General features: G+C 38.9%; 2 protein-coding genes across 3 annotated transcripts; one reads left to right on the top strand and one right to left on the bottom strand.

The window, feature by feature from the left end:
* The first annotated feature begins 10736 nt into the window (after nucleotides 1-10736).
* On the top strand, nucleotides 10737-18534 carry LOC107770773 (uncharacterized). Of its 2 annotated transcripts, none has more exons than XM_075217515.1 (8): nucleotides 10737-10905; nucleotides 11843-12579; nucleotides 12994-13071; nucleotides 13582-13816; nucleotides 14373-14472; nucleotides 16606-16741; nucleotides 17634-17987; nucleotides 18094-18534. In XM_075217515.1, exons 2-8 carry the CDS (start codon nucleotides 11962-11964, stop codon nucleotides 18292-18294), a joined length of 1722 nt encoding a protein of 573 aa, XP_075073616.1. In that variant the 5' UTR covers nucleotides 10737-10905; nucleotides 11843-11961; the 3' UTR covers nucleotides 18295-18534. The 2 variants fall into 2 exon arrangements, with proteins under 2 accessions (XP_075073616.1, XP_075073615.1); XM_075217514.1 differs by having other exon boundaries at nucleotides 10739-10945.
* Nucleotides 18535-19705: 1171 nt separating this feature from the next.
* Nucleotides 19706-29901, bottom strand: LOC107770772 (uncharacterized). The gene is made up of 10 exons (XM_016590104.2): nucleotides 29565-29901; nucleotides 29414-29470; nucleotides 28521-28598; nucleotides 28209-28262; nucleotides 25504-25586; nucleotides 25006-25105; nucleotides 24866-24928; nucleotides 21077-21355; nucleotides 20358-20418; nucleotides 19706-20271 (listed from the first exon to the last, which is right to left on the bottom strand). Exons 1-10 carry the CDS (start codon nucleotides 29844-29846, stop codon nucleotides 20165-20167), a joined length of 1164 nt encoding a protein of 387 aa, XP_016445590.2. The 5' UTR covers nucleotides 29847-29901; the 3' UTR covers nucleotides 19706-20164.
* Nucleotides 29902-72089: the final 42188 nt, after the last annotated feature.

Below are 72089 nucleotides of genomic sequence, written 5' to 3' on the forward strand. Positions count from 1 at the left end.
CAATATCCTCAAAAAAGTCTCCAACTTCTAAATGAGTAATATTTGTTAGGCCTTCAAAATCATCATCTTTATATGCAAGATGTGCCTTAGAATCATATTTATTTGAGGGGCCTGCTTCATCATCATTATTTTGAAAGGTCAAGTGTGCCTCCACATTATTTTCTTTTTTCCTGAGGGAGGCTTGATAAAGTTTGACAAAATGTTCTGGCGTACGACAAATGCGTGCCCAATGACCTCTCATACCACATCGGTGACACATACTAGTTTTACCTTTTGAATGATTAATTTGAGAACCCTTATTGTTCTCCAATTTATTTCCACCATAATGACGATAATTGTTTCGGCCCCTGCCACGTCCACATTTACGACCATGTCCTCGACCACGGTAATTATTTTGTTTTCTTTCAAACTTATCATATGTTGCTACAACATTCACTTCCAGAAATGGAGCTGACCCGGTGGGACAAGCTTCATGATTTTTCATTAATAGAGTATTATTCTGCTCAGCCACAAGCAGGCATGTGATTAACTCAGAATATTTCTTAAAACTTTTTTCACGGTATTGTTGTTGTAGCACCACATTTGAAGCGTGAAAAGTAGAAAATGTTTTTTCCAATAAGTCCTCATCTGTGATAGTGTCTCCACATAATTTTAATAGAGAACTTACTTTAAAGATAACAGAATTATATTCACTTACGGTTTTAAAGTCTTGCAACCTTAAATGTATCCATTCATACCAAGCTTTCGGTAATACCGTAAGTTTTAGGTGGTCATATCGATCCTTCAAAATAATCCATAATTCAAGTGGATCTTTTACGGTTAAATATTCAGTTTTTAACCCTTCATGTAGATGATGACGAAGGAAAATCATGGCCTTCGCTTTATCCTGATTTGATGCTTCATTTCCTTGTATAATAGTATTTCCAAGACCTTTAGCGTCAAGGTGAATTTCAGCATCAAGAACCCATGATAAATAGTTCCTTCCGGTGATGTCAAGTGCCACAAATCAAGTTTTGATAAATTTGACATAGTGAAAACTATCATAAAAGATGAATAAGTTAGAGAAATAATTATAATAATAAACAATTAATGAAAACAAAACGATTAAGGTAAAAAAAATGAAAATAGAGCTATATCATGTTAACAATCTACTATTTCATTTTATTCTTGCCATAAAGTAGAAATTACATACTTGTTTCATTTTACTTTATATTATTGATATATATGTGTTAATAGAATTGAACGTGACTAACATTATTTATATGTTTCAAAAAATATAAAGTAATTAAAAAATTATTGCTTGTCAATTCATTTCTCACATTTCTTCAAAATGCCTTAAAGATATGTTTTGATCCAGGGAGTCCATGACATTAGTGCATAGCTAGTTTGATGACTTTGAGGTCCTCTAAGAGTTGAGCACGGAAGGAAATAGTTATTTAATCACTGCAATGTACTTAAACTATTTAAGATGCCCAAGCGCACAAGTAATCTGCAAACAGTAAGCATATGATATGTACTGCCATAAATAAGATGATTATAATGATACATACCTTAATAAAATATGGCTCAACTTAGCGGGAGTTAAGAATAAAATTAGAGCTTCGTGTTGATAACGTATAATAAAATAAAAGTAATGCAGTAAAATGTAAATAAGAAGAGATAGAAAGAAGGGAGAAGTGTTTTCTTCTTTCACTTTGGTGTATTTTTCCATTGCAATTACATGGCCTTTTATAGGCATAAAAAGTAAAGATGATGGACATAAAGTAGGAAATTTAATCTTTAAGTTATTCACAACATGGGCATCCAATGTAGAATTCAATATAGTATTAAAAGTAGTATCCAATGTACAAACTATTCATAACATCTATCACGTAATACAGGTTTTTACAACATGTTCTATTTGTTCTTTTGAATACTGAAACAAGTCAAGAGATGAGACAATTGAAGGCATGATGACCTTGCGGAGTGCCAAACTTTGTGGATGGTGATAAAATATATACATTCCACCTCTGAACATGACGGTATGATTTTAAGGTAGCAGGACTATCTTCACTAACAAAATAATCTCTTACCTATGGCTTTGCATTTGAAAACTTTCCAGTACATGGATTAAGATTTCAAGTTAAATAAGAGAAGATAATTAAATGACAAAAGAACCCTAAACGTGAATAAAAATGCATAGAAACAAATACAAAATTTATACAATAGTATGTCTTTTGTATATTTTGTATATGATTTATACTAAAAATAAATTTCATACAACTAATTATATATTATACAATCTATCTACAACTTTCACACATTATTTCTAACTGGTTAATACAACTACAATAACATACAAATTAAATACAAAATTTATATAAAATTTATACAATATGTCTTTTGTATATTTTGTATCTGATTTATACATAGTAAAAATAAATTTCATACAACTAATTATATATTATACAACTTATCTACAATTTTCATACATTATTTATATCCAGTTAAATACAACTATAATAACATATAACTTAAATATAATTTTTGTACAATGTTGTTCAACTTTCATACAATAGTTAAATAAATAAATAAATAAATAAAAAATATATAAACAACAGAATACAATTTTTCTACAATTTTACTACAATTTCGTAAATATAATGTATATCATGTCTTCTTCTTCTTCTTCTTCTTCGAGTTTCAATCTGAAATTCAGCCAAAATCAAGTCTAATCTTCACCAAAACCTCTCAAAATTGAGATATAAACTCCAAACCATATTCCCAATTATTTGCAACAACACTCAATCCAAATAAATAATGATTTTTGAAAACCTAAATTCGAATTCAAAGCTTCAAAGCTTTTTAATGGATGTCAATAGTGGAATTGCTGCTCTTTTTTCCTTTGCTTTACATTACTGAAATTAGGGATTGAGAGATAAAGAGAGACGTAGAGAGAATTCTCAATTCTTTGCAACAACATCCAATTCAAACAAATAATATTTTTTTGAAAACCCAAATTCGAATTCAAAGCTTCAAAGCTTTTTAATGGTTGTCAATGGTGGAATCGTGAGTGGGTGCAAGATACGTAGGGGAGGGGGATGGGATGTGGAGAGAGAAACTGTCACGACCCAATCCCCAAACCCGGTCGTGATGGCGCTTCTCGTGAAGACAAGGCCAACCAGACCAAAACGGAACACCTCTTTTAAACAGTTAATCTTCATAAACAGTAATAACATATAATATAATACTCATAAATTGCGGAATTTTAACATTAACAATAGCAAGAACCATCCCGACACAACCCAAATCGGGGTGTCACAAGTCATGAGCAACTAAGGATCCGGATACAAGTCTACTGAACACTGAATTCGATACAATAGTTCTAAAACATGGAAATGATAAGATGAGGGAGGCACAGAGCTGCGAACGCCAACAGCTACCTCGTAGTCTCCGAATCACTGCCTGGACTGGGAGAATCAGCACTCAGGAGCGGACTCTGCGATGCCTGAATCTGCACACATGGTGCAGAGAGTAATGTGAGTACTCCGACTCAGTGAGTAACAATTATAAATAATGGCTAAAAGTATGAAAACACGTAAAGACACAGAGCAGTTCCATATTAAGCAGTAAAATCACTTAAAGTAGTAAATCAGTGAAGAATCAAATGATATTCCTTTTTAAAACAAGTAAAACAGGTAATTTAACAGGTAAATAACAAGTAGAAATCCGCCCCTCGGGCTCAGTATCAATCGCTAAGCATAGTATCAGCCCCTCGGGCTCACTCTCAGTATAGTATCAGCCTCCCGGGCTCACTCTCGGAATAGTATCAGCCCCTCGAGCTACCTCACAATCACTCATATCAGCCCCTCGGGCATAGCATCAATCACTCAAAATAATGAGTACCCGCCTCACTGTGGGTGTGCAGACTCCGGAGGGGCCCCTTACGGCCCAAGCGCTATATCAAGCCACCTCATGGCATCATCACTCAGCATATCCTCACATCACTCAAGCCACCACGTGGCATATAAAGTATCTCAGGCCCTCGGCCTCACATCACTCAAGCCACCGCGTGGCATAAATAGTAACTCAGGCCCTCTGCCTCATATCACTCAGCATATCCTCACTTATGGCCCTCGGCCTCACTCAGTCCAGAAATCATCATAAGCCCCTTGGGCATTAGTAAAACAGTAGTCCTCAACCCAAAACATGATGTAGAAATATCATTTTAGTTTCAAAACTGAGTAAAAGTGGCTGAGTTTGTAAAACAGTAGATATCAACAGGACTAAGTTCAAATAATAAGTCAAGTAGTGAGGAAACAGTGATAAAAATCCCCGAAGGGTTCAAATAGTTGGCACGAAGCCCAAATATGGCAATCAGCCTAAATCATGATGATAACAAATGAATTTCAGTCAAATATTCGGTAAAATCATCAATCGGGATGAACCAAGTCACAATCCCCAGTAGGGAAAGACCCCACGCTCATTATCCAGCGCGTATCTTGCCTCAATATAGCACTACGATGTGCAATCCGGGGTTTCAAACCCCCAGGACATCATTTACAACCATCACTCACCTCTAACTAGCTAATTCTCTAGCTCGCGACGCCTTTGACCCTCGAATTGACCTCCACGCGCGCCGAATCTATCCAAAATCAGAACGAATACGTCACAATATGCTAAGGGAACAAAGCCCAAGCGAAAACATTCGAAAAATATCAAAAATCTCGAAATTAGCAAAACCCGAGCCCCGTGCCCACATCTCGGAATCGGGTGAAATTTACATTTTCAGAATCCTCATACCCTCAGGAGTCTAACCATACCAAAATTATCCAATTCCGATACCATTTGGTCATTCAAATCATCATTTTACATTTTTGAAAGGTTTCACAATTTTCTTCCCAAATTCCATCTCAAATCACGAATTAAATGATGAATTCAGTGATAGATTCATGTATTCTAGCCAAATCTGAGTTAAAATCACTTACCCCGATGAATTTCTTGAAAAATCTTCGAAAAATCGCCAAAATCTGAGCTCTCTAGGTTAAAATATTAAATAAAACCCAAGACCACGTATTTATAGGTACCCCTCAGGTTTCAGCTACCGCAGGCCGCACCAAAACGACCGCAGTCTGCGCAAGCCAGTGCGGTCCGCGCAAACGCCTACCGCGCCCACTTTTGTGTGGTCTGCGCGACACCTACCGCGGCCGCGGCCGCTTTTGTGCGGTCCGCACAGCACTCAACGCGGGCACACTTATTTTTGTGCGGACCGCGTGAGTGAGTTCCGGGGCCTGCAACCCCTGTAGACCTGCTACAACTATGATTTTTGCACTAAAATATCCCGGAACTCCCAGAACTTCAAACCAATTGCACTAACATATCCCATGACATCGTTCAAACTTGCTCAAAACTTCGGAACGCTCACAACAACATCAAATTATCAATTTAACATAGGAGTCAAGCCTAAGAACTCTTAAATTATGCTTTCGATCAAAAGGTCTATCAAATTCGTCCGAATGGCCTGAAATTTTTGCACACACATCCCAAATGACACAATGAAGCTACTGCAACTCTCGAAATTCTATTCCGACCCTATATCAAAATCTCGCCTATCAACCGGAATTTGCCGAAATATCAATTTCGCCAATTCAAGTCTAAATCTTCTCTACAACTCCAAAACCCATTCCGATCGCGCTCCTAGGTCACAAATCACCTCCCGAAGCTAAATGAACCATCGGAACTCACTTCCGAGCCTTCTAACACATAAGTCAACACCCGGTTGACTTTTCCAACTTAAGTCTTCTTAAAAGAGACTAAGTGTCTCATTTCTTACCAAATCCTCTCCGAACTCGAACTAATCAACTCGATCACATAAAACATGGATAACGAAGTGTAAAAAAGCTAAAATAGGGGAAACGAAGCGGTAACTCATGAGACGACTGGCCGGGTCGTCACAGAAATATGGAGGAATGAAATATATGTTAGAGTAATTTTAGGATACTAATTATTATCATTAATTCCCTTAAAATGTACATAAATGGTAATTGAGTATATAAAATGTAATTATAGTAAAACTTGAGTAGGGAGGGTAATATAGTTTCATATAATATATAGGAATAAAAAAATTCCATTTACGAATTAAGGGAGCATTTGCATCTATACCCGCTTTTTGGGTCACGTTTTCACTTGTGCCCGCTTTACAAAAAAAATTACAAGCGTACCCACTTTTTCGCATAACTTCAACATACGGGGCTGAAGTAGCAAAGGCAATCACGCAAAACTTCAGCAGACGAGCCTAAAGTAGCAAAGGCAATACGCTGAAGTTTTTTTGCCCTGAATAAGCTTTTTCAAAAACTTCAGCAGAAGATGCTGAAGTTATTTAGTTCATTTGTAAAAAATTTAGCACTAAATAAGCTGAAGTTTTTTTGTCCTGGATTCATTAGTTTTATCATAAAGCTTTTTCAAAAACTTCAGCAGAAGATGCTGAAGTTATTTAGTTCATTTGTAAAAACTTCAGCACTAAATAGGCTAAAGTTTTTTTTGTCCTGGATAAGCTTTTTCAAAAACTTCAGTAGAAGATGTTGAAATTATTTAGTTCATTTGTAAAAACTTCAACACTATATAAGTTGAAGTTTTTTTTGTCCTGGATTCATTAGTTTTGTCATAAAGCTTTTTCAAAAACTTCACCAGAAGATGTTTGAGTTATTTAATTCATTTGTAAAAACTTCAGCACTATATAAGCTGAAGTTTTTGAAAAAACTTTCTAACATACTAGATAAATAATCACCTTATTCTTTCATAGTGTATTACTATTATAAAATAATCTGATTGCCAACAGTATCTAAATCATACATTTTGGAAACAATAAACGTGAAAAAAATAGAATTACGTGGAAATATTCACAAATTATTGTCTACTAACTTACGTAATTATTTATAATTTATTTTTAAATAATCTGATAAACATACTTATGACAATCATCCCATGAACTGAAGTTTCATAGCAGCACCAATAGCAGCAGCAGCAGAAGAAGAAGAAGAAGAAGAAGAAGAAGAAGAAGAAGAAGAAGAAGAAGAAGAAGAAGAAGAAGAAGAAGAAGAAGAAAGAGGGGAAGGAGGAGGAGAAATGGGTTGAAATTGTTTTAAAAATGAGTATAAGCTAAAACGTTTTTAAAAAATGGGTATAGATTAAATGGGGGCGACCAAATAAGGCGCCCTGTACAATTTTTACCGAATTAAGCGTATATGCAGTAACAACCTAAAGATCAAGGTCAATGGCATTTGACTTTGGATATATAATTTGTTAGAGATTTGGAAAAGAAAAATTATTTGAAATAGAAATCGAACAATCATATTAGGAAGTAGGGGTGAGCATTTGGTACTTTGGTCCGGTATTTAACAATTATGGTTTGGTACTTCAATATATCAATTGTGCGTACTAAATACCGTACCAAAGTAGTTCGGTACGATTCAGTTTTTTCTTATTTGGTTCGGTACGGTTTCGGTATCATACCAAAGTCTTTCAATGTAACTAAAATCAATTAACTACATCAATGTATTCACTGCTCCTCAAATGTATAGCTAGAAAATAAATTGTGTATTATCCTATATACAGAATTTTGAACTATAGAAAATAAAAATATAGTTGGGCTGGAAAATAAAAATATAGTTGGACTTAGATTTGATTAAAAACTCAATACCATATACCGTATCGAAATACTGTAATTTTTGTATCGAAAAAATCAAAATCGAAATACCAAATTAATTTGGTTCAATTTGGAATTTGGTTTTCAGATTTTATGCCCACCCCTATTTGGAAGTTGACGTGATTGCCTTAATATAGCAGCTGTAGCACTGGGCCTTAGCCTTATACTATCAAAAAATTGCATGGCATGCCTCTCAATGGGACTAGTCTTGACAAAATGTCTGCATTTTTACTATTTTAACAAAATGCCCATGTTTTTTTTTACTTGAACACCATAATTTTTTAATATTTAAATCTTGAAATTCTTGTTTGGTGGTGGATTTTAGAAAGTATTGAAAAAGACAAAGTGGTTCTTTTTGTTTTAGTGTTATTTGGCTACATTAGTAATTTAGGTATATTTGTGTAGGTATTTGAAAGCCTTAGTTTCAAATTGGAGATCATTTGAAACAGATTTGTGGTGATTTGATCGAAATTGAAGTTGCAAATTCAAATAACACTTTGTTAAAATAATACAAAAAACTTATATGAATCGGGTAAACTTCGATGAACACTTAACAGATAGGTAGAGTAACTATGACATAAATCCACCAATCCGGTAGAGAAATACTTGACAAGTAAAATTATGCCAACCTGATAAACTTTGATGAATAACTTAATAAATAAGTAAAGTAAATGCAACATAAACTCTACTAATCCGATAGAAACAATAACTATGTGCGGGTCAAGGATATTTTTAAACGGAAAAAGTCCATATATGCCAATGAACTATACGAAATTGTACACATTAGCCTGTCGTAAAATATAGGCTCACATGTGCCCTTGCCGTGTATAAGGTGGCCCACATATGCCCTTTTTTAGATGGACCTCACTAATAAAATGTTAGCACCAGATTTTGACACGTGTCACAATCTGGTGCATTCCATCTATACCTGATAGAATATAAGGGTCCATCAAACTCTATAGAGAACCAGGTTCTCTATCAGGTTCAACAGTACACATACACAGTAGTAAATAAATGGCAAAAGGAATTTTACGTGGAAAATTCCCAGCTCAACGGGATTAAGAACCACGACCTACCCTTGTAGGATTTCAACTTCACTACTTAGCAACTTTTAGATTACAACCTATGCAACCTAGGAATTAACCTCTTAATCCGTTCCTAACTTGTAATACTCTATTACAAGCCTTTGTAATAGAGTTATTACAAACTCTAGCCAAGACTCAAACGCACTGGTTTAAGGTTTACAAAGGGGTTCCTATAGAATGCTTCTAAATAAGCTAGATAGGATTTACAATTAAAGAACCGTGACAAAATTACAACTCATCTAAGGACATACAATAACTCAATGTGAGAACTGGTCCGTAGTTGCTTTGTTCTTTATTCTTGAAGCACTTGAAACTTTCTTGCTGAATAGTAACGTGAATGAGCTTCTGAAAAGTTCAAGTGAATGTGTTTTACCTCCCTTGATTGTATATATACATGTGTGACATCACTTATAATGAAGTAAACAAGGTAGGTAAAAAGTCTTCCCTGAAAAGTTGATTGCAGCACTGTTCCTGCACTGTAGCATGTGCATGCAGCAACTTTCCAACTGGAGAGTTGACTTCGCACAGTCTCCTCGGGAACTGGTAGGGACCTGTTCCCTCAGTTGTTCCTTCCACTCTGAAGAGTTAAATCATAATGCAAGATAGATCCCCAACCTTGAACCTTGTGATCTTAAGGTCTTGTAAATGTGTAACAAGTTCCTTATATCATCAAAACATAAAGCAAAGTACGCATGACCAAAGTACTTGTAACCTATCAATACCCTAATTTAAATAATAAATCAACCCGACCCATCACCCTTATTTAATTAAACCGACCCGACCCAGTACCCTACAATAAACCCTAATCCTATTACATTACCCCATAACTTGCTACCCTTCAACTACGGTGACCGAACATCCGAACCCCATTTTCGGCCATCGGCGTCTTCAAGACCGTCATGACCTCCACAGTTCAACAGAATATCATCATCGAGCACACAATTTTAAGCCAACGTCACTTTAACGACAACAACCAACAACATGAAAGTGGAATCCAAGAGAAAACAGAATTTACTGCCTCCTGTCATTGATGCTATATGTGCCAATGGTAAAAATCACTGAAAAACAAAAAAGAATTGCAAAGAAAAGATCAATATTCTGTTATTGACCTCCAATATGAAAGCTGAATTTTTTAAGTCCCGATAAACAAAATCAGGGGTTTAAACTATTCTGCAGCTAAAAACCAGTTGAAATGAGCACACTTTTCTAATAATGAGCTCACTTTTTATTGACCATCAATTATCGTGAGAGGAGCATTTAGAGAAGAAAGCATAGGTGAGAGAGTGGGGTAATATAACATGATCGGGGTTTATTGTAAGGTACTGGGTCGGGTCGGTTTAATAAAATAAGGGTGATGAGTCGGATTGATTTATTATTTAAATTAGAGTATAGATGGAATGCACTACATTGTGATACGTGTTAAAATTTGGTGCTAAACATTTTATTAGTAAGGTCCGTCTAAAAGAGGGTATATGTGAGCCACCTTATACACAACAAGGACATATGTGAGCCCACCTTTTATTGACGGACAAATATATATAATTTCATATAATTCACTGGAATATATGGTCCTTTTCCGTTTTTTAAATACCGTAAATTATTTGCTTTTTAACATTGGAAATGATATAACTGATCCCCCCCCCCCCCCCCGCTTCTCATTTTTCTTTCCTTTTCCTTTTTGCTTGTTTGGGTACATGATAATATGTCAAGAAAAGAACACATAGTTTGTTTTCCTAAGTTTGGCAATTGCTAATTCTTTAACTCCAAATAGCTTTCCAACTTCAAAAAATGTCTAATCAAAGAAACTTGTCCGCCTCCAACATTCAGACATTTAATTTGCACACAACTCTATAAATTAGGTCCTAAAAGCGTAATTTAGTCAAAGTAAAAGATGAGGGGAGCTGGGTGAAATTTTTTAAAAATTTGGAGGGTTAATGTTTACATAAGAAAATTCTATATTAATTGCAGTATGTCGACAGGGAAAGGGAAAAGTGAAAACTAAAGAAAAAGGGTTTTTTTGTGGATTTCCTCTGTAATTTCGAAATCGCTTTTGTGTTTTCGGGGTCCTTTCATATTTTTCGACTTCAACCGCAACGTATATCAACGCATAAGCGAGGGAGATTCAAAAAGAAAAGAGTAAGCTCTCCAACTGAAGGCTAAAACTACAAAGGAAATGGTGGGGCTCTTAGCCTCAAGCCCTTCACTACCTAAAATCTTTAGTTCTTTTACAGATTCCTACTCTTAGCTGTGTATTTTTATTGTAGAATTTTAGTTTTCTACTCATATGTTCTCTTGTTTTGTATAATGGGATTTGTCGGGTCGTCCAAAATTGTATCTTTGAAGTTCTTGATCGTTCATTCTGATATTTCGAGCTCTTATTTCCTTTTTTCTTTTGCTAATTCTCATTGTAGTTTTTGGGTTATGTTGGTTTGTCAGAAGTTCTTGTTTTTGCTATTTAATTCATGGTTTAAGTTAGATTGGATTTTCTCCTCTCTTTTCTCTTATATCTTGATTGTTGGTGGATTCTAGGGTTTGATTTTGTTGTGCTCTCATTGTTGGTAATTTTAAATTTCAATCCCTTTTTCTTTGTTCTGAAAAGAGATTTAATGTATACATTAACTGTGTGTGTTCAGCAGGTTGTTTTTGAAGAGTACATGTATGTTTAATTAACTTTTCTTTATGGAAGAGACTAGTACAGCAAAATTCTTGCTAAAACGGTTGAATTGTCGGACATCAGGTGGGACGTGGATATTTGGTCTTCTTATATGGACTGGGGTCCTCACCTCATGAGCTAGCTTTAGAGATCGAGTTAGGCCCAAGATACATTTCTCATCAAAAAGTGGAAGTGTATTGTAATGTCTTCTTAATTTAAAATCAATGAGTATGTTGTTTCGAGGTGCAGCAGATCCATGTCAAGTTTACAAGTAGAAAAATTGGTGTTTTTTGTCCAAGTAGGGCTTTTGAATTACTGATGTTGCACCTGATTGCAATAATATGTTTTGGGATTAGTTTTGTATAGTTTGTAAATTGGATTATTTTTCTAACTGTTCCCTGTTTATCGCGGTTTTTGTAGGCTGACAATACTTTCCTGCTTGAAGCAGCCTAGTGCTAGATATACAACCTAGTTTTGTCCTTTTGAGAGTTTCAACTGACTAAAGACTATTACTCACTTTAAGTATTTGTTCACAAAAGATGAAGCGTCGACGCGGAAGCAAAAAAGGTAACGCAAAGAAGCCTCGGACAACTGGAACGAGTGAGGATGCTCCTAATAATGGTAGTATGAATACAGAAACAAATTCTGGCACAGAAGACTCTGACAATGATGGAGTTGACTCTGGAGTTGAGGCTGAGACACCATCTTCTACCGTAACTGGTCTACCGGAAAAAACTGTAATCGCTACTTCTGGTGCACCAAGGGATAAACCTGCAGGTTTAGCAGTTTATGGGCGTATGAAAGTAAAGATCAAAACTTCAAAACCGTTAGAATCCCAGCGTACCTCTTCCGAAGCAGCTACTCCTAGTGATACTGATAAAAGTAGCCAGCAAGCTGGTCCAGAAAAACAGGTTGTTTCTAATGAGAAAATGGAAGACAGTGCAAACTCATTGCCCGAGGATAATGTAACTACCACTGGAAATGTGCCAAAAAAATCTGGAGGCATAAAGATTAAGTCTTCAAAGGGCTTTTCTTCAAGCATGAGCCCTTGTAGTAATGCTGAAATGATGAAGGAAGAGAAGACAAAACAGCAAGAGCCTGAGTTACCTCGCCGTGATTTGAGATTCAACAAGCAGGAGCTAGACACTGCTTTGGAGGTAAGCGGGACAAAGAAACCTAATCTATTTGTAATGGTGTGTTCAGAAAATGCACAGTTTTAACCTATTCCATATGTGTTGGCTTGTTGGGTTGGAAGGTTATGAGTTATAGCTGTTAGTTGGTAAGGAAGTAAAAGCGGAGAGGAGGTAGAATTGGAGGGTTACCCCTCCATATTAACTTTTCTAGTCCTCCAAAATTGGACGGATATGAGAAATTCTATGTCTTTTACTTCTCTTTCACCCTTACCTCCGCTTATGGATAGTATATCAATGAACTTCTTTTTCCTTTCCCCTCCCCATCCCTTTCATGGAACCAAACATAGTGTTTTACCATGCTTCGAAGATGCAAGTTTTTAAAGGTATCTTAAGGATATAACTTCTATGCTAAATTAATTTTATTTCCTGTCTACTTAGGTTATAAGAAAAATTATGAAAATGGATGCAGCAGAGCCCTTCAATGTTCCAGTTGATCCTATCGCTCTTGGAATTCCTGTAAGTAAATAATTTACTTTTCTAGTATCTTTCTTCCATAGTAGGAGTAATGTATTCTAGAGTTGGCTTTGTAGGTTCTAATTCAACACCAAGAATTTCATGTCCCTGTGAGAGGGTTTTGACAAGTAAATACAGAATCTGTAAAATTTGTTACACTGATTAAAGCTATTGTAAATGGTTCCCGTGTAGGCTGAAAAGTCTTATGTATATTTTGGTATTGGCAGGACCAACTTCCACTGTTCACGTATAACAAGTTCTTGTAGCATTAAGAAAGTTTCCAATTTACATCTCGATTCCAATATCATGACTGGGTTTACCTAGAAATCCTACCCCCTCCCCCCCCCCCCCAAACCAAAAGCAAAAGTGATGGCTGAAAGTATGTAGAGGTTGCAGTCTCTGTTTTCTGAATAGTATTTTTAAAGCTTCAGCTATTGGTTATTCTACCTGTCCCTTTTTCCTTCCTCTAATACATTAATGATGAAATTATTCTTCAACTGGTGTGTGGGGCAGGATTATTTTGATGTTATAGATACGCCTATGGATTTCGGGACAATATGTAGTAATCTGGAAAGTGGTGTCAAGTACATGAACTCCGAGGATGTCTATAAGGATGTGCAGTATATATGGAATAACTGCTACAAATACAATAATAAGGGTGATTACGTTATGGAGCTCATGAAGCGGGTGAAAAAGAACTTTGCAAAGTACTGGACAGCAGCTGGCTTATACAGTGATCATCTGCAAAGTAAATCTCTCTAGCGCCTTAATCTATTCTCATACCAGTATCAATCTGCTGAATTTGCTTATATGTTTGTCTTCCTTTTCTGCACGCCTAGCTATTAAGCATTGTTCATCAATTTTGAATGCTCTACTCTATGCCAACTATCTACTGGCACGTGTTTGTCTTGGTTTGTGGTTTTGTCTGTTTGTTTCCATACTTGAAGCAGGTAGATTTGTTTATATGACTACAAAAAGTATCAAAGTTTGGTTTAGGGCTGGAAGAGATATATGCCTCTGGAGTCCCTTTGTTCCTTTCTCTTCTTTCTTCTGCATTTACCAAGTAAAATTTCACTTCTTTTCCAAAATTCTCTTTTCCCTTATGTGTCTGCATACAATTTGATATATCGTCATACAATACTTCATCGTTATGGAAAAGCATTAATTTAAATGTTCACTAAATAATTTCTTCTATCTTGTGTTCTCCTTGTTTGAGCCTTTAAACTGTCGCTAATCAGCATTTAACTCATTTCTTCTTTTAACCAAAATATAAAAAAAAAACTCACGTCTTCTTATCCGACTAGGTGCCGAAAGCAGTCAAACTAAGGACACTACACCTTCAAGTCATGGAAAGGAACCTACAAAAGGTGGTTCCTTTAGTCAGAAGAACAAAAGGCTTCAAGGGTATGTTGTTGTATGCTCGAATTACATACTTTTCTCATTGGCCATCACTTCTATGCAGGGTCTAGACATGTTTGTACAATGTACATGTAGAGAAATTGAACACTTATTATCATAAAACTAGCCAGAAAAAGGTTTATAAAGATGAATTTTTTTTATCTGTTAATGTAGCAATTGCGCATCATTTATTGATAAAGGTTCGAGGAGATGGAAGATAAGACGTCATTGAAAAGCACATCTTTTTTCTCAAACAGAGAATGTATAGCTATACTCCTGTCCAAACTAGATATCTCAATTGCAATATTATTAAGCCTTATCGCCTTTATGGAGCAACTGTGTGCCACAACTAATCCTATCCTTCTGGGTTTGCCTTAGACCCATGTTGCCCGGACTCTCCAAAAATGTGGCCGGATACGTGTCGGATCCTCCAAAAGTAGTGCATTTTTGAAGGATCCGACACGGGTGCGGCTACATTTTGGAGAGTCCGCGCAACATAGCCTTAGACCAAAGAAATTCTTTTCTTATGATAATTGGCTGTACCTTTTGCTTTCTCATAATTATAGGCAAATTTTGTGTAGTTTCTTGGATGGTAAGCATCTTTTCCGTCAGTTTGGAAAATGCATTCTTGCTGGCGACCCTAAGTAAGCCATTTAGTGATAGAGAGTCACTACTTGTGGCATTAGCAGGGTGATTTTTTTTATTTTTTTTGGGGGGGGTGGGGGGGGGGGGTGTTTTCCATAGAAGGACGAGATCACTGGGGTTATCAGAGAGAAGTGAAGCTCAACGACTGGTTATGGGCAGCAGAGAAAGGGATGTCAGGGAATGGATTGCTCCATTGGCAGGAGGGGAGATGGTGAACTAGATGCAATGCATGAGACCTTATCTTGAAGGAGGTCGACAGTAGGAGAGAAGTCACTCGACAGGACGAAGTCATTGGAGGGAGGTCACTACTAGGGCATGCAGGATAGGAGACCAAATAATGGTAAGGGAGAAGGATGGGAAACTGCAAGTAAGCTAATTATTTGTAGTTAAAATCATGTCAATCGAGTTCAGACGCCATTTTAAAATACTGATATAGAACAAAAATATGTAGTTTTAGGTTTTCAGTGGCTCGTTTTTTCTTATACCAAAAATATCCAATTTCTTATTCATAATCACTAAAAGTTCAATCATGACGATTGCGTAACAACTAATGTACCATTTTGTCACTATATTTCTTGTCTAGTGATGTGCTCTTAAAGACAGAGCCAATTGGTGAAGATATATATGCGTTCATACCTTGACACCTATATTAAATGCCAACTAAGCAACACGAAGTGCACAACCTGTGCTTCACCGAGTTTCATAGCATAAGCGCGCTTTAAGACCTTTAACAACAATGTCCCCAATTTTTTCACAATCGTGAAACTGGCTTAATCCAGAGAAACCAAAAACACGTACTAAATGCTGGATAAATCTGATCTGGCATATTCGTGATGCTAGTCAGAATTACCAAACAGCCCCTAAAGTAAATAGGAAAACTGCATATATAATCTCCAACCATGTTTCTATTTACTTTTAATAATTTACAGTTAGCCTAGCTTCAATATCGCTATGGACTCTTCAACAAAGGTTCTGTAAAAGAAGATCCTCTTTTACATTGATTAGGAGGACTTGGAGTATTTAATTTGAGGAAATAATATAGAATAGGAAAATTCTTAAGCAAAATACAAAGGCAATTTTAATTTCTTAGAAGTTGGAAAATGCCAAAGATATATTAGTGCGATAATTTTCAATGCCAAACAAAATTAACACTGGCAGAAATAGCGTTTGATTTGGTCAAGTAAATGCCACAATTAAGAGCTACTAATATTTGGTAATTTGAATGTTGCAGAATCTTATTTAGTAGTTTACTGGTTCTTGAATCATAAGGTCACGCAATCGGAAGCCCTATCACACTTCTTTCTTAAATTCTTTCTCTGTTTTCTTTTAGAAAGTATAATCCCCTTCCCCAGACTTTTGCATGAGTTTCCGGTTTCTGCTATATACTGGTGACGTTACAAATTGGCTAAAGGTGGTAGTATGGTATCAATTTACTGTTAATACCATCACTGAAGGTGTAATCTATTTTCCTTGATTTTATTGGCTTTCCTTCAGGCTCAAGAAGCACAAGGAAGGATGCCTTTGTGCTATATGTGTGATGATACGACGCAGGCAAGAGCGGGAGGAGAGCACTCGGCTGTTGGATGACCAAGAGGCTAGTGATGATTATCCAGAGGAGAATAAACCAGAGGTATTAAAGTTTCTGTTTTGTTGCCCCTGTTTTATATATTTCTATCTGTTAAGAATACTTTGTAATTAAGAGTTTACATAAGGGAATCAATAAGAATCTGTTGAGAAAGAAGAGAAGGCCTATTTGGATTCAAGTAGCAATATACAAATATTCTAAAACAAGATGGAATATAAGAATACATAATTATAGACAAAGAATCTTCTTAATCGATCCTATTTGATCTTAGATAAGATGTCTCCTTAATTGGTATTTAAGTTGAGCAATAATTACAATATTCTTAACACTCCCCCTCAATGTTGGAACGTCTGTATCATATGCTTTAGCTTGTTGCAATTGTATCCCGTCTTGGAATTTAGAAGTGAATTTGTAAGGATATCTAATAAGTAATAGCTGGTCATTTGATTGATGAAGCTCGTTGTGATGCATCCCAATTCAGTCTTTTGCCAGGCAATGTATCTTCATGTGCTTCGTTTTTTCGTTAAATATGTAATTTGAAACAGTATGTAGTGCAACTTCTCAAAAATTAGTTTATTTGTTTTTCTCCTTCAAAAATCCGGCCTGGCAGGTGTGTTGCAGACATGAAAATAAATAATTTGTCATCTCTTTAACAAATTTTGCTTCCAGATGTGGTGGACACACATTTTGATACTTGTAATTATGTTTTATTTCTTATCTTAGACATGCTAGTTCAACCTTAATAACTTGAGGGGAATAAATAATCAAGCTGTGAATTTCTAAAGCTAAATTTCTTCATCAATTTTTGTATCCTTTTTACTTATTTCAAAGAAGGTTATTTTGAATTATCACATATGAGCTTGCGTGGTTCCTATACTTCTTTGCAGTTCTTTTAGCATCCTTACTAACTGTTCTTTATCCATTTTCATTCTAAAAGGGAACTTCACCTGTTGAAAGTCGAGAGTACACCTCATCAAATATGGAGAATTCACCTGAGCAAGGTGGTGATGCTAATCTACAAAAAAAAGGAGCAGAGAGAAAGTTAACTGAAAATCAGGGAGCTTTACATGAGAAGCTAGAGGAAGAGATGGAGAGTGAAATGGGAATCCAAAGTAAAAGTGCGGGCGTCACCTCTGAGCATTTGCAGTCAGGTCATGTGTCTGTATATGAGCGCAAAGCACATCATCATAAGCAAAATGTGGAGCCAGGTGGAGATTTGCTGAATGACACTCGAAAAGAAAATGTGCAGCATGGAGATGAAAATGCAGCAACTGGGCAACAGAGGCCAAAGGTAATTCATGGAAAGCAAATACTATGGGATAAGTATTGTTTGTACTTTTGTTTCCAGTATGCAAAAGGCACATTCTGACTATTATGGCCTAAAAAATTTTGTACAGGAGTTGCAAGACAAGTATCAGAAAGCCAAGATGTTGGAGAACCTGCGCTATCTTGAAAATCCAACAGTTATGGAGTTATCGCGAATCCTATTTGCCGATAATCAAAGATCTGTCTGGAATGGACCACATTCACTGGTTAAGCGTGAGGGTTCTGCCCGCAAGAGCTCTATTCATGCAGCTATTTCCATGTTTATGCAGTAGGTTAATTCTTTTTCCAGATGTTAATGCACGTCGAACGTGTGATTCTGAAGTTTTGGAGAAGGTCAATACAATTGATTTTCCTTTGTTCTTTTTTGGTAGTGGTCAAATGATAAGTCAAGTGTACTTTGAGGGTGATAAATTCACTCCCAGTAACTTCTTTCTTTTATAAAAATATTTGGGCGTTTCTTTGTAAACGTGGGACTACAACTGACGAAATGGATGATGTTTACTATTCAGGAATAATGATTTTAACGCATTTCAGTTCATCCTCGAGCGTTCCCAACTTTACTGCAACTATCTTGTACACAAGGGGGGAAACTGAAATTGCAGAGCCATTTGCTGAAACATAAGTCATTGAGATTCAGAACATACTGAAGAGTATAACATAGTATTGGTCTACTGGAAGTAAAGGTGAAATGAATAGAAAGTAAGTGCATAAATAAAAATAAGGTTTATTCTGCAAAAAATACATATAGTTTATGGAAAAGGGTCAAATATATCCATGTACTATTGAAAATAGTTCACATGTATCCTTCGTTATACTTTACGTTTAAATCTACCCCTGCCGTTAGCAAAGTAAACAAAAATATCCCTCTCACTAACAATTGTCCATAGTGGCACGGGACCCATCAATTGTCAAGTCTAGGTGTACTCCATGTCATAATTTTTTACAATATTTTTTAAAACAAATGACTTAACCTACCCCTTCATTAATTAAAGTCTTCTTCTCCTCTAAAGACTACCACTGCAGCATTATTCTTTAGATTTCAGCCTACTCTTAAAGGAGTTTTGAAACTAAACCAAACTCCATTTTGCAAATGCGTCGGTTTCCAAAAACCAGGATTGTGCAATCAACGTCCCACAAATATGTCCATCTCTGATGGGGATCTATCGCCAAGCTTGCCCCAAAGAAAAAAACCCAAAATGAACTTCAAATCTTTTCTTTGGCGGATTTAAATTCTATTCTTCATCAATTTTCACAGAATCTTGGCAGGCTGAAACGGTGAGAACCAACAATTTATTTGGCCATTCACTTTTTGGGTTTTTTCCTTTGGGGGCAAGCTTGGCGATGAGATCCCCATCAGAGATGGACACATTTGTGAGACGTAGATTGCACTACGTCCCACAATTCGAGTTTTTGAAAACAGACGCGTTTGCAAAATGGCGTTTGGTTTAGTTTCAAAACTCCTCTAAAAGTAAGCTGAAATCTAAAGAATAATGCTAGCAGTGGTAGAGTTTAGAGGAAGAAGATTTTAATTAAGGAAGAGGTAGGTTTAGTTATTTGTTTTAAACTAAAAAAAAATAATGATATGCACTCCACCTAGGCTTAAAAGTTGATGAATGTTGTGCCACTATGGACAACTATTAGTAACAGGGGCATTTTTGTTTACTTTACTAACGGCAGGGTAGATTTGAACGGAAAGTGAGGGTAAATATTAACTATTTCTAATAGTACAAGGGTATTTTGCCCCTTTTTCCATATAGTTTATTACACTAGAAGCAAGGTGAAATGAATAGGAAATAAGTGCATAAATGAACACTGGCTAATTCCTGCAACTCCTCAAGAAGTGCCTTCCTGGCTACCACAGAACTACATCCTGGAGTATCACTTTATGTTTTCTGTAGTGAACCTCTACTAGAGCAAAATCATTTCTCTAGTAAAAGAATGATGCCTGCTGGATTGCAAGAGGGATGAATCTCATCCGGGCCCCTAGGATTGAAGTGAGTAGTGAAGTTTCATCAGGTGCCACTATATGCACGAAATGCTAGCTGTTAACAAGAAGTTGTGCAGGCCCCTAGATCTAGAAATACATGCATAATTCATCACCGAACATCAAGCTAGTTCACTGGGAAATGTTGATTGGCTTTGTCAAGTCTCGGGAGGCAGATCATATTTGACGTGTCCAAGATAAAGACCACAAGCAGGAGCCATCGGACTTGCAGCAGTGATGGATTTTGCTTCAAGGATGCGTTCTACTGAAATGATGCATCAAAGATAAATCAGTGGTCAGACAAAACCCTCTATATCCGCTGACATCAGACGTATAGCATAAGAGCAATACCATCAGGAACTGTTAGATCTCCAGCCCCAACTGCTTTAAGGACTCCAACAAGCAGCCTAACCTGCATAAGATTTATTTTTAATAATTGATGTGTGAAACCTATTTGATAGAAAATGACAAATTTGATGATATCAGCTTGGTACTAAATGCAAGATCCAGAAGCTTGCACACATTGTTCCCATGTGTTATTAGTGTTTGTATCTATGTATTAGTCCGAATCCATCAACTCCATCTTTCTCTTTATTTAAATAAATCCAGAAATACCATTTACCCACTCAATTTCTCGGAAACAAACCTCAAAAAGCAAAAAGATAAGTCAATTTTGTTAAAAGTTGCTCAAAAAACAGCAAACCCAGACCATCTCATGTGATACGATTGATTTGGCATGGAGACTAAAGAGTAGTTCGAGTTAATTGTTAAGTTTCATGTGTAAATGTTTTAAGGAAAAAATCCGGTAACAATGTTAAATCAAACTCTTGGATCACGTAAAGGTTGTATTAGACATTATTATTCTGAAACGACAAAATTTTCAAACTAGAATATGAAAGTGTTTCACCTAAAACTGAGACTAAATAAGTAATGTGATACAAAAATTATCTTTTCCCTAGTCCAATTTTTGCACTTTATTTATCATTTATCAACGTCTCTTTTGGTTGGGGAGGTAAAAAAACCAGTAAAAAGCAAAGACAACAAAAATTTGGAAGAATCCAAATACCAACCTGATGGTAAAGGAAAGATCGTGCTCTTGCTGTCACCACAAAGCAACGGTGTTTTCTTCTTAGGCCAAAGTCTTGGCAAGCCTCGCCATTTGTGCCGTCTGACTTCCCCTCATTGGAGGTCAAAGAAGTATGGGAATGGTCGGTGTCTGAACCCAAGGATACAGTTGGATCTTCCATCACACTATTGCTCCGTAGTCTCTCTGAGATTGATGGAAAATATGGAGTTGAAACAACCTCAGTAACGTTAAGTTCTTCCAAAGTTCTGATGGGTGAGTTTGCCTGTTAATGTTTGAAAGCAGCAAATATAAATATTAAAATATTAAATTTATCCGGAGTTCCTACGGAAATCTTAATGGGACGAGTGGAAAAGAAGATAATTTAGGTGTAACAAGCATTTTCACATAAGAAGATAATGTCTTGTTTATGCCATTATTTACAAATCACCCAAACTTGCTACAATGCCTATTTTCCCATGATATAACGCAACAACAACAACAACAACAACAACAACAACTCAGTGTAATCCCACAAGTGGGGTCTGGGGAGGGTAATATGTACGCAGACCTTACCTCTACCCCGAGGGGCAGAGAAGCTGTTTCCAGGAGACCCTCGGCTCAAAGAGGCAACAAGAGACACTATATTAGTACTATCAATAGACTCATAATAAAACAACATAAACTACCGTAAAATCCATAACATTACATAAATTCCATAAAAAACAAAGTAACAACAATATAAGAGATATAGGAAATACGAGAAAGATGTAAGGTATTAATACACAGAAGATAAAGCCCATCATCAATAGTTGATCAATAGCATTCTAAGACTAATTCCTAACTGGCTAGTCTCACTCTAGTGCGCTGTAAAAAAGACATCACAATTTCCCCTAACCTACAACCTTAATGCTCGATCTCCACAATTCCCTGTTTAGGGTCATGTCCTCAGTAACCCTAAGTCGCGCCATATCCTGCCTGATCACCTCTCCCCAATACTTCTTAGGTCTCCCTCTACCTCTCCCCGTACCCACCACCGCCAGTCGTTCACACCTTCTCACCGGTGCATCAGTGTTCCGCCTCTGAATGTGCCCGAACCATCTGAGTCTTGCTTCCCGCATCTTGTCCTCCATGGGGCCACACCCACCTTCTCTCGAATATCTTCATTTCTAATCTTATCCTTCCTTGTATGCCCGCACATCCACCTCAACATCCTCATCTCTGCAACTTTCATCCTCTGGATGTGTGAGATCTTCACCGGCCAACACTCGGTCCCATACAACATAGCAGGCCTAACCACTGCCCTATAAAATTTACCTTTCAGTAACAGTGGCACTTTCTTGTCACACAGGACTCCCGTCGCTAACCTCCATTTCATCCACCCAACCCCTATACGGTGTGTGACATCCTCGTCGATCTCCCCGGACCCCTGAATAAACGACCCCAGGTACTTGAAACTACCCCTCTTAGGAATGACTTGAGAATCAAGCTTCACTTCCACTCCCGCTTCCGTCGTCTCTGCCCCAAATTTGCACTCAAGGTATTCCGTCTTCGTCCTGCTCAACCTGAAACCTTTGGACTCAAGGGTATGTCTCCAAACCTCTAACCTCTCGCTGACGCCGCGTCGTGTCTCGTCGATTAGGACTATGTCATCAGCAAATAGCATGCACCATGGCACCTCCCCTGAATATGATGCGTTATAGCATCCATCACCAGGGCAAATAGGAAAGGGCTGAATGCAGACCCTTGGTGCAACCCCGTACTAACCGGAAAATAATCTGAATCGCCTCCTGCTGTCCTAACCCGAGTCTTAGCTCCATCATACATGTCCTTAATCGCCCTAATGTAGGCAACCGGGACCCCTTTAGCCTCTAAGCATCTCCATAAGACCTCCCTAGGAACCCTGTCGTACGCTTTCTCTAGATCGATAAACACCATGTGGAGATCCTTCTTCTTATCCCTGTATTGTTCCACCATCCTCCTAATAAGGTGGATAGCTTCTGTGGTAGATCGCCCCGGCATGAACCCGAACTGGTTGTCTGAAATAGACACCGTCCTTCGCACTCTCATTTCTACCACTCTCTCCCAGACTTTCATGGTATGACTTAGTAATTTAATACCCCTATAGTTGTTACAGATCTGGATATCGCCTTTGTTCTTATACAACGGGACCATTGTACTCCACCTCCACTCTTCGGGCATCCTATTAGTCTTGGATATAACATTAAGCAACTTAGTAAGCCATTCCAAGCCTGCTCTACCCACACACCTCCAAAGCTCAACCGGAATTTCATCTGGTCCGGTAGCTCTGCCCCTTCTCATCTTACGCATTGCCTCCATGACCTCATCGACCTCAATGTCCCGACAATCACTTAGTACATGGGGGCTTTCGGCGTTCCTCAATTCATCTAGTACAATATCCTGATCCCCTTCCTCATTTAGAAGTTTATGAAAGTAGGTCTGCCATCACCTCTTTATCTGGTCATCCCCCAACAAAACTTTGCCGTCCTCATCTTTTATGCACCTCACTTGGTCCAAATCCCGAGCCGTCCTCTCTCTCACCTTAGCGAGTCGGAGTAACTTCTTCTCCCCGCCTTTGTTCCCTAGTTCCTCATACAAACGAGCAAAAGCTGTCGTCTTTGCCTCCGTCACTGCCATCTTTGCCTCCTTCCTAGCTACCTTATATCTCGCAATGTTCGCTCTCTTCTCCTCCTCTCCAGTGCTCCCCACTAACCGCAGGTAAGCCACTTTCTTCGCTTCCACTTTACCTTGTACAACTACATTCCACCACCAGTCTCCTTTGTGGCCACCGGTGCGGCCTGAAGATACCCCTAACACCTCTCTCGCCGCCTTCCTTATATAGTCCGCCGTTGTCGACCACATAGTGTTTGCGTCCCCACTACTTCTCCAAGCTCCCATTGCCGACAATCTTCATTCCCATGATATAACGCAATGAGGTTAATTAACTTTATTCATCCATGCAATGGAAATGACAACACATCAAGAAGTAAAGAAGTATAACTAGCAGCTGAAGACAGATTACAACTATAAATCTCCATCACAATGGATAGACTCATTTCATAGTTCAGTTAAAAGTTTTAAAGATTTGTCAGTCCAGTCCTTTTTCTGTTTCCTTTCCCTTTAATTCCTTTTGATATTCAACATACGTCCTGTGGCCTCGCATTGGCAACTGGAACTTGGATGCAGAGGAAGCACATTCCTAAACCAATAGCCTAGCCAAGTGTTCTGTTTAATAGATCACAAAGATCATTTAACTAACAGTAAAAAGTTTTTAGCCTTGAGATTCCAGAATATCTATTCAACTACCCATTCAAAAGGAATATAAAGTATAGGTACAATAAAACAACTCAGCAAACTAATATGGCTAAAGAAATTGGTAGCTAGTAGAGGCGTATGATCAAATGGAGCTGAAACATTACTTATGACTCGACAGCTTGATAGCAAGATAAAAGAGAGAAAAATAGAGTTTCTTCCTCTAACCTAGAGCATAAGTCAATTTTCCAACAGATTGACAAAATATATACTACGTAATCATCTTTGTACATTTCTGCAGTCAGTTGTCATGCAATGGCAATAACTGTCGGAAAATATTTCAACCATCTACCTTTCCAGTAGGCCTATTTTGCTCCATATTTTCAAAGGAAAATCATAAAAAGTATTTACTGTATACAAGTCAAGATTTTTGGCGAATATGTTGAAAGAAGAGAAACATAAGGTAGAAATGTAAAACAAGAGATAAAAAACACTGCTACTTATCCAGGAAAGAAAGGCTGACCTGACAAGCAGCTGCTCTGAAAGAACTGAAATCATGACGTCCAACAAGAACGTTGCATGCCTTCTGGAAAATACACAAAACAATTCCATTATAGAGGATCAGAAAACCAACATATAAAAAGATTTGTCCAGTTAGTCAACCTGCATGGCAGGAAGATCCAGACTCTCAGGCACATGCCAAGCTCGGTCTTTCTCGAAGCTTGATGCCCACTTCGGCCCAGATAACAAGCGGTAGAAGTACCTAAAACAAGATTCTCAAGGACCAACTTCAGTCATCTCATAATCACAAGTGTCACATGGAATGATTGGCAAACCAAGATTTAGCATGTCATGTTAAGTGTGTGAACTGTGAAGTGGGTACCCAAATATTGAGTGTCTCAGACTGGCAGCGCCTTATGGGAGCAAAAATTTACTTAGATTAAAATCACCATTATTCTGCTAAACATCAACTCTCAAAATGGATAGAGAACAATAAGGAGTAACATCATCCTAGCCGGACAGAAGACTATTCCCTGGGGCTAACATTCCACGCACACATCAGAAAATCAATTTTAAGAGATGGCATGTCACATAACCATTTGAGCATGTACAGATTCAGTATGCAAACTAATTCTACATGATCAAGATATTGATACCTACGTGCGTTCTTGAGCTTTATATCTGGCATGAAAATCAGCTGGAACACGCCGAATGTCAATAACCATTATATCACCCCCGTTCTTCTGCAAGCAAACCATAATGAAGAAAAATAGTGAGTACTTCCAGATAAAACGTTAGGAGATATAAGGATTTGGTATCATGACAATTGACTTCACTACCACCAAAACATGTGAATCCGAGTTTCACTCTTAATATAATTTAACAGACTTAATACCAATTTGATTAATATCATGTTTTGTTGCAGGAAATGAAAGGTAACAGTAAAAGGAGAGAGAAATGAGTGGTTTACATGGTTGAAGTATCCATAATTTACTTCTAGTCGATTGGAACGAATGAGTAAGTTGGCATGCAGGATTTCCCATCCCTTCCTCGTTTACTCCGGCTTCTTTCTCACTTGCTTCTCGAAACGTGGGAAATAGCTCTTACCTCTCCACATTTATTTCCATTCCTCCGACCCTCCTATTTCTCCCCCAACCAAACATAAGAGTAAAGTAACAAAAGAAGTTACCTTGCTACTCTTCCTGCCTTTTGCCATTCTCTCTGTATGTCTTATCTTCCTACGGGGACTTAACGAAGTTCGGACTTTGAAGAACAAGGATTTGACTTTCTTTTAAGGTTCGACGAACAAGGATTTGACTTAACTTCATGCCCATCATAAAAGGCACAATCCTACCTGACTGAATGTAATCGAACCGATGTAAATTTCACCTGACTGTCTCAGTGATACAATTCTAGTTTTAACCTTACAGTCTACATTAACCTTGTTCATCACATAAAAGGGTTCTTGCTTATTTTCCTTTTACGCAGGAGTAGGACATCACCATTTATTCAAGGAGATAATCCAAGGACAATTGGGCAAAGATGATCATCCTCTTGCTCCTGTAAGACCTCAAATCATCTTCTGCAATAATCCCCACAAATTTGAAGTTTGGCGTAGACAAATTCGGATTAAACATATTATTAGCAATCAGTACAAAAAAGAGGAATATCACATTTTTATCGAACTCCCTCCATTTTTCACAAGCATATCGTTTTTCTAGTGACCAGTTATTATTCGTTGTCCATCTGAACAAAAATGAGCCAAGTATGAGTTGAAAAATGACCTTTACATGATGGCGTGATTGATGTGATAACTTGTGCATTTATACAGAAAATGCGACTTTTGAAGCTTAAAGTGAATATTATCCCCACTACATTTTTTTTAAAGTACTATTTAATTCGAGAAGTATTATCAGAAATACACTTTAGCGCGCCAAAATTGCTCAACATTTACAGCTGTGCATTAATGACGAGATTACTGAAAACACTTGAAGAACTCTGCTGATTCATTATAAAGAAAGAAGACAATTTAAAGATCAGAACTTTGAAGAGCCTCCATATGCACATAAAAAGAAGAAAAGATTCCCCAAAAAAAGGGAACAAACTTCCCAAAGGAAACATAACAGAAAGATCAGTCAAGTTCAAAATTAGGACTTTTGGAGGATGATACAAAATTACAACGCGAAATGGCTTCCTGGCCACTTAAACTTGCATCAGTTTGTAAAGCCGATATATGAACTTTTGGGTTTCCCATTTGAACACCTTTACTTGAGAAAATAGATACTAATAAACACTTTTGACCGTTGGTTATGCTTATGTAGCAATATTAAAGCTGATGTGGTCAATTGCGTGTTAATCACGTGAATACGATAAATTAGAAAAAAGAAAAAAAGATCCACCTCTATTTATTCCTCCCCGTACCCTTACCCCTGCCCCTTCCTTTTCTTCACTCATTGTCGCCACCCCGTAATCCCTCATCCATCCATTTCTCTTCTTTCTCCTTTATTCCCAATTAAGCCTGTAACAAAATTTTTGATAAATCACACTCCAAAGCTTCATATTAAACCGTTATATTTGTTTATTCTTCAATTTTTCACTATCAATCACACTCCAATATATATGTACGTCGTGCTAAAATTATTTTCTGATTTGTTCTGGTTCGTCAGAATTCCGGTTTGATAAGGCGGATAAGAGAGAATCGGGTCCACCAAAGCGAAGTGCTGATACTGTAGTTTCAAAGAGCTTGCCTCCGACGTTGAGCTTCACACGGTCGTTGACTTGGCTTTGAATTGTTGTACGTCGTGCTCCGTTGATTACACTTATATATATGTACGTCATGCTGAAATTATCTACTGATTTGTTGGGGAAAAATGGGTCTGATTTCGATCATGGTCGCTGCTTTGATTTGTTGAAATTATTTGTTGATTTGTTGGGAAAAGTTGAGTCTGATTTCAATCATGGTAAAAGTTGTTCACTGCTTCATGATTTTTCTCTTTGATCTTTGGAGGTGGTAATTTTAGTCTTTTAGTTTTGGTGATATTTTCCTTGTAATTTTTTGTGGTAAAAGGTTTTGCAAATAGTTCATATTTTCTTGGTGAGAAGATGATAAACAATGAAAGTGAAAGGTATTGGGTGGGATAGAAAACAGAGAATTACCGGAGCCGTTGCCGATGATAAAATCTAAAGTTTTTCAAATTGATTCCTAGTTCGATAAGGTTTTTTTCCGGCGGGTTCTGAGGGAGTGGAAGGGATATGTGTAGAAAAAATTAATTTGATAAAAAAAAAGTGGGACCTTAGTGGCCAGGAAGTCATTTCGCCAAATTACAAATATCAGGAATCAGAACTTGCTAGATGAAGAACTAAACCTGTAAAAAATGGTTCACAGCTCTTTGTACCACCAAAGGTTCATGAGGAGGTAACTGCACGGGAACAATGCAAGCAATAAAATTTAGAAGAGCTAACTTAAATGAATAAAGATGTACAATAACCTTAAAACGCAATTTATTTGGATAGTGCAAGTCTCAATTAGCAAGATTTAGTATGAGACCTCATAGCTGAACAGCTCAGAAGTTAGTTAGAGCTTATATATTTGCAAGGAATAGAACAAAATTGGTCACTCAGTCATGTGTACAGATAACTATGAGGGCTAAATAACACAAAATACAAACAGAAAGTACCACTTCACCAGGTTTCCTTTTGCTTATCCTTTCAACATCTACATGGCAAACATTTGATAAAGCGTGTACTCCAGCATCCTAAAGATAAATCGAGAAAAGCTGTAAGTGTGAATTGATATTTAACATTTTGAAATTTCCTGTGAGCTAAATAGAAATAAATAACCATCTTTCACAGGAAATTGGATCCGCTGAAAAGGAAAGAAGAAAATTAGTAAAAGGATGTCATTATCAAACCGGAAAATTACAGTGCTTTATTCAAGAAAAACTTTTTGAAAATGCATAAAAGTTTTTCCATTTGGGCAAAATTGTGCCTCTTCCATGACAACCCCACAGAGAACATTTCTTTGCCACCTATCGTTGACCAGTGATTTCACTAACAGGTTTCAACATTGACTCAGTAGAGATAAAAAAAATACAACTGATTTCTATAGTCAAGATTGCAAAAAAAGTAAATATGAACACTGAAAAAAAAGGTGGTAACCCGACAGAGAAGGATGAAGAGTAGATGAGAAAGGGTAAGCGCCTAATAACTCTTCACTTTCACAATATTATTATTCCTCAAATAGCAAAAAATAAACTTGATCAAAAAAATATTAGCACAAAATAAAAGCTGGGTACTTTATAAAAAGAGAAAGGAAATGATTAGAAGTATAGAGGAAGTTTTAACATCAAATTGATACTTCCACATCTAGTAGATTTAAATTCAAAGATTGAATTCTGAAGACAAAACATAAACGATTCCTAATACTCAAAACAATCAATATCGCGTCTGAGCTCCGGATAATCCACGTTATATATTTCTGATGCAAGATATGAAACAGGAAATAATAATACATTGACACGTGATTAGGCGTAGCTAATAATAATAATAACCAGAAACAAAACAAACTTACAGTTCGACTGGAGCAAAATATAGACACTGGCTGTCCAACAAACTTCTGAAATGCTTCCTGCAAAACAGAAAAGAATAAACGTTTCTCAACTGCTGCATTTATCGAGAATTAGAAATCCTTACTCAATTTGAAATAGAAATGATAAATTTACCTCAAGTACACCGACTACAGTTCTACAATTAGTTTGTTGCTGTGCGCCGGCGAAGCGAGTTCCTATATACTCGATTGCTATCAAGTACCGCTGTAGCCGAGGATTAGGATTCATTGGTCTAGTAACTGACTCTTTCTGCTCTTCCTCTTCAACGACTTCGACGGCGATGTTGTCGTCGTTTACCTTGGCGATTTTGGAACGCCGTTGGGGAGATTCAGCCCGTGGATCGAGCGAGTGCTTACTAATCTCCGAGATCAACGGTTGTGATTGATCGTCTGTCATTTGCACTGTTTTTGGAGTTGTAGTTCTCAACGTTAGAAATGCTATATGAGGGTTTAAGGGAATTTTGGTGGGAGCCCGAATAATGATGGATCCGCCCCGACTTCTTTTCTTTTTATACTTTTCTACTTAATTTATCGGGAGAAATTCAAAAATAGTCATATTTACAACTGATCGTTTAAAAACAGCTCAGTTTCAAAAGTAATTGAAATTTAGTCACTTTTCATGTAAAGATAAATATGAGCGAAAACACTGTTCAAAACGAAAAAATACGCCAGTATATTATACTGGAGTTCCAGCATAAGTATGTTTGAACTCCAGCATATTATACTAGAGTTCCAGGATAAGTATGCTGGAACTCCAGCATAATATGATGGAGTTCCAGCATAAGTACACTAGAACTCCAGCATAATATATTGGAGTTCCAGCAAGTATAATTGTCCAGGATAATATACTGGAGTTTGGAGCACCAGTGCTTCAGTCTCCAGTATATTATACTGGAGCCAGCAAAGTATACCGGTCCAGCATAATATGCTGGAGTTTATATACAGGTGCACCGAACTCCAGTATATTATGCTGAACTGGTCTCTGTTGCAGCAAAATAGTGGCTATTTTCATTGACTTCGTAAACGCTGGTTATTTTTGAATGACCATTCCGAAAACTGACTATACCGTTCTATTTTTACTAATTTCTCGCACGTGTATACCGTGTCATGTCATATTTTTTTGTAAAATAATATTATTAAAATAAATTTGAGTATATCATTATACATGAAACAGATACAATTGTTTCTGTTGATCATCCTATGGTTACTTGTCTGTCGGTCAAGAAGACTAAATTGTCGTTTAAACCTACAAAAATAAATAATAGAATTTTATTTGGATACACACGATATCATTAATAAAGGAAAGATAAATAACTGTAGAATATAATACAAATTAAAATGGTTATTATAGGCCTAATAACACCTTTCGTGTTTTGAATTTTTGTATGATTTTATTATCCACTTCACATTATAATCATTTTGATTTGCTGAATCTGAGGTGGTTAGGCGTGCAAAATCTATCTATATATCTATATCTATATATATTAAAGCAAGAAAGTTACCATATATAATTGACATTATGGTTAAGCCAAGTGGCAAACTAATAAATGTCAATAATATATGGTAAATTTATTCTATATTTAACTATTTGACTATTTTAGTTAAATACAAATATAATATATATATATATGAAATTTGAATTAAAAGATAATTTTGAATTTATAGATAAAGTTCTAAAGCTCGAATCTCTCTCTATATATATATATTAAAGCAAAAAAGTTACCGTATATAATTGACATTATGGTTAAGCCAAGTGGCAAGCTAATAAATGTCAATAGTATATGGTAAATTTATTCTATATTTGACTATTTTAGTTAAATACAAATATAATATATATATATATGAAATTTGAATTAAAAGATAATTTTGAATTTATAGATAAAGTTCTAAAACTCGAATTTAAATTAAAAATAAAATTTATCTTTTTTTATCATGTTATCACTTAATTCGGTTAATGATCATATGCAATCATGTTAGGAACTTTTGCTATTTTTCTAATTATTTAAATACTACTCCGCCTCTAGGAAAAAAACTACTCCATATAACTTTAAAACTGTTCCTCATTTAAAATCCTATAAAATGTAAACAAATTATTTTGAAAAACTCTTTATTTTTTTAATTCAAAGATAATAAAAAGATAATTTATTTTTGAACATTAGTAGAGAGTTTTAAAATTATTATAATAGAAGTTATATAATGGATGAACTCAAAAAATCAAAATCTTATGGAATATTTACATAATATCTGGTCATATTTGTTGTTTACTTTTTATAGCTAATATAAATAGATGATATACTGACAACACACGACTATACACATATTATATATGGATTATATATAAATTACACATCATTCAACTTTTTAATTTAAGTGGTCGGGTGAGCACCTATTTAGGCTAATTAAATAAATCCAAAAGAAAAATATGAAATAATTTCAACCAAAGACTAAAAATATAATTAAAGTTCATATGTAGATAATTTTTTATTAAAACTCATCCTTTTATAGTGAAATAAATTAATTTTTTGTAACAAAAGAAATAATGACATAAAAAATAAGATAAAAGAAAATATATATTGAAAAAAATGTTAGAAAAATCTAAAAACGAGTAATAAAAGATAACAACAAATTTCTTCTTATGTTTCATCTTTGTTGAGTATAAAATTTTTGAAAGTTAATCTCATCGATTTCAAATATATTTTTTTCAACTCAAATACATAGATTATAAGATAAGGATATCTTAGATTTTTTTTTTAATTTACATTATGTGTCGTTTTTAAAAAATCACTATTACCAACAAACTTATGTGATATTCGAATTTGAATTGGAATGCAATTTGAGTAGTTTGCATTGAGGTTAAGCCAAGTATGGTGTCGAAAAATAAACTACTTGACAATTTTAAGACAATATATGCAATATTTTATAATAATAATCAACTAATTTAACATTTAATGATTCAAAGAACAAAATTTTTGTATATATAGGGTATTGAAAATTCAAATTTTGGGGCTAGAGATATCGATAAACATAAAGAGGAGTCATACTGAAATAAATCCGGCCAAAGAATTATTTAAATTTTTAGATAGTCGATTAAAGTGAATTTTAAATTAAGGATAATATCTTCACTTGCATCATTATAAAAATAATCATTATTATAATATATATAAAGTTTCAGAAATTGAAATTTCAAAATAAAAATATTTTTTGAAAGATAAAATCATACCAAATAAGAGTTCAAGTTGTAGTATAAGAGTCACGTCGTAATTAAAGAATCGTTTATATCGTGTCAACCTTTGTGCTTTGCCATAAATGTGAGTTATTATTTCACTTTGTGGCTATTTTTAGGTTCCAATGACACCTATGAGAATAGTGCAAAAATAAAATTATCACTACGAGAATTGAGAAAATATTAGTCTTTTTCATGTAGTGTTTCTTAATTAATATATGGTGATTATGTATAATTATTTAGAAGGTTTAAATGTTAAGGTTATTTACATATAATTCAAATAACTCAGATATTTAACATGGTTAATACCAAATATCAAAATAGAGTAAAACAAATTCACTAGCTAAAGAATTTTATATATTTTTAGATAGCCAACTAAAATGAGTTTTGAATTAAGAATAATATTTTCAATTACATTATTACAAAAAATAATTATTATTGAAAAATAATATTTTAGAAACTGAAATTTTAAGAAAGAAATATTTTTAAGAGATATCAACACACCAAATAAGAGTTCAAGTAGTAGTAAAAGAGTTAAGTCTTATCCAAAAAGTCATTCATTACGTCAACATTTGATTGTTTTGCCATAAATATGAGTTATTATTTTGCTTTTTGACTATTTTTAGGATCCAATGACACTAGCAAGAATGATATCAAAAAAGAAAAATAGAAGAAATGGTTAATTTTTTTGGAAAAATGCATAAGTACCCCCTGACCTATACCCGGATTTCCAACTACACACTTTTTCTTTGCGGGAATCCTATTACCCCCTAAACTAATTTTAAATGGAATTATTTGCACCATTAACGCTGATGTGGCAGAGAGTGTGTATTTCACTCTCCTTTGGGAGAGTGAGAAGCAAGAAAGAACGTTTTTCAGATTATTTTTTATTCTTTTTTACCATTTTTTCTTACTTTTTTTCCTTTTCCTTTTTCTTTGTCTTTTTTCGTTTACTTTGTTTTTTCGTTTCTTCTCTAATTCCGGTGGATATTCATTTACCGGCGACTTTGTCCAACCGTTTTTCTTCCATTTTTTGTTTCACACACAAATTAAACTCTCAAAAAGATCTATTCATAAGCAAAGCCAAATACACTCAGATTTGGGTGGGGGGAAAAATTCATCATCGGAAAACCTTCCCACGCCGGAAAAAAATGATGTATTGAAATTTTAACTGGAAAAAGTTTTCTCAGATTATATTCATTTTTATTTCTTTTTCTCTTCCTCCCACACATAAATTATACTTTCAAGAAAAATTTATATATATATAAAACAAAACACACTTAGATCGGGATAAAAAAAATGTCGCCGGAAAAAATGGTGTTTGTGAAATTCCGACGACCACCATTTTATGTCGTCGGTGACCAAAACAAAAAGAAAGAGAATGAAATAACCAAAAAAATGAGAATGATAAGAAATAAGAGAAAAGGATAAGAAAAAGAAGAAAGAATAAAAAAAGTACTAAAAATACATGTGGGGGCACGTGTGTCACGACCTAAATCCCGAACCTGGTCGTGATGACGCCTCTCGTGAAGACAAGGCCAGCCAGTCTAACCCAATTCGTCCTTTAAAAATAATAAGTTAACACAGATAAAGTATAATCATGGTTTAAGAATACCAAGTAGCGGAAAGTATAGATAAAATGCGAAAATCCAAACCCGACACAGCCCTAACCGGGGTGTCACAAGTCATGAGTAACTAATGAATCCTGGTACAAGTCTACTAAATACTAAATCCGATACAATAGTTCGATTAACATAGAAATGATAAGATAAGGGAGGCACGAGGCTGCAGACGCCAGCAGCTACCTCGTAGTCTCCGAAACACCGCCTGGACCGGAAGGATCAGCTCTCAGGAGTGGAAATCTGCTATGCCTGAATCTGCACACACGGTGCAGAGAGTAATATGAGTACTCCGACGCAGTGAGTAACAAATATAAATAATGGCTGAAAGCAAGAAAACACGTGAAGGCACAAAACATTCTATACAGAAGTAGTAAATCACTTAAAACAGTAAATCAGTGAAATATCAATCTAAATCTCTTTTAAAACAAGTAAAACAGGTAATTTGGCGGTAAATAACAAGTAGAAATCCGCCCCTCGAGCACAATATCAATCACTCAGTATAGTATCAGCCCCTCAGGCACAGTATCAATCACTCAGTATAGTATCATCCCCTCGGGCTACCTTACAATCACTCATATCAGCCCCTCGGGCTCAGAATAGTATCAATCACTCAGAACAATGGGTACCCGCGCTCACTGTGGATGTGCAGACTCAAGAGGGGACCCTTACGGCCCAAGTGCTATATCAAGCCACCTCGTGGTATCATCACTCAACATATCCTCACATCACTCAAGCCATCGCGTGGCATAAATAGTAACTCAGGCCTTCGGCCTCATATCACTTAGCATATCCTCACACATGGCCCTCGGCCTCATTCAGTCCAGAAATCATCACAAGCCCCTCGGGCATTTGTAAAACAGAAGTTCTCAGCCCAAAAGATCATTTAGAAATGTCATCTGAGTTTTAAATCTGTATAAAATCGGCTGAGTTTATAAAACAATAATTATCAACAGGACTGAGTTTAAATATAAGTCAAAACAGTGAGGAAATAGTGATAAAAATCCCCGAAGGGTTCAAATAATTGGAACGAAGCCCAAATATGGCAATCAACCCAAATCATGATGATAACAAATAAGTTTCAGTCAAATACGAGGTAATTTCATCAATCGGGACGAACCAAGTCACAATCCCCAATGGTGATCTACCCCACACTCGCATATCCGGCCGACGTGCAAGTCACCTCAATATAGCACTACGATGTGCAATCCGGGGTTTTAAACCCTTAGGACATCATTTAACATCATTACTCACCTCAATCCGAGCAAAATACTACTCTACAATGCCTTTGTCTCTCAAATCGACCTCCGAATGTCTCGAATCTAGTCACAATAATTCGATTCAGTTAATAAAAATTATAGGAATTAATTCCATATGAAATTCTACATTTTCCATTAAAAATCCGAAATAGTACTCAAAATTCTCCCGTGGGGCCCACATCTCGGAACCCGACAAAAATTACGAAATATGAAACCTCACCCAACCACGAGTCCAACCATACAAATTTTTCCAAAATCCGACAACAATTCGGCGTCCAAACCATCAAATCATATTTTCAAATCTCTAGGCCCAAATTCCCGATTTACACCTCAAAAACACGTAATCTAGCCGGAATATTCAATGATAATTCAATAATATTGACTAACAATGATCATAAGGGACTTACCTCAAGAATTCCCGTGATTTTTCGCTCAAAATTGCCTAAAATCCGAGCTTGGAACTAAGAAAAAAAATGGACTGCCCCTTTAGCTGCCCAGAAATTTTCGGGGTACTGTTCACGCGTGCGGGTACTGTTCACATATGTGGGTACTGTTCACACGTCACTGTTCAAGCTGCTAAAAATATCCAACAACTGTCCAAGGCAATTGCAGCAACTTTGTTTTTCACTAAAAAATCTCTAACTCCATCATACGAACCCGGAATTCGATGATTCTTGTTCCTATGAGTCACAAATAATAATACGAACATAGTTCTTCAATCGAAACTCAATTCGGAGCTCATTTGTTCAGTTCAATACCCATTTCGCTTGTTAAACAATTAACTCATGCTTCATATCAAAAACCTAATCGCGACTTGATGAAATTAGACCAAACTTTCCAGATCACTCCTATAATTCATTATTTAAATTCTGGAGGTCTCGAAATCAAATTCCGATCTCTAGAACTAAAAATGGACCTTTGGATCATTACATGCTTATGCTCAAAACGGCAAAAATCTTCTTCCAAAACTTATCCGAGCCTCATGGGACCTCGACCAAATATGCTAACATACCCCATAACATAATTCAAATTTGTTCCAACCTTCGGAATGCTCAAAGCAACATCAAAACATCAAATCACCCTCGGATTCAAGCCTAAGAATTCCAAAACTTCCGAATTCCGAATTCGATCAAAAAGTCTATCAAACCTCGTCCGAATGACCTGAAATTTTGCACACATATCAAAATGACATAACAAAGCTACAACAACTCTCAAAATTCTATTCCGACCCTCGGATCAAAATCTCACCTATTAACCGGAATTTGCCAAAATACTAACTTCGCCAATTCAAGCCTAATTCTACACCGGACCTCCAAAACCACTTCTGATCACACTCTTAAGCCACAAATCACCTCCCAAAGCTAACCGAACCATCGGAACTCACATCCGATCCCTCTAACTCATAAGTCAATATCCGGTTGACTTTTCCAACCTAACCCTTCTTAAAAGAGACTAAATGTCCCATTTCTTACCAAATTCCACTCCAACGCAAACCAAATCAACTCGACCACATAAGACACGGATAACGAAGCATAAAGAAGCAGAAATGGGGGAAACGAAGCGTTAACTCATGAGACGACGAGTCAGGTCATCACATCATCCCCAACTTAAACAAACGCTCGTCCTCGAGCGAGTCAAGAAACATACCTGAAGCCTCAAATAGGTGAGGATATATTCTCCACATCTACCGCTCGGTCTCCCAGGTAGACTCCTCCACTGGCCGACCTCTCCACTGCACCTTCACTGAAGCTATATCCTTCGACCTTAACTTTCGAACCTGACGACCCAAAATAGCCACTGGCTCCACATCAAAGGTCAAATCATCATCCATCTGAACCGTGCTGAAGTCCAAAACATGAGACGGGTCCCCAACATACTTCCGGAGCATAGAAACATGAAATACCGGATGCACACTCGACAAGCTGGGTGGCAAAGCAAGCATATAAGCCACCTCCCCAATCCTCCGAAGCACCTTAAAAGGCCCAATGAATCGCGGACTCAACTTCCCTTTCTTTCCGAATCTCATAACACCCTTCGTGGGTGAAACCTTCAACAGGAATTTCTCGCCAACCATATAGGACATATCTCGAACCTTCCGGTCCGCATAACTCTTTTGCCTCGACTGCGCCGTACGAAGTCTCTCCTGAATTACCTTCACTTTATCTAAGGCATCTTGAACCAAATATATCCCCAATAGCCTAGCCTCAACGGGCTTGAACCAACCAACTAGAGATCTACACCGCCTCCCATACAATGCCTCATATGGGGCCATATGAATACTTGACTGGTAGCTGTTGTTATAAGCAAACTCTACAAGCGGTAAAAATTGATCCCATGACCCTCCGAAACCAATAACACAGGTGTGTAACATATCCTCCAATATCTGAATAGTGCGCTCGGACTGCCCGTCCGTTTGAGGGTGAAAAGTTATGCTCAACTGCACCTGAGTACCCAACTCTCGCTGAATAGACTTCCAAAACTGGGAAGTAAACTGAGTGCCCCGATCTGATATGATTGAAACTGGGACACCATGCAACCGAACAATCTCCCGACAATATAACTCTACCAGCCGCTCTGAAGAATAAGTAGTACAGATAGGAATGAAGTGCGCGGACTTGGTCAACCTATCTACAATTACCCAAATAGCATCAAACTTCTTCAAAGTCCGAGGAAGTCCCACAACAAAATCCATAGTGATCCTCTCCCACTTCCACTTAGGAATAACCATCTGCTGAAGCAAGCCACCCGGTCTCTGATGTTCATATTTCACCTGCTGACAATTGAGACACCGAGCTACAAACTCCACAATATCTTTCTTCATTCTCTGCCACCAATAATGTTGTCTAAGATCCTGATACATCTTCGCGGAACCCGGATGAATGGAATATCGCGAGCTATGAGCCTCCTCCAATATCAACTCCCGAAGCCAACCCACATTAGGCACACAAATTCGGCCCTGCATCCTCAATACTCCATCATCACCAATGGTCACCTCTCTGGCATCATCATGCTGAACTCTGTCCTTAAGGACAAGCAAATGCGGATCATCATATTGGCACTCTCTAATGCGATCATATAAAGAAGACTGAGAAACCACGCAGGCCAACACCCGACTGGGCTCCAAAATATCTAATCTCACGAACCGATTGGCCAAGGCCTTAACATCAACTGCAAGAGGTCTCTCCCCAACTGGAATATACACCAAACTCCCCATACTCACTGCCTTTCGGCTCAAAGCATCGGCCACTACATTGGCCTTTCCCGGATGATACAATATGGTGATATCATAATCCTTAAGCAACTCTAACCACCTCCGCTGCCTTAAATTAAGATCTTTTTGCTTGAACAAATGCTGAAGACTGCGATGATCCGTGAATACTTCACAAGATACGCCATACAAATAGTGCCTCCAAATTTTTAATGCATGAACTATGGCAGCCAACTCCAAATCATGAACAGGGTAGTTTTTCTCATGGGGCTTCAACTAACGAGATGCATAAGCAATAACTTTACCCTCTTACATCAATACACAACCAATCCCAACTCTCGAGGCATCACAATATACGGTATATGAACCTGAAACTGATGGCAAAACCAATACTTGAGCTATGGTCAAAGCTGTCTTGAGCTTCTGAAAGCTCTCTTCACATTCGTCCGACCATACAAATGAAACACCCTTCTGAGTCAACTTGGTCAAAGGCGATGCGATAGATGAGAATCCCTGAACAAACCGGCGATAATAGCCTACCAATCCAAGAAATCTACGAATCTCTGTGGTCGAGGATGGTCTAGGCCAACTCTGAACCGCCTCTATCTTCTTTGGATCAACCTGAATACCCTCGCTGGACACCACGTGCCCCAAGAAAGCCACTGAACTGAGCCAAAACTCACACTTGGAGAATTTTGCATAAAGCTTCTCCTCTCTCAATCTCTATAACACAACTCTCAAATGCTCTGCGTGCTCCTCCTAACTACGTGAATAAACCAGAATATCATCAATGAAGACTACGACAAATGAATCGAGATAAGGCCGGAACACACTGTTCATTAGATGCATGAATGCTGCTGGGGCATTGGTTAGCCTAAAAGACATAACAAGGAACTCATAGTGACCGTATCTGGTCTTGAAAGCTGTCTTAAGAATGTCTGAATCCCTGATCTTCAACTGGTGATAGCCTGAACGAAGGTCAATCTTGGAAAACACACTCGTTCCCTGAAGTTGATCAAATAAATCATCAATGCGAGGCAAAAGATACTTGTTCTTCACTGTTACTTTATTCAACTGCCTGTAATCAATGCACATTCTCATTGTGCCATCCTTCTTCTTCACAAATAAAACTGGCGAACCCCAAGGTGACACACTAGGCCGAATGAATCCCTTTTCTAGGAGTTCCTGAAGTTGCTTTTTCAATTCCTTCAACTCCACTGGTGCCATACGATACGGTGGAATAGAAATGGATTGAGTGCCCGACACCAAGTCGATACTAAAATCAATATCCCTGTCCGGTGGCATGCCCGACAGGTATGCAGGAAATACATCAGGAAAATCCCGCACAACTGGGACAGAATCAATACTAGGAGTCTCAGTTCCAATATCCCTTACAAATGCTAGATATGAAAGACAAACTTTCCCAACCATACCCTGGGCTTTCAGGAAAGAAATCACTCTACTAGGAACATAATCAGTCATACCACGCCACTCGATATGCGGTGCACCCGGTATAGCCAAAGTAACTATCTTAGCATGACAGTCTAAAATAGCATGACACGGAGATAACCAATCAATGCCCAAAATAACATCAAAGTTCATCATGCTCAATAGCAATAGATCAACTTGGGTCTCCAAACCCCCAATAGTCACAACACATGACCAGTACACACGGTCCACAACAATAGTATCGCCCACCGGGGTAGATACATGAACAAGTAAGGAAAGAAACTCCCGGGGCATACCTAAATAATGAGCAAAATATGAAGACACATAGGAATAGGTAGAACCGGGATCGAATAATACAGAGGCATCTCTATGGCAGACTGGAACAATACCTATAATGACAGCATCTGAAGCAATAACATCTGTCCTGCCTGGAATAACATAGAAACGAGCCTGGTCACCGCCTAATCGACCTCCCCCTCTAGGGCGACCCCTGGATGCCTGGCCTCCACCCCTAGCTGACGGGGCGGGTAGTGAAGTAACTGGAGCAGAAGTCGAGGGATGACCCCTCTGCTGGGACGAACTAGCAACACGACGAGGACACTTCCTCCACATATGCCCAAACTCTCCACACTCAAAACAACTTCCAGGTGTTGGAGAAGGCTGAAGGGAACCCTTCGCACCGGAGTGACTAGCTGATGCGCTCGGCATAGAAGAACCCTGAGCTGACGGAGCACGAGATGAAGTCTAGGCTGGAAGGCCGCTAAGTGAAGGCTGACCCTACTGAGAACCATGATAACCACGACCTGAAGATCCCCCGCGATACTCTGGACGGGCCGACTGAGCAGGCCTGAAAGAACGACCTCTACCACGCTGGAACTGGCCCCTCAAAGGAGCACCACTGTAACTTTCCAAACCTCGAGGCCTCTTGGCCTCCCTCTCCTATCTATCCTGACGGCGAGCCGTCTCAATCTTACGAGCGATATCCACTACCTCCTCAAATGTAACACCCAATACTCTCTCTAGTCATCAAGATACGGAGATGGTAATTAAGGCCATCAACAAATCTCCTGATCCTCTCACGATCTGTCGGAACCATCCACCCGACATGATGAGCTAACTCAGAATACCTCGCCTCATACTGCTATACAGTCATATCTCCCTGCTTCAGCCACTCAAACTGTCTACGCAGCTCCTCCCTACGGGATTGGGGTACATACTTCTCTAAGAAGAGAGTGGAGAACTCCTGCCAAGTAAGGGGCGCTGCACCAACCGGCCTACGCCTCTCATACGCCTCCCACCAAGTGAAGGAAGCCCCAGTAAACTGGAAGGTGGTAAATGATACACCACTAGTCTCAAGTATCCCTGCTGTATGGAGCATCCGCTGACACTTGTCAAGAAAACCCTGGGCATCCTCGCCCTCAACACCACTGAATGATGGAGGCTGGAGTCTACCAAACCTCTCAAGTCGACGCTGCTCATCATCTGGCTTAACTGGTACTATAAACCCCTGAGATGGTGCAAATGGCTGGGCTGGAGGTGCCTCTGGCGTCTAAAGTCCCTACACTACCTGCTCAGGTGCGCGATTAACAGGAGTCTGGGTGCCTTCCCTAGCCTGTGAAGTAGTTGCAGCTGTAGTGGTTGAAACCGCCTAAGCCAGGCCAGTGCAAACTGATAAGATCTGTGCCAAGGCCTCCTGAAGACCCGAAATCACAATGGGCACAACTGGTGCCTGATCCTGGCTGGGGCAGCTGGTGGATCAATAGGTGCTGCTCTCGCTGCCCTGACCCTACCATGACCACGACCACGTCCTCGACCTCTGGTGGTCGCAGCTGGTGGCACTGGTGGTCGTCCACCTCATCCAGTAGCATGAGTCCTCACCATCTGCGAGAGAATAGGATACAGAAGTTTAGTTCTCGGATCAACAAAGTCGCACGACAAGAATTTTAAGAATATGAAGTTTTTCCTAAAGGTTCTACAGCCACTCGAGGATAAATACAGACGTCTCTGTACCGATCCGCGAGACTCTACTAAACATGCTCATGACTCGCGAGACCTATGTAACCTAGACTCTGATACCAACTTGTCACGACCCAAATCCTGAACCTGGTCATGATGGCACCTCTCGTGAAGACAAGGCCAGCCAGTCTAACCCAATTCGTCCTTTAAAAATAGTAAGTTAACACAAACAGCCCTAACCGGGGTGTCACAAGTCATGAGCAACTAATGAATCCTGATACAAGTATACTAAATACTAAATCCGATACAATAGTTTGATTAACATAGAAATGATAAGATAAGGGAGGCACAAGGCTGCGGACGCCAGCAGCTACCTCATAGTTTCCGAAACACCGCCTGGACCGGAAGGATCAACTCTCAGGAGTGGAAATATGCTATGCCTGAATCTGCACACACAATGCAGGAAGTAATGTGAGTACTCCGACCTAGTGAGTAACAAATATAAATAATGGCTAAAAGCAAGAAAATACGTGAAGGCACAAAGCATTCTATACAAAAGCAGTAAATCACTTAAAACAGTAAATCAGTGAAATATCAATCTAAATCTCTTTTAAAACAAGTAAAACAGGTAATTTGGTGGTAAATAACAAGTAAAAATCCGCCCCTCGAGCACAATATCAATCACTCAGTATACTATCAGCCCCTCAGGCACAGTATCAATCACTCAGTATAGTATCATCCCATCGGGCTACCTTACAATCACTCATATCAACCCCTCGGGCTCAGAATAGTATCAATCACTCAGAACTATGGGTACCTGCGCTCACTGTGGGTGTGCAGACTCAAGAGGGGACTCTTACGGCCCAAGTGCTATATCAAGCCACCTCGTGGTATCATCACTCAACATATCCTCACATCACTCAAGCCACCGCGTGACATAAATAGTAACTCAGGCCCTCGGCCTTATATCACTAAGCATATCCTCACACATGGCCCTCGGCCTCACTCAGTCCGAAAATCATCATAAGCCCCTTGGGCATTTGTAAAACAGTAGTTCTCAGCCCAAAATATCATTTAGAAATGTCATATGAGTTTCAAATCTGTATAAAATCGGTTGAGTTTGTAAAACAATAATTATCAACGGGGCTGAGTTTAAATATAAGTCAAAACAGTGAGAAAATAGTGATAAAAATCCCCGAAGGGTTCAAATAATTGGAACGAAGCCCAAATATGGCAATCAGCCCAAATCATGATGATAACAAATAAGTTTCAGTCAAATACGAGGTAATTTCATCAATCGGGACGAACCAAGTCACAATCCCCAATGGTGATCTACCCCACACTCGCATATCCGGCCGACGTGCAAGTCACCTCAATATAGCACTACGATGTGCAATCCGGGGTTTCAAACCCTCAGGACATCATTTAACATCATTACTCACCTCAATCCGAGCAAAATACTACTCCACAATGCCTTTGTCTCTCAAATCGACCTCCGAATGTCTAGAATCTAGTCACAATAATTCGATTCAGTTAATAAAAATTATAGGAATTAATTCCATATGAAATTCTACATTTTCCATTAAAAATCCGAAATAGTACTCAAAATTCTCCCATGGGGCCCACATCTCGGAACCCGAAAAAAATTACGAAATATGAAACCTCACCCAACCACGAGTCCAACCATACAAATTTTTCCAAAATCCGACAACAATTCGGCCTCCAAACCATCAAATCTTATTTTCAAATCTCTAGGCCCAAATTCCCGATTTACACCTCAAAAACACGTAATCTAGCCGGAATATTCAATGATCATTCAATAATATTGACTAACAATGATCATAAGGGACTTACCTCAAGAATTCCCGTGATTTTTCGCTCAAAATTGCCCAAAATCCAAGCTTGGAACTAAGAAAAAAAATGGACTGCCCCTTTAACTGCCCAGAAATTTTTGGGGTAATGTTCACGCGTGTGGGTACTGTTCACGCGTCACTGTTCAAGCTGCTAAAAATATCCAGCAGCTGTCCAAGGCAATTACAATAGCTTTTCTTTTCACTAAAAAGTGTCTAACTCCATCATACGAACCCGGAATTCGATGATTCTTGTTCCTATGAGTCACAAATAATAATACGAACATGGTTCTTCAATCGAAGCTCAATTTGGAGCCCATTTGCTCAGTTCAATACCCATTTCGCTCGTTAAACAATCAACTCATGTTTCATGTCAAAAACCTAATCGCGACTTGATGAAATTAGACCAAACTTTCCAGATCACTCCTATAATTCATTATTTAAATTCTGGGGGTCTCAAAATCAAATTTTGATCTCTAGAACTAAAAATGGACCTTTGGATCATTACATGCTTATGCTCAAAACGGCAAAAATCTTCCAAAAACTCTTCCAAAACTTATCCGAACCTCATGGGACCCCGACCAAATATGCCAACACACCCCATAACATAATTCAAACTTGTTCCAACCTTCAGAATGCTCAAAGCAACATCAAAACATCAAATCACCCTCGGATTCAAGCCTAAGAATTCCAAAACTTCCGAATTCCGAATTCGATCAAAACGTCTATCAAACCTCGTCCGAATGACCTAAAATTTTGCACATATATCACAAATGACACAACGAAGCTACAACAACTCTCGTAATCCCATTCAGACCCTCAGATCAAAATCTCACCTATCAAATGGAATTTGCCAAAATACTAACTTCGCCAATTCAAGCCTAATTCTACACCGGACCTCCAAAACCACTTCCGACCACACTCCTAAGCCAAAAACTACCTCCCGAAGCTAACCGAACCATCAGAACTCACATTCAAGCCCTCTAACTCATAAGTCAACATCCGGTTGACTTTTCCAACCTAACCCTTCTTAAAAGAGATTAAGTGTCCCATTTCTTACCAAATTACACTCCAACGCAAACCAAATCAACTCAACCACATAAGACACAAATAACGAAGCATAAAGAAGTAGAAATGGGGGAAACGGAGCGGTAACTCATGAGACGACGGGTCGGGTCGTCACAGCGTGTAACTCACCACTTGCCAAGAGTTTGGTTGTCAGCTTTAAGGGTGCAAATAATTACATTTAAGATAATTTTAGGGGGGTAATAAGATTCCCGCAAAGAAAAAGTGTGTAGTTGGGAATCCGGGTATAGGTCGGGGGGTACTTATGTATTTTTCCAATTTTTTTCATGTACTTAATATCCAATAATTATCTATATTTATGAGAAAGTGTAAATTTTAAGATTATTTATATACAATCCAAATAATTTAAATATTTGACATGATTAGCATTCGCGCATCTGCGCGGGTACTAGTATATATTAAAGGAATAAAGTTACAATATATAATTGGCACTATGGTTAAGCCAAGTGGCATGCTAATAAATACCAATAGTATATGCTAATTTTATTCTATATTTGACTAGGTTAGTCAAATATATATATGAATTAAAGGATAATTTTGAATTTATAAATATAATTTTAAAATTTGAATTAAAATAAAAAAGAAATTTATCTTTTGTTATCATACTTAATTCGGTTAATGATCATATGCAATCATGTTAGAAACTTTTGTTGTCTTTTATAATTATTTAAATTCTACTTTGCCTCTGGCAATAAAGAAGAAAAAAACTACTCCATATAACTATAAAGTTACATTTAAAACCCTATAATTGTAGTTCTTTTGTGACGACCCAGCAAGTTGTCTCATGAGTTACCACTCCGTTTTTCCCCATTTCTGCTTCTTATTACTTTGTCTATCGGTTCTATATGTGATCGGGTTAGTTGACTCGGGTTCGGAAAGGATTTGGTAAGGTTTGAGACACTTAGTCTCTTTTGAGGAAGCTTAAGTTGGAAAAGTCAACCAGATGTTGACTTATGTGTTAGAGAACTCAAATGTGAATTTCGATGGTTCGAATAGCTTCGGGAGGTGATTTGGGGCTTAGGAGCATGATCGAAATGTGTTTTGGAGGTCCGGAGTAGATTTAGGCTTGAATTGGTGAAATTGGATTTTTGGCGTTTTCCGATTGATAGGTGAGATTTTGATATAGGGGTCAGAATGGAATTCCGAGAGTTGCAGTAGTTCCGTTGTGTCATTTGGGATATGTGTGCAGAATGTTAGGTCACTCGGACGTGGTTTGGTTGGGCTTTTGATCAAAAGCGTAATTTAGAAGATTTTGGAATTCTTAGGTTGAATCCGATACAAATTTGGTGTTTTGATGTTGTTTTGAGCGTTCCGAAGATTGGAACAAGTTTTAATGATGTTATGGTATATGTTGGCATGTTTGTTTGAGGTCTCGAGGGCCTCGGGTGAGTTTCGGGTGGTCAATCGGACCATTTCATGTTGTTGAGAATTGCAGAAAAACTGCTAAGTGTTGCAGAAAAATTAGACCTTCGCGTTCGCGAGTAGGTCCTCGCGTTCGCGAAGGGTTAGTTGGTGAAGGCTAAGATTTTAGCCTTCACATTCGTGAGGAAGGCTCCGCGTTCGCGAAGGACCGGGTGATTAGGCACCGCATTCGCGAGAAGTGGAGCGCGTTCGCGTCGAGGAAGTTGGGCAGCTGAGTTTCAGGGTGTTTTTTCATCGCGATCGCGAGTGGCTGGTCGCGATCGCGAAGAGGAATTTTTGGTCAAAGTTGGTTTGTGCTTCGCGAACGCGAGGCGTTGACCGCGTTCGCGAAGAAGGAATTGAGGCATGGGCAGAATGTTTAAATAGTTGTCTTGTCCGCGATTTTGGGGTTTATTTCCACCATTTTTGAGCGATTTTGGAGCTTTTTGAAGAGGATTGAAGAAGGATTAAAGGGGAAACACTTGGAGGTAAGATTCATGGACTTAATACTCGATTCTAATGTGAATTCTGCCTAATTAATCATGGAATTTAAGCCAAAAACAAAATTGAAGAACTAGGGCTTGAAATTGGAGACCTAGAAATTGGGATTTGAGGGGCCGTTTGTGGTTGAATTTGATGCTTTTGGTATGAATGAACTCGGGGAGTGATAAAGAGTCTATTCATGTGATTTTTATCGGGATCCGAGACGTAGGCCCGGGGGTCGGGTTTGGCCAATTTCGGGATTTGTGTTGTAATTTGAATTCTTTCGAGTGGGCTTTGTTCCCTTAGCATATTTTGATGGTTTTGCACTGATTTTGGTTAGATTTGGAGCATCCGGTGGCCGATTCGAGGGGCAAAGGCATCGCGAGCTAGAGATTTGGATCGGGTAGAGGTGAGCAATGATTGTAAATATTGTCCTGAGGGTATGAAACCCTGGATTGCACATCGTTGTGCTATATTGAGGTGACGCACATGCTGGATGACGAGCGTGGGGTTGTGCACTGTTGGGGATTGTGACTTAGTCCATCCCGAATGATCGTTTTACCGCGTATTTGACTGAAAACTATTTGCTATCATCATGTTTTGGGATGAATGCCATATTTGGGCCTCGTGCCAACTATTTGAACCCTTAGGGGATTTTTATTGATATTTCCTCACTGTTTTGACTTTATACTTGAATTCAGTCATGCTATATTCTACTGTTTTCATAACTCAGCCATGTTTACTCTCTTTAACACTTAAATGATATTTTAAATGATACTTTGGGCTAAACACCATGTTTTACTGTTGCCCGAGTGGCTTGTGAGATTCTGACTGAGTAAGGCCGATGGCCTATGTTGTGAGGAAACACTAATTATGATTATGAGGCCGAGGCCCTGAGAATGTACGCCACGAGGTGGCTTGTTGATATGATACCAAAAGCCTAGTGATGATGCCACGAGCTGGCTTGATATTACGCTTGGGCCGTAAAGGGCCCCTCCAGCAGTCTGCACATCCCTAGTGAGCGCGGGTACCCATTGTGATGTGAGATATAGCCCGAGGGGCTGGTGTTGTTCTATGATATTGCCTGAGAGGTGATCCTTTATGTGTTTATCTTTCCTAGTTGCCTGTCATTTACCTGCTTAATTGTTAAAAAAGCATTTCATGAAGTTTAAACTGAACTAAAATGACTTTACATATCTTTACTGATTCACTGTTTTTACTGGTTTTTTTATTGTTTCCTTATAGCCTGTAATGTGCCTTACGTGATTTCTTGATCTCAGCCTTTATTTATGATTATTACTCACTGAGTTGGAGTACTCACTTTACTATCGGAACCCCGTATGCAGATTCAGGCGCATCTGGTCCCGCTAGCGAGTGTTGATCTTTCCAGCTCAGGTGGATTCAAAAATTCTCTAGGTAGCTGCCGACGTTCGCACCCTAGAGCTTTTTCCCTTATCTTACCTTTATCTGTTTTAGATATGTATTTGACTATGTAGATTTTTTCTTGTATTATTCGGATTGTAGATGCTCATGACTGGTGACACCCCAGTATCAGGCTGTGTTGGTTTTGTATTCCACAAATTGTACTGTCCACTGCTTATTTTGGGATTTTATCCTGTTTAAGACTTAATACTTATTATCTTAATTGCTTAAAATTGAAATGGGAATGTGTCGGCTGGCCTTGTCTTCACGAGAGGCGCCATTACGACCGGGTCCTGGTTTAGGGTCATGACAAGTTGGTATCAGAGCCTAGGTTACATAGGTCTCACGAGTCATGAGCAGGTTTAGTAGAGTCTCACGGATCGGTACAAAGACGTTTGTATTTATTCTCGAGAGGCTGCAGAACCTTTAGGAAAAACTTCATATTCTTGAAATTCTTGTTGTGCGAATCTGTTGATCCGAGTACTAAACTTTTGTTATTCTATTCTCTCACAGATGGTGAGGACACATGCTACCGGTCAGGATGGACGACCACAGTACTACCAGCTGTGGCCACTAGATGCCGAAGACGCGGTCGTGGTCGCGGTAGGGGCAGGGGTGTGGCTCGCATAGTAGCTAGGGCAAAACCTGCAGATCTACCAGCCGCCCCAATTCAGGATCAGGTCCCAGTTGTGGACGCTCCAGCAGCACCAGCTCAGGCACCAGCTCTGCCCATTGTGATTCCAGGTCTTCTAGAGGCCCTGGCTCAAATTCTATGAGTTTGCACTGGCCTAGCTCAGGCGGTTTCAGTCACTACATCCGCAGCTACTTCTCAGGATGGGGGAGGCAATCAGAATCCCACCACTCGCACACCTGAGTAGGTCGTGCAGGGACTTCAGACGTCGGGGGTGCATCCAACCCAACCGATTACAACTGCTCAGAACTATGTAGTTTTTGCCATGCCAGAGGACGAGCAACGTAGGTTGGAGAGGTTTGGTAGACTTTAGCCTCTGGCTTTCAATAGTGTAGAGGGCGAGGATGCCTAGGGTTTCTTGGATGTGTCAGAGGATGCTTTGTACAACGGGTATTCTAGAGACCAGCGAGGTCGCTTTCACTACTTATTAGTTTTCTAGAGCTGCCTTCACTTGGTGGGAGACTTTTGAGAGGCATAGGCATGTTGGTGCAGCACCCCTTACCTGGCAGCAGTTCTCCGTTCTCTTTCTAGAGAAGTATGTGCCGCAGTCTCGCAAAGAGGAGTTGCGTAGGCAGTTTGAGTGGTTGCATCAGGGAGAGATGACTGTGACGCATTATGAGATGAGGTTCTCCGAGTTAGCTCGTGATACGATTTGGTTGGTTCCGGCAGAGAGAGAGAGAGGATTAGGAGGTTTGTTGATGGCCTCACTTATCAGCTTCACATTTTTATGACCAGGGAGAGGGTGACTGGTGCAACTTTTGAGGAGGTTGTAGCCATTGCTCGTGATATTGAGTCTGTTCGTCGCTAGGAGCGAGAGGAGAGGGAGGACAAGAGGTCTCAAGGATTTGGTAGTTATAGTAGTGTCCTTCGAGAGGTCAGTTTTAGCACGGCGAGGACATCCATTCAGGCATGCTCAGCCAGCTCGCCCAGGTTATCGTGGGGCGTCACTGGGTCATGGTTCTCATAGTTCTCATCAGGGCCAGTCATCACTCAGTGCCCTTCCAGCTCAAAGTTTGTCCCGTGCTCCATCAGTTCAGGGCTCTTCTATTCTAGGTGCATCTGCTAGTCATTTCGGTACGAGGGGTTCCCTTCAGTCCCCTTCTCCAGCACCTGGGAGTTGCTATGAGTGTGGAAAGATGGGTCATATGTGAAGGCGGTGTCCTCATCGTCTCGCGGGTCCATCTTAGTAGAGGGGTCAGTCATCGGCTTTAGCGCCAATTACTTCATCACTACCCACCTAGCCAGCTAGGGGTGGAGGTCAGTTAGTTAGGGGTCGCCTTAGAGGGGGAGGTCAGGCCCATTTCTATGCACTTATAGCTAGACCGGATGTTATTGCTTTCGATGCCGTTATCATAGGTACTGTTTTAGTTTGCCATAATGATGCCTCTGTATTATTTGATCCCGGTTCCACCTTTTCTTATGTGTCATCATACTTTGCTCGTTATTTGGGTACGCCCCGTGAGTCTTTTGTTTCACCTGTTCATGTATCTACCTCGGTGGGCGATACTATTGTTGTAGACCGTGTGTATCGATCGTGTGTGGTGACTATTGGGGGTCTGGAGACCCGAGTGGATCTTTTATTATTATGTATGATGGACTTTGATGCTATTTTGGGCATGAATTGGCTATCTCCGTGTCGTGCTATTCTAGACTGTCATACCAAGACAGTCACATTGGCTATACCGGGTGTGCCACAGATTGAGTGGCGAGGTTTGACTGATTATGTTCCTAGTTGGGTAATCTCATTCTTAAAAGCCTAGCGTATGGTTGGGAAGGGTTGCCTTTCGTATCTAGCCTTTGTGAGGGATGTCGGTTCAGAGACTCCCAGTATTGATTCTATTCTAGTTGTGAGAGATTTTCCCGATATGTTTCCCGTAGATCTACCGGGCATGCCACCGAACATGGATATTGACTTTGGTATTGACCTGGTGCTGGGCACTCAGCCCATTTCTATTCTGCCGTATCATATGGCACCAATGGAGTTGAAGGAGTTAAAGGAGCAGCTTCAGGAACTCCTTTATAAGGGGTTCATTCGGCCTAGTGTGTCACCTTGGAGTGCGCCGGTTCTGTTTGTGAAGAAGAAGGATGTCACTATGAGGATGTGCATTGATTATAGGCAACTGAACAAAGTAACAGTTAAGAACAAGTATCCTTTGTCTCACATTGATGATTTATTCGACTAGCTTCAGGGAGCGAGAGTGTTCTCCAAGATTGATCTCCGTTCAGTTTATCACCAGTTGAAGATCAGCGACTCGGATATTCTTAAGATAATTTTCAGGACCCGATATGGTCATTACGAGTTCTTGGTGATGTCTTTTGAGCTGACCAATACCCCAGCAGTGTTCATGCATTTGATGAACAACGTGATCCGGCCTTATCTCGACTCGTTTGTCATAGTCTTCATTGATGATATTCTGGTGTATTCACATAGTCAGGAGGAGCATGCGGAGCATTTGAGAGTTGTGTTGCAGAGATTGAAGGAGGAGAAGCTTTATGCAAAGTTCTCCAAGTGTGAGTTTTGGCTCAATTCAGTGGCTTTCTTGGGGCACATGGTGTCCAGCGAGGGTATTCAGGTTAATCCGAAGAAGATAGAGGCGGTTCAGAGTTGGCCCAGACCGTCCTCAGCCATAGAGATTCGCAGCTTTCTTGGTTTGGCGGGTTATTATTATCGGTTTGTTCAGGGATTCTCATCTATCGCATCGCCCTTGACCAAGTTGACTCAGAAGGGTGCTTCATTTGTATGGTCGGATGAGTGTGAAGAGACCTTTTAGAAGCTCAAGACAGCCTTGACCACAACTCTACTGTTGGTTTTGCCATCAGCTTCAAGTTCATATACCATATATTGTGATGCTTCGAGAGTTGGTATTGGGTGTGTATTGATGTAGGAGGGTAGAGTTATTGCTTATGCCTCTCGTCAGTTGAAGCCCCATGAGAAGAACTACCCTGTTCATGATTTGGAGCTGGCTGCCATAATTCACGTGTTGAAGATTTGGAGGCATTACTTGTATGGTATGTCTTGTGAGATGTTTACTAATCATCGTAGCCTCCAACACTTGTTCAAGCAGAAGGATCTCAATTTAAGGCAACAGAGATGGTTGGAGTTGAGTGTGAATATTTCTACAGCACAATAGAGTGAGACTATCCAGTTAGGAGTTAGACTAGGAATGTCATTGGTCGTCTATTGATGCAGGACTTTACCTTCTAGTTGTACTATACCAGCCATCTATTTCGTATTTCGTATTTCATATTCTGTATTTCATATTTCATATCTCTTATATATTGTTGTTATTTTTATTACGCATTTTTATGGTACTAATATATCATCTCCTATTGCTTTTTTGAGCTGAGGGTCTCCTGGAAACAGCCTCTCTACCCTTCGGGGTAGAGGTAAGGTCTACGTACATATTACCCTCCCCAGACCCCACTTGTGGGATTATACTGGGTTGTTGTTGTTGTTGTTGTTGTTGTTGTTGTAGAGATGGTTGGAGTTGCTAAAGGATTATGATATCACTATAATGTACCATCCGGGGAAGGCCAATGTGGTGACCGATGCTTTAAGCCGAAAGGCGGTGAGTATGGGGAGTTTGGCATATATTTCAATTGGAGAGAGACCTCTTGCAGTTGATGTTCAGGCTTTGGCCAATCGGTTCATGAGATTAAATATTTCGGAGCCTAGACGGGTATTGGCTTGTGTGATTTCTCGGTCTTTCTTATATAATCGCATCAAAGAGCGCCAGTATGATGATCCGCATTTTCTTGTCCTTAAGGACAGAGTTCAACATAATGATGCCAGAGATGTGACCATTGGTGATGATGGGGTGTTGAGGATGCAGGGCCGGATTTGTGTGCCCAATGTAGATGGGCTTCGGGAGTTGATTCTGGAGAAGGCCCATAGCTCGTGGTATTCCATTCATCCGGGTGCCACGAAGATGTATCAGGATTTGAGACAGCATTATTGGTGGAGAATAATAAAGAAGGACATTGTGGGATTTGTAGCTCGGTGTCTCAATTGTCAGCAGGTGAAATATGAGCGTCAAAAATCGGGTGGCTTACTTCAGCGGATGGATATTACAGAGTGGAAGTGGGAGCGGATCACTATGGACTTTGTAGTTGGGCTCCCACGGACTTTAAAGAAGTTTGATGCTATTGGGTGATTGTAGATCGGCTGACCAAGTCCGCTCTTCATTCCTGTGTGTACTACATATTCTTCAAAGCGGTTGGCTGAGATCTATATTCAGGAGATTGTTCGTTTGCATGGTGTCCCAATTTCCATCATTTCAGATAGGGGCACTCAGTTTACTTCATAGTTTTGGATGTCGGTGCAGCGAGAGTTGGGTACTCAGGTTGAGTTGAGCATAGCTTTTCACCCTCAGACGGACGGGCAGTCCGAGCGCACTATTCAAATATTGGAGGACATGTTGTGTGCTTGTGTCATCAATTTCGGAGGGTCATAGGATTAGTTTCTACTGTTTGCAAAGTTTGCTTATAACAACAACTTCCAGTCGAGTATTCAGATGGCTCCATATGAGGCTTTGTATGGGAGGTAGTGTAGATAGCTAGTTGGTTGGTTTGAACCGGGTGAGGCTAGGCTATTGGGGACAGACTTGGTGCATGATGTTTTAGAAAAGGTGAAGATAATTCAGGAGTGGCTTTGTACAACGCAATCGAGGTAAAAGAGTTATGCTGACATGAAGGTTCGAGATGTGTTCTACATGGTTGGTGAGAAGGTTCTGTTGAAGGTTTCATCCATGAAGGGTGTTATGATTGGGTTGGTTGGCTAGGGTTCGGAAAGGATTTGGTAAGGTTTGAGACACTTAGTCTCTTTTGAGGAAGCTTAAGTTGGAAAAGTCAACCAGATGTTGACTTATGTGTTAGAGGGCTCGGATGTGAATTCCAATGATTCGGATAGCTTCGGGAGGTGATTTGGGGATTAGAAGCATGATCGGAATGTGTTTGGAGGTCCAGAGTAGATTTAGGCTTGAATTGGCAAAATTGGATTTTTGGCTTTTTCCGGTTGATAGGTGAGATTTTGATATAGGGGTCGGAATGGAATTCCGAGAGTTGTAATAGTTCCGTTGTGTCATTTGGGATGTGTGTGCAAAATTTCAGGTCATTCAGACGTGGTTTGGTTTGGTTTTTGATCAAAAGCGTAATTTAGAAGATTTTGGAATTCTTAGGTTTGAATCCGATGCAAATTTGGTGTTTTGATATTGTTTTGAGCGTTCCGAAGATTGAAACAAGTTTTAATGATGTTATGAGATATGTTGGCATGTTTGGTTGAGGTCCTGGGCACCTCGGGTGAGTTTCGAGTGGTCAATCGGACCATTTTATGTTGTTGAGAATAGCAGAAAAATTGCTGAGTGTTGCAGAGAAATTAGACCTTCGCGTTTGTGAGTAGGTCCTCGCATTCGCGAAGGGTTAGTTGGTGAAGGCTGAGATTTTAGCCTTCGCGTTCGCGAGGAAGGCTCCGCATTCGCGAGAAGGGGAGCGCATTCGTGTCGAGGAAGTTGGGCAGCTGAGTTTCAGGGTGTTTTTTCATCGCGTTCGCGAGAGAGGGAGTGCGATCACAAAGGGTCAAGCTGAGGAGTCATTGCATTCGCGAGTGGCTGGTCGCGATCACGAAGAGGAATTTTTGGTCAAAGTTGGTTTGTGCTTCGCGAACGCGAGGCATTGACCGCGTTCACGAAGAAGGAATTGAGGCCTGGGCAGAATGTTTAAATAGTCATCTTGTCTGCGATTTTTGGGTTTATTTCCACCATTTTTGAGCAATTTTGGAGCTTTTTAAAGAGGATTGAAGAGGGATTCAAGGGGAAACACTTAGAGGTGAGATTCATGGACTTAATACTCAATTCTAATGTGAATTCTGCCTAATTAATTATGGAATTTAAGCCAAAAAAAATTGAAGAACTAAGGCTTGAAATTGGAGACCTAGAATTTGGGATTTGAGGGTCGTTTGTGGTTGGATTTTGATGCTTTTGGTATGAATGAACTCAGGGAGTGATAAGGAGTCCATTAATATGATTTTTATCGGAATCCGAGACGTGGGCCCGGGGGTCGGGTTTGGCCAATTTCGAGATTTGTGTTGTAATTTGAATTCTTTCGAGTGGGCTTTGTTCCCTTAGCATATTTTGATGGTTTTGCACTGATTTTGGTTAGATTTGGAGTATTCAGAGGCCGATTTGAGGGGCAAAGGCATCACGAGCTAGAGATTTGGACCGGGTAGAGGTGAGTAATGATTGTAGATATTGTCATGAGGGTATGAAACTCTGGATTGCACATCGTTGTGCTATATTGAGGTGACACACACGCTGGATGACGAGCGTGGGGTTGTGCACTGTTAGGGATTATGACTTAGTCCATCCCGAATGATCGTTTTACCGCGTATTTGACTGAAAACTATTGCTATCATCATGTTTTGGGATGAATGTCATATTTGGGCTTTGTGCCAACTATTTGAACCCTTAGGGGATTTTTGTTGATATTTCCTCACTGTTTTGACTTTATACTTGAACTCAGTCATGCTATATTCTACTGTTTTCATAACTCAGCCATGTTTACTCTGCTTTAACACTTAAATGATATTTTAAATGATATTTTGGGCTGAGCACCATATTTTACTGTTGCCCGAGTGGCTTGTGAGATTCTGACTGAGTAAGGCCGAGGGCCTATGTTGTGAGGAAACACTGATTATGATTATGAGGCCAAGGTCCTGATAATGTACGCCACGAGGTGGCTTGTTGATATGAGGCCGAGATCCTAGTGATGATGCCACGAGATGGCTTAATATTGCACTTGGGTCGTAAGGGGCCCCTCCAGGAGTCTGCACACCCCTAGTGAGCGCGGGTACCCATTGTGATGTGAGATATAGCCCGAGGGGATGGTGTTGTTCTATGATATTGCTCGAGGGGCGATACTTTATGTGTTTATCTTTCCTAGTTGTCTGTCATTTTCCTGCTTAATTGTTAAAAAGGTATTTCATGAAGTTTAAACTTAACTAAAATGACTTTACATATCTTTACTGATTCACTATTTTTACTAGTTTTTAGTGCTTCCTTATAGCCTGTAATGTGCCTTACGTGATTTCTTGCTCTCAGCCTTACTGAGTTGGAGTACTCACTTTACTCCCTGAATCCCGTGTGCAGATTTAGGCGCATCTGATCTCGCTAGCGAGTGTTGATCTTTCCAGCTCAGGCGGATTCAAAAATTCTCTAGGTAGTTGCCGGCGTTCGCAGCCTAGAGCTTTTTCCCTTATCTTACCTTTCTCTGTTTTAGATCTGTATGTGACTATGTTGACTTTTCTTGTATTATCCGGATTGTAGATGCTCATGACTGGTGACACCCCGGTATCAGACTGTGTTGGTTTTGTATTCCGCAAATTGTACTGCCCACTGTTTATTTTGAGATTTTATCATGTTTAAGACTTAATACTTATTATCTTAATTGCTTAAAATTGAAATGGAAATGTGTCGGCTGGCCTTGTCTTCACGAGAGGCGCCATCACGATCGGGTCCGAGTTTAGGGTCGTGACATCTTTAAAATACTATAGCTAGATTTAATAAAGCAGGTTTCTTTTAAAATAAATGTAATATATACGGTACACGTCTATGTTTGTCCAGATAACAAAAAAGAGTTTAAAAATTGAATAAAAGTTTACTTACTTTTAAAACCCAAAAGGTCATCACTTATTTTAAAACAAAACTTCCGTGTTCTGAGGCCTTAAAAACTTCATTTAGAGTCACCTCGATTTGCGTGCGCAATCTGCGCATAGCCGAAAAGCTTAAACCTGATAATCTGTGAAAAAATGATAAGTTTTAATTATAAAATGAGCTAATTTGACTTCGGTCAACATTTTGGGTAAACGGACCCGGATCCGTGATTTGACGGTCCTGTTGGTCCGTAGGAAAATATGGGACTTGGGCGCATGCCCGGAATTGAATTCTAAGGTCCCGAGCCCAAGAAATGAATTTTTAAAGGAAATTGTTTTCTGAATTTTTTTAAGGAAACTTGAAATGAAGTTTGATTAGAAAGAGATGGTATCGGGCCCGCCGACGCCCGATACAAGTCTTATATATGGTTTAAGTCATTTCTGTAAAGTTTGGTTGAAGTCGTTTGACGTGATTCAGAACTAAATTGCTAAATTTAATACTTGATGAAGTTTAAAGTTCTTGATTTTGAGGTTTTATTCATTGTTATTGAGGTTATTTTGGCGATTTGATCGCACAGATAAGTTCGTATGAGATTTTTGAGTTAGTATGACATTTGGTTTGGAGCCCCGAGGGCTCGGGTGAGTTTTGGGATATTTTTACACTTTGGAAAAAAGTTACAGATTCATAGAAGTTGCAGGTCTCTGAAGCCATGTCTCGCGGTCCGCGGTGGAAGCTTCGCGGCCGCAGTGGGGACTCCGCGACCGCGATGGGATTTGTGCGGTCCGCGGTGAGCAAGGCCAAGCCTTCGCAGCCGCGCTCGATTTCTTGTGGTCCGCTGTGGAGATCTGTGCAGCCGCGATCCATTTCGTGCGGTCCGCATAGGGCTCTGGACTGCAGTACCTCAAGAAGGCCTGTGCTGCCATAGTCCATTTTGTGCGGTCCGCACAGGGGGTCTGAGAGGGGTATAAATAGACGGGATTTCTAGTTATTTTCATTTTTTCAAAACCCCAAAAAACATAAGAGACGATATTTCAAACAACCTTTCTTCTCCAAATCAATTGTAAGTCATTTTTAACTAGTTTTCTTCAATCATTAACATCTTTTAACATGATTTCAACTTCAAATCAATTATTTTCATGGTGGAGTTGGGAATTTTGGGTAAAACCTAAGAATATTGAAATTTGGGGATTTAGACCTCAATTTGAGGTCGGATTCCAAAACCAATTATATATCCAGGCTCGGGGGTAAATGGGTAATCGGGTTTTGGTCAGAATTTCGGGTTTGGACCAAGCGGGCCCGGGGTCGATTTTTGACTTTTTGGAAAAATCTTTATAAAACCTATTTTCATGCATTAGAATTGATTCATTTAGCATTTATTGATATTGTTAAGCAAATGGTGGCTAGATACAAGCGAGTTGGTGGTGGAAACAAGAGGTAAAGTGGTAGCTGAGGCTTGAATTGTGTTTGTTGCATCGAGGTAAGTGTTGGTCTAACCTTAACTTGAGGGATTAGGAGTTGTGTCCTATTTGCTATTTGCTTCTTATCGAGTACGACGTATAGGCATGGTGACGAGTATCTATACGTTGGTGTCAAGCATGACCGTGGGTCTTATATTGTGATTTTCATGATTTCGTTGTATTATTCATGCCTTGGTGAAGATTCCTAATTGTTGTATAAAGCTTGTGGAAGGAATTGTGACCTATGAACATTGAGGAGCATTGGCTCAAGTTGTATAGTGAAATTGTGAAAGTACAAGTGACAATTGAACTTCTAGAGCATTGGCTCGAGTTGTGAAATGAGTTGCGAAAGAATAAGTGATAATCGAACCTCTAGAGCATTGACTCGAGTTGTGAAGTGAATTATGAAGTAAAATTGAGAAAGAGTTATTAAATTGTTTCCTTGCCGGGATATTGTTGTTTTGTTAATTATCTCCCTTGCCAGGATGTTGAGATTATTGATGTGTCTCCCTTGCCGGGATTTAATTGTTTGATTGTGTTCCCTTGCCGGGATTTCTATTATTATTTTGTTTATTCCATTGCCCCTTTGTTTGTGATTGTTGTTTGGGTGAGGAAGAGTGTTAAAGCACGAGGGTGATGCCGTGAATTGTTTGTTATTGTGAGGAAAGAGTGTAAAAGCATGAAGGGTGATGTCATGCCGCACGACGTACCATTCCGTGCCGATTCTATTGATTGTATGTTGAGAAAAGAGAGTAAAAGCATAAAGGGTGATGCCGTGCACATTTTGATTATATAATTATTTAGGTGAGGCTAAGAGTTAAAGAACGAAGGGTGATGCCATGCAAATTGTTGATTTCTGCTTCTTTGTTGATATTCTAGTTATGTCGTTCTTTCCTTACTTGATGCCTATCTATTCAGAACAATTGTCGCCCCTACAACATGTTTCCCCCTCCCACATTGACTGGTTATTTCTGTATTTCTTTTCCGCTGTATATATATATATGAACTACACAAGTTTATTTGGTGGTTTGGTCATAGCCTTATCACTACTTCGCCGAGGTTAGGCTAGACACTTACCAGCACATGGGGTCGGTTGTGCTGATACTACACTCTACACTGTGTGCAGATCCAGGAGCAGCTTTCGGACAGTAGTTGGCGGGCTTCCTTCAGTCCACTCGGAGACCCAAGGTAGACCTGCAGGCGTTCGCAGGCCCTGGCGTCTCCCTCTATCTCTATTTCCTGTTTCATTTCCTTTGTTCAATAACAGTGTATTATATTTCTTCAGACCTTGTATGTAGTAACTCTTAGACAGTCTGTGACACTGTCACACCAGGTTTTGGGGTATTTATAGGTTTTTAAAAGTTGTAATAGACATATCCTTAAGATATATGATTGTTGACTTCCGCTTATTTATTTAAAATTCTGCTTTTATCATATTATCGACTTGTGTTTGTTAAAAGAGGCAAAAATGAAAGTGTAGCAAGTAGCTAAGGTTTGGCTTGCCTAGCTCCCATTAGTAGGCGCCATCACGACTCCCGAGGGTGGAAAATCCGGGGCGTGACAATATATCATGAAGTAAACCTACATGCTGGAGAAAGAAACATCACGAAAATCAGTCAATATCCAATTTGTTTTTTCTTTTTGAAGAATGTTTGTTCGAAGAGTCAATTTGCATAAATAGAAATCAAACAAATAACAAAATTTTGGCTATACAATTGCTATCATTAATTAAATTTAGCACCTACTAGGAATTGAAGGGTATAAACTAAAACCTCTTCATTTAGCTGCAGTCAAGCCAACATTGCAAGGGTATAATATTTTTTTCGTTTAAGAATATTAGTTTTGAATCATTATATTATGTGAAAGTTTTTTTTTCTCAAATTCAATAAGAGGAATATTGGTTTCTAATTGATAGTTTCTATAGCGATTTTCAAATGTAACAAAAAGTATATTTTTTAAAATAAAATTGGTATGATGCAAAATATTTTTTTTAAATGTAAACAAATTATTGCGAAATGGGTAATTTCTTTTAAAATATAATATAATTTAAAAAATAAAAAGGTAAGATATTTTTTAATTTTAGGATAGAGTTTTTAAAATTATTATAATGAAGTCATATCATGGATAAAATCAAGATACCAAAATCTTATGGAATTTTACATAAATATCCGGCCAGATTTATTGTTTACTTTTTATAGCTAATATACATAGATGATATATCGACAACACACGATTATACACATATTATTTATGAATTATATATAACTTACACATCCTTCAATTTTTTTAATTTAAGTGGTTGGGTGAGCACCTATTTGGGTTGATTAAACAAAGCCAAAAGAAAAATATGAAAGAATTTCAACCAAAGACTAAAAATATAAGTTCTTATGTTGATAATTTCTATTAAAACTCATCTTTTTATAGCGAAATAAATTAATTTTTGTAACAAAAGAAATAAATAATAAAATAAAAGAAAATAAATATAGAAAAAATGTGTGAAAAATCTAAAAATTAGAAATAAGAGGTAACAACGAATTTCTTCTTCTGTTTTATCTTTGTTGAGTATAAAAAATTTGGAAGCTAATCTCATCGATTTCAAAATAGTTTTTTCAACTTAAATACATAGATTATAAGATAAGAATATCTTAGAATATATATATATATATATATATATATATATTTAATTTACATTGTATGTCGTTTTTAAAAAATCACTAGGCAATTTAAGACAATATATATGCAATGTTATATAACAATAATAAACTAATTTAACATTTAATGATTCAAAGAACAAAAAATCTGTACATATAGGATATTCAAAATTCAAAATATGTGGCTTGAGATATCGCTAAACTCAAAATGGAGTCATACTAAAATAAATTTTTTCCGGCTAAAAAATCGTTCAAATTTTTAGGTAGCCAACTAAAATAAATTTTAAATTAAAGATATTATCTTCACTTGCATCATTATAGAGAAAAATCATTATTGAAATATATATAAAGTTTAGAAATCGAAATTTAAAAATAGAAATATTTTTTGAAAGATAACAACATACCAAATAACAGCTTGTTTGGATGGTTGTTACCCATTGTATCGTATCGTATTGTTACTTTAAATACAATATTTGTTTTGATTGTTACTTAAATTTTATTGTATCGTATCGTTAAATTCATCGTTATATAATGATGAAATGTGCCACTTTATGTAACGGCCGATTTGGTGTGGTCGCATCGTTACCTTGTCTTTTTCTCTCAATCTCACCCTTTATTATTATTAAATTATTTTATTTTATCATTTACCCTACTTTTTTATATAGTAATTTTACCTTGTATCATAATTTTTCTTTATAATATTGCAAGTTTATTCTTCATATTGCTGGTGCGTGATATCATGAAACGATGGCAAACGACACAATCTATCCAAACATTGTATTTATCAAACGATACAGTACAATACAATAGAGTACGATACGATACATTATGAAACGATGTGTAACAACCATCCAGACAAGCTGTAAGAGTGCAAGTCATAGTAAAAGAGTCACGACATAACCAAAGAATCGTTCATATTGTCAACCTTTATGCTTTGCCATACATACGAGTTATTATTTCGCTTTGTGGCTATTTTTAGGTTCCAATGACACCAATGAAAATAGTGCAAAAATAAAATCATCACTACGAGATTTGAGAAAATGTTAGTCTTTTTTTCATGTAGTGGTTCTTAATTAATATCTAACGATTATATAGGAGGTTAAATTTTAAGGTTATTTACATATAATTTAAATAACTGAGATATTTAACATGATTAATGTCAAATATCAAAATAGAGTCATACTGGAAAAAATGAATTCATTGGCTAAAGAATTATTTAAATTTTAGATAGCCGAATAAAATGAGTTTTGAATTAAGGATAATATTTTCCCTTACATTAGTATAAAAATAATTATTATTGAAAAATAAAGTTTTAGAAACTGAAATTTTAAAATAGAGATATTTTTAAAAAAAATATCAACACACCATATAAGAGTTCAAGTAGTAGTAAAAGAGTTAAGTCGCATCCAAAGAGTCCTTCATAGTCTCAACCTTTGATTGTTTTGCCATAAATCTGAATTATTATTTTGATTCCTGACTAATTTAGGATCCAATGACACCGGCGAGAATGGTATCAAAAAAGAAAAATAGAATTCTAACTAGAAGATTTGAAAAATGGTTAATCTGTTTCATGTAATGTTTTTAAATAATATCCAATGATTATCTATATTTATCGAGAAGGTTTAAATTTTAAGATTATTTACATATAATCCAAATAACTCACATATTTGACATGGTCAGTGTCCGTACATCCGCGCGGGTGTTAATACTAGTAATAACAATATGATAACATATAGTATATGGTATGTACTCTCATTCGTATTTGAAATGGTGAATAACTTTTTAAAAATTAAAGCATTAAACATCTTGTGTTGGCATTAGTAATTATTGTTTTAGTTAGTATATTGAAATATTTTTACTTAATAAAGTTGTAGTATTACCAATTTTATGATTGAGTAATCTGAATAACTTGTTAAAAGAGTAAATAAGAAATTTACGTATGATGCAATATTTAAAGACATAATTTCTAGCATATTGTAACGACCCGACCGGTCGCTTTGAACTTTTGCACTTTGATCGCCAGTCTTCGGGCATGACTTGCCCCGTGTATACATTATGCCTTATGTAAATCGTTGGTTTTGGTTTTTAGGGTAATCGGAATGAATTTGGAAGAACAGTTCTCAGTTTGAAGCCTTAAATTGGAAAGGTTTGACCAAAATTTGACTTATGTGTATTTGATCTCAGATGGGAATTTTTATGATTTGGTTAGCCCCGTTAGGTGATTTGGGACTTAGGAGCGTGATCGAAATGCATTTTGGAAGTCCGTGGAAGGTTTAAGCTTGGATTGGCGAATTCCTTACTTGGATTTCTGGTTCGCAGACTGTAACAGAGTCATATTTTTCCTCGGTTCGGGATTCAACCGGTGACTTAGGACACCATTAATCTCCCAAGTGGCGACTCTGAATAATTAATAATTAAATCCCGTTCCGATTGTCCTTTAAATGGAAAAACTCCTTTACGCCCTTACGGGTGTAGTGAAAAAGGAGGTGTGATAGCTCTGACGACTCTGCTGGGGGCCGAACCCAGAATCTCTGGTTCAGGGTTCAGAATTCGACCTTAGATAAATTGTTGTATTTGATTGTATCTGATTTTCCTACATGTTTTTATGCTGAATGTGCTAAACGTTACCGCTTTGATATTATCTGAACTGTATATAAACTGTGCCGACACCCTTCTCTCTTCACCTTCGGGGATGTGCTTACTGGATGAGACTCCCTATTCTGTTAGTGTCATACCTTGAAGTAAGAAAGAGGCCGGACAAGTTACGAAGCCGGATGGCCTTTTGGTTCCCGGTAAGTTGCCCCCTCCTCGACTCGAGTTGTCCGCTCGGGTACATAGTCTAGAACACTGACCCAGGTTTTGAACATAGAATAACGTGACTTCATGTCGGATCCCTAGTAGGAACGCTTATTTGCATCACATTGCATTTGACTTAGGGGACTCAACACAGAGGTTGGGTCCGTCTAGGACTAGCAACCTGAAATGAAAAGACCATCCAGATGCATTCTCTTGTGCTGTGCATTTATTTGTTCCGAACCTGCATGTTGACCGGTTTCTGCATCTCAGAAATGTTGGAAATTGAGGAAAAAGAAAAAAAAGGAAAAGGAGAAATAACAGTTAGGGAGTTAATTGATTATCCTAGAAAAACCCAATGCCCAAACACTGTCGAAACTCTGCCGAAATTTTGAGAAAATGAAAAAAGGAAAATGCGTTATTTCTAATAGTCTGTTTTACTAAAAGCAAAAGAAAATAGGAAAAAGTGTCTTTTATTTTTTTGAAAGTGTTTGATGAAAAAGAAAAAAAAAGTCTTTTATTCTTAGTTTGGAAAAATAGGTTGTTTATTGTTTGTTGATAAAGAAAAATGAAAGTGAAAAAAAAAATTGTTTTAAAATAGTTCGGTTAATTCGCCCGAACTACGCCGGTTTGATTCTCACAGGGTGTGGGATACGTAGGCAACCCTCATCTGGTCCAACCTTTCCTTTGCAAAAATAGCCAAAAAAAATGTCAAATTTTTTATTTTTCGTCATAACAAAGTTGGGTGATGCTATTTTGTCAAAAATAGCCAAATGTTCCCAAACGGAACGCCGGAAGGCTGACCTTGAATAAATAGCCACCTTTGGTCATGTTTTCATTTTTCAACCCTCACAACCTTAAGTTTTCATCCTCGAGGCATTGAAAAGCCGTGTTGCAATACCAGGTCTTTTATCATTAAAAAAAAACAAGTAAAGAGTTGTAAATAAGTCAAGTAGATCCGTCTTGTCATAAATAGCCAAATGTCCCCAAAAGGGACGCTGGAAGGCTGACTTTGCAAAAATGGTCATCTTGGTCAATTTTTGATTTGTGACCGGTTGACTTTCGCAGCCTTAAAATCTTGGTTCCCGAAGTACTGAAAGGCCGCGTTTGAGAGTCGAGTTGTTCATTTGTAAAATTTGAAAATATATAGGTAATTTTGAGTCAAGCTATAGATAGTTTTTTTGAATAAAAGTTTTTTTTTTGTTGCTAAAACGCTTTAATAAATGTGCAGGAAGAGCACGATGATAAATGAGCCCTTTTCAATAATGACCAAAATCCCTTTTGAGCTGCAATTATGGTGGAATGATTTGGGCAAAGAGGGGCAAGACGAAGTGAAAAAATATTTGAAAGATCTTCCAGATTTATTAAACATTCAGCCTCGGGGGATATTATCAGGGCATTGGTCGCCTATTGGGATTCGGCACATAATGTATTTCATTTCTCAGACTTTGAGCTCACCCCAATATTGGAAGAAATAGCGGGGTACATCGGAAGTGATCAAGCTCCGTTGAGGTTCAAATACTTAATTGCTCCCAGGGCCATTACCATACACCGGCTTTTGGATTCCTTGAAAATACCCCGAACGGTTCATCATCCAGACTTTGCAAAGGGTTTCTGCAGTTTCCGCTTTATATATGATAGATATGGTCACGTGGGCGGGTTCAATAATCCAGACTTTAAGCTATGCAGCAGAAGTAACCGACAAAAATGGGAGGAACACAGACGGGTGGCTTTTATGATAGCCTTTTTGGGTCTCATAGTATTCCCAAGGAAAGATGGTACTATTGATTTGAAAGTAGCGGGGGTCATCAATACTTTGCAAACCATGGGGAAAAGCACTTTAGCACCTATGATCGTGGCTGACATCTTCCGGGCTCTCACGGCTTGCAAAGCCGGGGGCAAATTTTTTGAGGGATGTAACTTGTTGTTATAAATGTGGATGACTGAGCATTTGTGCCCTCGCTCTCAGCTATTGAGTTATGGTTCGTTCGAGAAAAATTGTATAGGAGAATTTTACACAAGAATCAAAGGGGCTAGTCTACCTAAAGAAGTCACGGCCTGGACATCATTATTTCGGAACCTCACTGCCAGCCGGATACAGTGGGTGCTTGGATGGTTGCCTGTCGAAGAAGTCATATATATGCCAGCAGCCTGACCGCATTTTCTGTTAATGGGACTCAAAAGCATCCAGCCCTATGCACCATATCGGGTTCTAAGGCAACTTGGGAGGTATCAAGTAGTACCGAGAGATGAAGATTTGAGTACCCAAGTGATCAAAATTAGTCCTGACGGTCGGTTCCCCGAGGAAGAGGTTCGCCAAATCTGGAGTGAGTGTCAACATTTGATGGCGAACACTTGTGTGTCAGATAGGGTCAAAGGGGAAGTTGCCCCAGGGTATCATGATTGGTTCAGAGGTGACGTGGCATGTGGGAGACCGGCTAAAAGACCTCATCTCGAAGATTTCGCCAAGTCGTCCCAAGAGCAGTGGGATTGGTTAGCAAAGGAAGAAGGCTATCGAGTTGAGATTGGTAAACTGAAGCAGCAAGTTGAGAGTCTGAAATTCGAGAACAGTGTACAGGTTGCCGCGGATCAAGGTGAAAAGAACAGACTGGCTCGAGAAAACGAAGCGCTTAGGGCCCAAATCCGGCAGTTGAAGATAACCGTCGATAAGCAACCGAGGAGCCGATCCGATGAGCAATTGATAAAAGATTGGAAAATGAAGTTAGGGAATGGCGGGATGAATTAGATAAATCCGAAAATATCATGGCAGAGCTTAAAGCAGAGTGGGCTACCAGAACAGAGGAGCGTCGCCAGTACTTGAATCGGTTGAAAAGGGACCATGAGAAAATTGTTGCCGATTTAAAGAGAAAAGTGGTCGCTCTTGAGGGTAAAATGGTTAGGCAAGCTAGAGATTTTGGAATTGAAAGTGGACATTGTTACGATTTGTTGGCCCAAATGGAGGTAGAAGTGCAGCAGTTGCAAGATCATCACCTGCAGGACTCTCGAGCTTTAAAGACATGCAGTGATCAGATAAGACGATTGCTTATAGAAAAGAAACAAACAAAAGACAGAATTAGAGCCATTGCTCATGCCATTTTCAGGAGATGTCGGGTTTGTGAAGACATGACCCCTACTACTTTTGTCTCCACAGTGATGATCTATGTGAAACGAACCATGAATGAATTAGATCAGCTTGAAAGGGATTTGGATCCTAGGCCCGTGGCGAGGCCGAACAACGCCCCGCGGACACCTAAGTTTGAAGCGCTAGAGTATGCATAGGCCATGTCTGTAATTTTCTACCATTTTGAGTCTATCTTTCGTATGTCCGTTATCTTTTCAGGTCAAGTATGTTTGCAGTCTTAAAGTCTGTGTTTGCTTTTAATTTGCGTCTGTTAGTTTCATTCTGGAAAATGTTTAGTTTGTAATAGTTTGTTTTAATAATGAAAAATGAAAATTTTAAAAATAATTCTTATTTCCACTCGTTATTTTTGCATTTATTGTTCACGAACTATGCTTGGTCTGATTCGTGCGGGGTCACGATACGTAGGCAATCTCCATAGGATTCGACCGTAATCGTAACAACAAAATGTAAGAAAGAGAGAAAGAAGAAGAGAATGGAAAAATAAAAGAGAAAGAGAAAGCAAGAAACGAGCGGAAACACAAAAGAGAAAGAAATAGGAAAAAAAAGCATAAAAAATGTGAAATAAAGGTAAAAATAAACAAGGAACGAAGTGATGGGATGACGCATGCAATCGAGCAAACGCATAATAGAAATGATTAACTGCATAGGTGCATTCATACCAACGTGCGATTGTCAAATCTGTTAAAACTTAATCGCTAACAAAGTGGTTGTCTAAATGTGTGAGTCCAGGCAGGTGGTTAGTTGATTGACAATTCTGGCAACTCACCCGTACAACACCCGGTCAAAAGATAAAATAAACATGACAGGGCAGGACTCGGAAATCAGCATCGTAGACCCTTCAAATGAAGTTGAGGTAACAGATGTGGGTGCTATGAAAGAAGAGATGAGGAAACTAAAAGCACAAATGGCCGAAATGCATCGGGCATGGTCTCAGGGACATCCGGCACCACTATACCCCGCTAATCCATCTTACATCCCACCCCGGGCTCAAGCTCAGGAACCCACCACTCCCCACGCATCTTCAGCCTTCCCCTATCACGCCCAGGGCTATGGTACCACCTCATACGCTCCCCCAGCTCCACCCCCCAAGCAGAACCCTTCCCCACCCATGGTTCCAGTCTTTGTGGCACCTCCCCCAGCCCCATTACATAGATCGTCCAGTGAGACGCTATTCCAAGCTCACGACAACCAATATTACCCCCCCGATCCCACTTTCAAAGCGCCTGAGCCATATACCTATTCTCCCCATTTTGAAATCCCGGGAGAAGTTGAGAAACCGGCTAAGAATGCAGAACAAGAAGGAGTGATTCGTAAAGTCAAAAAGCCTGGAGCAATCCTTCAGGAACATGCATGGTTTAGGCAACCAAGTCAGCGTCGTATACAAAGATTTGTGCCCTTTCCCTGATGTTCAGTTGCCTGCAGGGTTTAAAATGCCGAAGTTTGACTTGTATGAGGGGCACAGTGACCCAGTAGCCCATCTGCGTGGTTTTTGTAGCAAAATGAGAGGTACTGGGGGGAAGGATGAATTGTTGATAGCATATTTCGGTCAAAGCCTGAGCGGGTCCGCACTGGAATGGTACACGAAACAGGACCCCGGCCGATGGTATACATGGGATGATTTGGCACAAGCATTCATTGGCCATTTTCAGTATAACCTTGAGATAGTCCCTGACAGTCTGTCATTGTTGAAGCTGGAAAAGAAGTCTGGGGAAAGTTTTAGAGAGTTTGGTTTCCGCTTGAGGGAACAAGCAGCAAGGGTTGATCCTCCGATGAGGGAGAGTGAGATGGTAGATTACTTCTTGCAAACACTGGAGCCTACCTATTTTGGTCATCTAGTGACATCTGTCGGAAAGTCATTTAATGAAGTGGTAAAGATGGGAGCCATGATTGAAGAGGGATTGAAATCTAACAAGATCTTGAGCTACTCGGCATTGAAAGCGACCACCCAGGCCATCCAAAGCGGTACTGGTGGTGTGCTTGGAAAGAAGAAGAAGGAAGAAGTTGCTACGGTTGAAGCTAGTGCTTGGTCCAGGCCCAATAACCCTCCACCCTACTACAACCAACCCAGACCCCATCACCCAAACTACCAATATACCCTATATGGCCCATCGCAACACTACTATCCTCCACCAGAACCACACTTTTCTATCCACCACGCCCAGACATACACTCAGCCTCCGGTGCACTCGTAATGGCGTGCACCGACTCCCCAAAACACACATCCACCCCCACAAAACACCTATCCACCTCCCAGGGCAAATAGACCAGGAACCAGCTTCCGCCTAAACCAAGCTTTTAGAAGTGAGAATGCCCCACACAGAAAAACATTTACTCCGCTGGGAGAATCTTACACTGCTCTCTTCCATAGATTGAAACAGTTGGGAATGTTGACCCCAATTGAGTCCAAAGCACCAAACCCCTTCCCAGAAACCTGGACCATTCTGTTAGCTGCGAGTATTGCTCAGGGATGCCGGGGCACGATACTGAAAAATGTTGGAAGTTGAAAAATGCGATACAAGAACTCATTGATAATCACCGTATTGAAGTACAGGCTCCAGAGGCCCCAAACATCAATCAAAATCCGTTACCAGCGCATTATGAAGCCAATATGATCGAATTGGTACATAAGGGGACAGAGCCTAAAAAACCCTCACAGACGGTTATGGTGATCCGCTCTACGGAAGCCAAGGTCAAAGAAAAGACAGTGAGCGCAAGGCCAGTAGTTCAGCTAAAAGCAATAAAAGATAAGCCAGTGTTGGTAATTGGAAAAGGACCATTTGTTGCTGCAAAAAAGCCAGAGCCAGTCAAGTTAGTGGTACCGGGGTCATCATCTGCACCCATGGTTGTTGTGAAAGGGGCCTACATAGAACCAGTTGTCATAAAGCCGGTAGTCCAGTTACCCGTGGTTGATAGCAAAGCCGTACCGTGGAAATATGACAAGGTAGTGGTGACATACAAAGGAAAGGAAATTGAGGAAGAGAGTTGTGAAGCACAAGGGCTAACTCGGTCGGGACGTTGTTTTGCTCCCGAAGAGTTGAGAAAGGCTAGGGGCGCTAAAGACAATCCAGTGCTAGTCAAAAAGGCTGTGACGGAAGAAGAGACAGAAGAATTTCTGAAAAAGATGAAAGTGCAAGATTATTCCATTGTTGAACAATTGAGAAAAACACCGGCTAAGATCTCGTTGTTGTCATTATTGATCCATTCTGACGAGCATTGCCGAGCTTTGATGAAGATATTGAATGAAGCTCATGTGCCCGACAAAATTTCAGTGAACCATCTGGAGACAATTGTCAACAAGATCTTTGAGGTAAACAGGGTAGTATTTTCTGACGATGAATTGCATGTGGAAGGCACAAAACACAATAAAGCTCTCTACTTGACGGTCAAGTGTGAAGATTCAATGGTTACTCGGGCGTTGATCGATAACGGGCCAAGTGCTAATATTTGTACGTTGTCCACATTGAACAAGTTGAAGATTGATGATGATAGAATCCGCAAAAATAGCATTTGTGTTCGAGGGTTCGACGGAGGGGGAACAAACACAGTAGGGGATATTATACTCGAATTGACTATTGGCCCAGTCGAGTTCACTATGGAATTTCAGGTGTTGGATGCTGCAGTGTCCTACAATCTTTTGTTGGGTCGACCATGGATCCACGCGGCCAAAGCAGTGCCTTCCACACTGCACCAAATGGTCAAGTTCGAGTGGGACAGACAAGAAATTGTGTTATATGGGGAAGATCCCACATGCGCCATGAATGATGCCATTGTGCCCTTTATAGAAGCTGAAGATGATAAGGGACCATGGGTTTATCAGGTCTTTAACATGGTCCCGGTGAGCAGAGTGCCCGAGGGCAAAAGCATTCCATGTCCCAGGGTGGCAGCTGCGACAGTCATGGTAGTATCAGAAATGCTGAGTAATGGTTTCGTGCCAGGAAAAGGTCTGGGGGCTGAACTTCAGGGCATTGTTCAACCTGTTTCTCTGCCCAAAAATCTGGACACCTTCGGATTGGGGTTCAAACCAACAGCGGCAGATGTTAGAAGGGCTCGTAAATTGAAAAAGAGAGCTTGGGTTCTTCCCAAACAGATTCCACGCTTGTCTAGGTCCTTCGTCAGGCCGGGTAGCAAGAAGCAGTCATTGACAAAAGTGTCAGGTCCACCGATTGGGGCAGAGGGGAATTTGGATAAGGTGTTCGAGAGAGTATTTACTGAAGTGAACATGGTTGAGGCCGGGGAAGGGTCAAACGGAGCAGATATACAGTACATCGGACCACATGCTAACATCAACAATTGGGAAGCTACTCCTCTTCCAATTCGGAGGGAGTCGTGGTAGTGGGTTTTGTTTTCCTTTTGTCACCTGGATTATTCTAGGGTTTGTAATTCAGTTGCTATGTTCCGTCCGTTTGGATGAGTTAAACCCTGTTACCTTTACATTCAATGAAATGCAATTTTCTTCGTTCCTAATTTTGTTTCCATTTTTTCTTTTCTTTTGTACAGTTCTTTTTATGCTGATATCAGGGATATGACATGCATGAGGAATCTTCGGCCCAGTTTTAAAAGCCAAACAAGCTCTGAAATAATAATACAAGAAATCGAGTGTGATGATGGGGTGGATTGTAACAACGATGAAGCTTATGAGGAAATTAGTAAAGAATTAAGTCACTTTGAAGAAAAATCCAAACCTAACCTAAATGACATAAAAGCAGTTAATCTAGGGGACCAAGACAACGTGCGGGAAACTAAAGTAAGTGTTCATCTGGAGCCACAACTCAAGGAGGAGATAATTAGAGTATTGCATGAGTACAAAGATGTTTTTGCATGGTCGTATGATGATATGCCAGGTCTAAGCACCGATTTGGTGGTCCACAAATTGCCCACTGATCCGGCATTTCCTCCTGTCAAGCAGAAGTTGAGGAAATTCAAAATGGACATAAGTGTGAAGATCAAAGAGGAAATTACCAAGCAATTTAACGCAAAGGTCATTCAGGTTACACGGTATCCCTCTTGGTTAGCTAATATTGTGCCTGTGTCGAAGAAAGATGGCAAGACCAGGGTATGTATCTTATCGGGATCTAAACAAGGCAAGTCCTAAAGACAATTTTCCCACTACCCAACATCCATATATTGATTGACAATTGTGCCAAGCATGATATTGGCTCTTTTGTGGATTGTTACACGGGTTATCATCAGATTCTAATGGACGAGGAAGATGCAGAAAAGACGGCATTCATCACGCCGTGGGGAAAGTATTGTTATCGAGTCATGCCGTTTGGTTTGAAAAACGCTGGGGCAACTTATATGAGG

The sequence above is a fragment of the Nicotiana tabacum genome, chromosome 7, assembly GCF_000715075.1.
Source record: "Nicotiana tabacum cultivar K326 chromosome 7, ASM71507v2, whole genome shotgun sequence".
NCBI lineage: Eukaryota > Viridiplantae > Streptophyta > Magnoliopsida > Solanales > Solanaceae > Nicotiana > Nicotiana tabacum.

Excerpts from the sequence above, each read along its gene's own strand:
- LOC107770772 (XM_016590104.2), bottom strand. The coding sequence starts at position 29,846 with ATGACAGACGATCAATCACAACCGTTGATCTCGGAGATTAGTAAGCAC. Across the intron at positions 25,106-25,503 it reads TATAAAGCTCAAGAACGCAC|GTACTTCTACCGCTTGTTAT; the intron begins GTAGGTATCAAT and ends ATCTTGTTTTAG. Across the intron at positions 20,272-20,357 it reads AGATCTAACAGTTCCTGATG|TAGAACGCATCCTTGAAGCA; the intron begins GTATTGCTCTTA and ends GCATCATTTCAG.
- LOC107770773 (XM_075217515.1), top strand. The coding sequence starts at position 11,962 with ATGAAGCGTCGACGCGGAAGCAAAAAAGGTAACGCAAAGAAGCCTCGG. Across the intron at positions 13,817-14,372 it reads ATACAGTGATCATCTGCAAA|GTGCCGAAAGCAGTCAAACT; the intron begins GTAAATCTCTCT and ends TTATCCGACTAG. Across the intron at positions 17,988-18,093 it reads CTGGGCAACAGAGGCCAAAG|GAGTTGCAAGACAAGTATCA; the intron begins GTAATTCATGGA and ends AATTTTGTACAG.